Source organism: Papio anubis, chromosome 11, assembly GCF_008728515.1.
Source record: "Papio anubis isolate 15944 chromosome 11, Panubis1.0, whole genome shotgun sequence".
Lineage (NCBI taxonomy): Eukaryota > Metazoa > Chordata > Mammalia > Primates > Cercopithecidae > Papio > Papio anubis.
Genome location: NC_044986.1, coordinates 13243268 through 13305163, shown reverse-complemented (window position 1 = coordinate 13305163; position 61896 = coordinate 13243268). Strand labels below are relative to the sequence as shown.

Genomic DNA, 61896 nt, shown 5'->3' with positions numbered 1-61896 from the left:
TCTCTTAAAAAAAAAAAAAGACCTTGTTCTTCCTTTGTGGATATATCTCTCACAACATTCCAACCTTGCCTTTTTCTGTTTTTTCTGCCTTATCACTGTTGATAATGTGTCACTGGGGGTCTGGGACAGCTGTTTTTTCACTGCCGTGGGTTTTTGAGTGTGTGTGTGTATGTTAGATGGGATCTGGTTCTGTCGCCCAGGCTGGAGTGCAGTGGTGTGATCTTGGCTCACTGCAACCTCTGCCTCCTGGGGTCAAGTGATTCTTGTGCTTCAGCCTCCCAAGTAGCAGGGACTACAGGTGTGCACCACCACACCCGGCTAATTTTTATACTTTTAGTAGAGGTGGTGTTTCACCATGTTGCCCAGGCTGGTCTGGAGCTCCTGACCTCAAGTGACCCACCCACGTAGGCCTCCCAAAGTGCTGGGATTACAGGTGTGAGCCACCATGTCCGGCCACACTGCAGTGCTTTTTATAAACATCTTGGTTTTTTCTCTCTGTTGGCTGGTGCTCCCTACCTGTCCAGCAGTCCTGACTTGGTGTTCTGTGCAGGTCCCACATTCACATTGAGGTACCATGTACCTGGTAAGGGTGGCTGTATTATCTGATGTAAAATACAGAGCCTTTAACGTTAGAAGCTTGAGTCATAGATCTACAAGAACTTTAAAAGCATTTTTAGGCTGGGTGCTGCAGCTCGTGCCTGTAATCCTGGCACTTAGGAGGTTAAGGTAGGTGGATCGCTTGAGTTCAGGAGTTTGAGACCAACCTGGACAACATAGTGAGACCCCGTCTCTATCAAAAAACAAAAAAATAGCTGGGCGTGGTAGTACATGCCTGGATCCTAGCTACTTGGGAGCTTAGGTGGGAGGATTGCTTGAGCCTGGGAGGTCAGGGCTGCAGTAAGCTATGATCACAGAGCACTGCAGCCTGGCAAAACCCTGTCTCAAAAAAAAAAAAAAAAATTTAATGGTTACTAATTATTTCTTTTCTTGGATCATGCTTCTACTCTGCAGATGGCTTTCATGGACTTTACTTCATTTGACCTTCATGCTTATTGAGGGAAGAAGGCAGGACAGGGATGATGATTGCCATCATTTTATTTTCATTTTTTTAATTGACAAATAAAAATTGTATGTGTGTTCTACAACATGATGTTTTGAAATATGTATACATTATGGGATGACCAAATCAAGCTAATTAACATACGCGTCACCTCATGTACTTAGATGACCTTCATCTGCATAGAAGGGAGAGCTGAGGGTCCCAGAAGTGATGCAACTTGTCCACAGTGACTCAGGCGTGAACGGTGAAGCTGGGACTTGGCTTATATCTTCCTGCTCTGGGTCAAGGCCTTTTCTGTGGCACTGTTTTGCTTCTCTATGGAAATAGATTATTGGTAACTGATAGGCTGTAAAATGAATGAATAGGAAATAGCTCTTGGCACTGTGTTGGATTAGAAAATTAGGAAAATGCAAAAAAGCATAAATGAAAAAATAAAAATCACATATATCCTCACCATTTTGTATTTTTCCTTATAAAAATTTGACCACATTATAATGTTTGGAACTTTTTTCCTTTATTAGATTGTGAATTTTTTTCATGTTATTAAAAAATATCTTCTATTAAGAAGATACCAGTGAAGTAAAAATTCGGTTTTACTTAACCAACTCCCTATTATTTGATTTTTGGATTGTGTTCATGGCATGGTTTGGCTAAGTCTCATCTTGAATTGTAGTTCCCATAATTCCACGTCTCATCTTGAATTGTAGTTCCCAATTCAAGTCTCCCACCCAAGTCTCATCTTGAATTGTAGTTCCCATAATCCCCACATGTTGTGGGAGGGATCTGGTGGGAGGTAATTTAATAATGGGAGAGGTTACCCTCATGCTGTTCTCATGATAGTGAGTTCTCCACAAGATAAAGGGCTTTTCCCCCGTTTGCTCAGCACTTCTCCTTGCTGCTGCCATGTGAAGAAGGATGTGTTTGCTTCCCCTTCTGCCATGATTGTAAGTTTCCTTAGGCCTCCCCAGCCATACTGAACTGTGAGTCAATTAAACCTCTTTCCTTTATAAATTACCCAGTCCTGGGTATGTCGTTATTGGCAGTGTGAGAATGGACTAATACAGTCCAGTTTTCTAATTATGTATGTGTGTGTGTGTGTCTGCCTATATCTCTGTGTATGGATAGAAAGATAGATATGTAGATAGATTCACCTTTTGATGAACCTCTTTTCAGAGAAAGCTTTGTGAATATCTGACTTAGGTTTCAAATTCAGTTTACACTGCACAGGTAAGATTTCTCTGAGATCAAGTGAAATGGGAAGTTGCTAAGGAAATGAAATTTCCTTCACTTGACTCTGACTCTTCGTTCACCCTCTTTGAAGGCTCATCATCCCTAAGATTTTGTTCCCTGAATGGCAGTGTTGGCATCCACCAAAACTCTATAATAAATTTAGAGTTAAACCTCAGCTACTTAGCTAGGTAGTAAAGTGACTTTTCTGTTATTCAACCAAAAATTAATTTTACTAAAGAACCCAATGAGAGAGAGAATGTGTGTGTGTGTGTTATGGAAAGTGTGAATTCTGGAAGGCATTCCATTGAACACAGTGGCCATTTAATACATTTCCCAGGGCTCTCGAGTCTGATTCAACTAGAAGGAGAGAGTTTACCAAAAGGCAGTAGTTTGTGTCTAAATCCTGGGTTGACTGGTGGATGCTATTTAAATGTGACTTGCACATATAGTTATGGAACATATAACTTTTCTGGAAAGGATTAATATTTTGGAAAGTTTTGAATTATCTAGTGTATGCCATGTATGTGATTTGTATTATATTTATTTCATTCAGATGCTTGTGTCTAGTATTTGATTTGATCGACATAGCTAGTATTAGCAATATTTTAAATCCTTTTTTGCAGTATCGGTGGCATTTCATGAATTTACTTTTATTGTAGAATGAAATTTGCCCTTGAAGATGCCCCTTTACTTTCAGAAAATCTAATTATTAGCTATAGGTATTATTTTCCCACAAACCTGGTTAGCTCCTCTAATTTATCTTCCTAAAGCTCTTAAATCCAGATTGTGCATATGAGAGGAGAAGAGAGAGATCAGAGTAGTCCATCCCATGTTTCGTCTTGCCAAGAAATCTTGTCTTCCAGATTGTAACTGTTTCCTTGTTGGCTTTTTTTTTCCCCATCCAATTTTTAGTACCCAGCTCACCACATTTTCAACTGTAATGCCATGAGGGGGATTTTCACATTCAGCTTATTGTACACCAGCCCTCCCACTGAAAACAACTAGAAAATATAATGTATGTAAAAAATCTGTTTGAAGGTAGCAGAGCCTCCCAAGGAAGTGAGGACATGAGCGGCCACCATCTCAGAGAGAAAGGAAGCACAGCAAAATAAGTATGGCCCTTGGTGCTACTTATCCCCTTGAGATTACTGCCAAAGGAGAAAGTGGCAAATGAGAGGCTAAGAAGGTGAGAGGAGAGCCTCTGGCACTCATAGGATGGAGGAGACCAAAGCTGTATTTAGGGTACAACAAGGAGGCAGAGCTCTGGTATGTACCTTGGGTCTATTTCTTCAGAAGGGAATGGGCCAGAAGTAGAGAAGCCCTCACAAAGACAAGCCCACGGTTAAATCAGCTTAATCATTGGTTTTATTAGGGTGATCTACCCCTCTTTCAACTGAGTTCCAGAGGCAAAACAGATGCTTTTGGGAGGAAGATAATGTCACCCAGAGATTCAAATTACTTCTATAGTTTGCCATACACAATGTCTAATCTACATGACTGAAAACCAAAAGAAAAAAAAACACAGTAAAAACAGATCTACAGTAGATCCAGACATTGGAGGTATTAGACACAGACATTAAGGTAACTGATTAATATCAAGACATTAGATCCCAGTTTAGTGACTTCTAGTAAGGAACTAGAGATAAAAAGGAACTGGATGGAAATTCTAGAACTGAGAAATAGAACAACGGAGCTTTGAGGGTTCAATAGTGGGCTTCACAACCGATAAGACAGTTGAAGAGATGAATAGTGAATTGGAAGGTAAGTCAGAAAGAAATGGACTGGAGCAGAGAGAAGAAAAGGATGGAAAACTCAGGAAAGAATAGGAGAGACACACAGGAGATGGTGAAAGATTTAACGTGTGTAATTGGAGTCCTTGAAGGCAGGGAGGACAGAGATTAGGGCAGGGGCAGTATTTGAAGAGATCGTTAACAAGAATCTTCCAAAACTGGCTTATGGTTTCAGGAAGTACTATTTACCCTAAGCTGGGCAGGAAAAATACAAAGAAAACCCCACCCTGAGGCGCATTATGGTAAAATGCTGGGTGGCTTTAAATCACTTCTTAAGTCCTTACTTGACAAAAATGTCTTGTATTGAACAGGCTTTCACATAATAGACAGGCACCATTTCTGTGAATTTCCACAGTGGCTTTTATAGCTTTGCCTTTAGAATTCTTTCCAGTCACATCTCTTTTTTGGGGAACATTTCCCAAGGACTTGGCCCTTAGTAGCCTTGGCCCTAGCCTTGGCCCTTAGTAAGGTTGCTGTGCACGCACAACTGGTGTCCTCCGTGCACCTTTGTCTGTGATCCTAGGGGAGAAAACAGTGCTACTGCCTCATCTGCCCCAGCAGTGCTCTCACTGTGGCATATGACTGAGGTCGGATGGGATGTAGGGCAGTGGCTAAGAGCACAGGCTGGAAACAGAACACCTATGTCTGATCAAGCTCTTGTTTCAACACTTACTCATTGTGTAATCTTGGACTAGCTACCTCGTCCTAGCTTTAGTGTACTAAGTGTACAAGAAGGTTTATAACATTCCTTATTTTTTAGGGCTATTGTGAGATTTAAATGAGCCCATGGGTGTATGTATTTGACATATAGAAAACAATTAATAGATGGGCTTATTTTTAAATCTCCTTGATCCATTTTTTGAACCATATATTTCTCCCTTAATAATAGCTGAGGCTTCTTCAAACTTTTTATGCCTGGTTTGGTCCAGTGGGAACTGAACATGAAAGGAGAGGAGATGGTGTACATTTTATATCAGAGCAGAGAGCTTAAAAATTAATCTCTTTACGTATGTACAAGAGTTGGTGAACTTCACTCTTTCAAGGAAGAAGTGAACATGAAGTTTGAAAAGTTTCCAGAGTTAGAGAAGGCAGACCCTGATAAAACACCTGGATAGGTTAAAGGATTTTCTCCTTATAGTAAAAGTTAACTTTTCTGACCCAATTTAAATTTGATTTCCTGTTTCTGCCTTTAAAAAAATTGATGCATAGAATGTACCATCTTCTGTATCAGAAAATTCTTTCATAACAATTTCCATTAATGGAATCATTTCTTCCTCGCTTCCTTCCTCCCTTCCCTCCCTCCCTTCCTCCCTCCCTCCTTCCTTCCTTTCTTCCTTCCTTCCCCTTTCTTCCTTTCCTTTCCTTTCCTTTCCTTTCCTTTCCTTTCCTTTCCTTTCCTTTCCTTTCTTTCCTTCCTTCCTTCCTTCTTCCTTTCCTTCCTTTCCTTCCTTCTTTCTCTGTCTTTCTTTCTTTGCTTTCTCATGCTGTTGCCCAGGGTAGAGTGCAGTGGTGCAGTGATAACTCACTATAACATCAACCTCCTGTGCTCAGGCAATCTTCCTACCTCAGTCACCTGAGTAGCTGGGACAACAGGAGCATGACACCATGCCTGGCAGATTAAAACAATTTTTTTTTTTTTAATACAGATGGGGTCTTGCTATGTTGCCCAGGTTGGTCTTTGAACTCCTGAGCTCAAGTGATCCACCCGCCTCAACCTCTCAAAGTGCTGGGATTACAGGCGTGAGCCACAGTGCCCATTGAATCTTTTATTTCTGATTCAACTCTGAACATTAGCCTGACTGCTTCTTGGTTAATACATTTTTTTCATGTATTCACGTAAATTATTTATTCTACACACTAGATATTTGACTTCTCCTTAAGTAAATACGTATGTATACAATTTAAATTGTAATTATAACTACATCACAGAAAATTGGAAAATAAATTTCACCTAATATCAAAGACTAAACTCAACTACCATTGGCATCAACCTGTCTGATGTTTTGTTTCTCCTTGGGCCAGCACTGAGGAGCATTGAGAAGGAAATAAAAGAAGCAGCTGCATCTGCCTTTCATAAAGCACACGCTGTATGTCAGGCACTAGATGAAGCTGTTGCCATGCGTGGTTTCATCCAGTTGTCAAATCCACCCGGAGAAGCCTTTAGTTTGGGCCTAGGGTATCATTCTCTTTTTTTTCACTAGGCAGAAATAGGATCTTAATGTGAGTGTAAATTTGGACACTGAAATTGGTGGCAATCTTTGCTTACAAGGTAGATGACACAGAACACAATGATTGTGAGAGAACTCATAGACTCACTCCTCTTTCCCACACTGACATGGAAAGCTCTGCTGTTGCTGTTTGAGGAGTGTCTAGGGTTTTGTGATGCACGTTTGGATTCATGCATTAATTCACTCATCCATTCTAAAGATTCATGGTTAAGCCTACTACGAGCCAGGGTCTGTTCCTGGCACTTGGATATGGCAGTCAACAAAACAGAGATCCCTGTCATGAGCTTAAGTTCCAGTGGGAAGGGAGGCAGCAGATAAGCAACGTGCAGGATAAATGGTATGTGGAGATGTATGGTAGGCTGGAATGTGACAGATGCTATGGAAAAAATAAATTGGGACTGGGCGCTGTGGTTTGTGCCTGTAATCCCAGCACTTTGGGAGGCTAAGGTGGGCAGGTCGCTTGAGTCTGGTAATTTGAGACCAACCTGGGCAACATAATGAGACCCTATCTCTACAAAAAATACACAAATTAGCTAGGTGTTGTGGTGCATGTCTGTAGTCCTAGCTACTTGGGAGGCTGAGGTGGGAGGATTGCCTGAGCCTAGGAGCTCCAGGCTGCTGTGATTGCACCACTGAACTCCAGCCTGGGTCACAGACTGAGATCCTAGCTCAAAAAAAAAAAAGAAAAGAAAAAAAGGTGGGCCAAGGGAGATAATTTGGAAGTGGTATCTGTCTTGGCTTCATGCACAGGTAACATTTGAGCAGAGACAGAGGGAAGTGAGGGCATGAGCCGCACAAAGGGGTGAGGCCAGAGTGCAGTGGGTAGAGAGAATCCAAAGTGGGAACCCAGGCTTGAAGGCGGGAGCATACCTAGCGAGGCGAGGAGACTGGGGAGGCTGTAGGAAAAAAGCCAAGAAGAGAGAAGTCAGGGCGGGCTGGTCAGGCTCTTGGAGCCATTAGTAGGGCCTTGACTTTTACCCTTAGAGAAATGAGGAGTCCCTGGAGAACCTGGGCAGAGGTGTGACGTGATGGGACTTGTATTTCCATAGCATCCTTCTGGCTGCCTGGGGGGAGAGGACAGCAGGGGTGTCACTGGTTGGATTTCCCCAGAAACAGACTCTGAGAGAGGAAAACATGCAGGAAGTTTATTGGGGTACACACTTGGGATCAGCATCTGCCGGGGAGTGAGGGAGGCAGGATTGGGCAGAGGCCTAAGTGTGGCAGTTGCAGCAGAGGCCCAATGGGATGGCTTTTCAGAGATGTCCCGAATGGAGGCGAGGGACCTGGACTTGATACCCCTGCCTCGACCAGTCATAGCATGTGGGCTGCTCCCAGAAAGGGGATGTGAGCTCAGCCAGGCAACTCTTCTCCTAAACCCAGCCCCTTCCCTAAGAGGGAAATTCCTGAAGGGACTCTATTGAGTGCCATTGGCAGGTGACACTTCTGGAAGCTGGGGAAATGAATACCTCTGTTTGAAGAGTTGACCAGGATGGCACGTCCCAGCCTCAACTAAAAGGCAAGGGTGGGAGTGACGAGGCTACAGAGGAGGCCCTTACAGAAGCCCAGGTGAGAGATGATGTGACCTGGACCTCCATGGTAGAAGGGAAAGGGTGAAGCGTGGCTGGATTCTGGACCTAGTTTGAAGGTAGAGGCTGGAGGGTTTTCTGATCAACTGGGTTTGGGATGGGAGAGAGGAGTCAAGGACCACCCCATAGTTGAGCAGAGAAAGACCAGACTGGAGACAGAGGGAAGAAAGAAAGCTGTCATTAGAAGAGGCCAAGTCAATATAGATCATAGGGGAAAGGGCCTCTAAGGGCTGGCAGTAGAGGAAGAGCCTTAGGAGGAAGGGTCTTCTGAGGGACTTTGGAGAAATTGGGGTGGTGTGAAATGGGGATTTGAGAAATATCACTGGAGGTTATGGATTAGATCCCTTTTAATATTTTTGGAGGGGCTTAAGTTAAAAAAAATTAAAAGGGCCAGGTGCAGTGGCCCATGCTTGTAATCCCAGCACTTTGGGAGGCCAAGGAGGGAGGATTGCTTGAGCCAGGAGTTCAAGACCAGTCTTGGCAACATGGCAAGACTCTGTCTCTACAAAAAAACTTGAAAAATTAGCCAGACGTGGTGGCACGCACCTGTAGTCCCAGCTACTTGGGAGGCTGAGATAGATGGTGGGGATGGCTTGAGCCGTGGAGGTCCAAGCTGCAGTGAGCCATGATGGCACCACTGCACTCCAGTACGGGTGACAGAGTGAGACCCTGTCTCTAAACTAATAAATAAAAAGAAATTTATTTAAAAAGAATGTTGTCTGTTTGGCCTGTGTTCTTCCACTCCATGTGACTAGCCTAAGCATGGCACTTGTCCCTTTACCAGGGATGTCCCAGGGATGGCCACGTACTCAGTCTTGGCCGGTGCTGTTGGGGACACAGCTGGCTAGCGGGGGTGGGGTGCTTCTGGGAAGGCTGCCTGCCTCCTAGGAAGGTCCATGTAGAATGTTTTCTGACCCCGATCACAGTCCTCGCTACAGTCATGATTGCTGCTCCTCCCAGTCCCGAGTGCTATTCGTGCTTCATCTCTGTCACTTCTCATAACAGTGCAGGAGCAGGCATTGTCTTCTTATTTTACATGACAAAACTGGGAGTAAGGGAAGTCAGGAGACTTGATTACCATCACACATCTAGTAAGAAAAATTACACATGAAGCCATTAGGACTGGCACCGAAGAGACGCTGAATAAATGGCATTGATGATTGTAATGCAGGGACTTCCTCAGTTCCAGGGAGGAAGGGAAGGTCATTTGTCCAGATTTATGTGCTTCTGAATTCACTATTGAATTTTATAGCTTTTCTGTTTCCCCCTTCACCATGTATTGGCATTTGTAAATATGGTCACATGTTTACCTGAGCTACAGTGTAACAGAAAGAACTTCAAGGTCTATAGACCTGGCTTTGAATCCAGGCTGCATCGCCTACTAGCTGTGTGACGCTGGGAGAGTTACTTACCACCTCTGAGCATGTGTCCTCATTTATGAAATGTGGATAATAATAACCTCCGAAGAAAGACAGTTTGAGGATAATAAAGTGCTTTTTAGCTCATTGTCTGGAACACAGTCAGTGCTCAAGAATGCTAGGTATTATTACCCAAGTTATTGTGTAGACGGCTCATTTGGAAAGATCACATGAAAGGGCCAAATAAAGCAAGGTATGCAAGAGTGCTTTACAAATGCTTGTTATTATATTGTTAGAGAAACTCCACTGCACGGAGGAATTTGCTATATGGAAAATGGGCTGGGCGCAGTAGCTCACGCCTGTAATCCCAGCACTTTGGGAGGCCAAGATGGGCAGATCACCTGAGGTCAGGAGATGGAGAACAGCCTAGCCACATCGTGAAACCCTGTCTATACTAAAAATAAAAAAATTAGCCAGGTATGGTGGCACATGCCTGTAGTCCCAGTTGCTTGGGAGACTGAGGCAGGAGAATCGCTTGAACCCGGGAGGCGGAGGTTGCAGTAAGCCGAGATCACGCCACTGCACTCCAGCCTGGGTGACACAGCGAGACTCCGTCTCAAAAAAAAAAGAAAAAAAAAAAAAGAAAATGAATTGATACAAGAGATGTGCATGCCTAGTGGGCTAGAAATCTTGGTGTGGGGAATAGCACAGCCATGAAGGAAGGAGGGAGGGAGAGAATGAGTGAGAGAGAGAGCACGAGAGTGACAGTTGACTGGGAGTTCCGGGCCATGCATGCATTGCCATAGGGACTTGTAAAGTGCCCAGGATTTGGAAGGATACTAGGGGTAAAGTGAGAGGGAGTCTCCCAAGGGAATGTGACTCTCCGGATGCAAGTGATGTTTTTTTTCTGAAACACCCTCAGGAAACTGCCTGGAGCCCTCAAAAACGTGGAGGCCTGAAGCGCTGCCCCTGGTCTGAGTTCCTGGTGTGTGGTCTGTCGCTGGGGAAGTCCAGAGTTCCAAGGCTCAGTGCCCAGGGGAAGCAGAAGTCACGGGCGGGGTGCAGGTGGACAGTGTCGCTGAAGGATCCTAGGCAGGGGGAAAACTGAATCCAAGCCAAAGGGCCAGTACCTGGGGGCTCGACCCGGAAGAAGGTGCAGGGGAAATCAGGCGGGAAGTTGAGCCGAGAGCAGCAGCTCTGCATTGAGCTGTGGTCCATGGGGCGCCATTCACTTGCGTAAAGCACAATCCCATCACCCTTGCCCCAGGTACACACGGTCACCCTGGCTCGAAAAGCTCCCAAATCAGGGAGTCTTCTAGAGGGATTCTATTCACACGAGACTGAACGCGGCATGCGGGTGGGTCACTGAGCCCCCATGGGAATGTGAATTTTGTGTTTTCATTTTGATGATAATCCTTAGAAAACAAACACACACACGGCCGGGTGTGGTGGCTCACACCTGTAATCCCAGCACTTTGGTGAGGCCGAGGCGGGCGGATCACGAGGTCAGGAGATTGAGACCATCCTGGCCAACACGGTGAAACCCCATCTCTACTAAAAATACAAAAAAATAAGCCAGGCATGGTGTTGCACGCCTGTAGTCCCAGCTACTCAGCTACTCAGGAGGCTGAGGCAGGAGAATCGCTTGAACCTGGGAGGCAGAGGTTGCAGTGAGCCGAGATCGCACCACTGCACTCCAGCCTGGGCAATAGAGCGAGACTCAGTTCCAAAACAAACAAAGCGAAACAAAAACAAATGCAAAAGCAAACAGAAAACGCCCACAATGTCTCTTTACTGAAGGAGACATCCAACCAAGTCTTTTCCTTCTGGCTTTGTAATCCAAAAATGTCCTTCTAACGTGTGTGTCCTCTCAGGATGACACGTGGCACCAGCCAGCAGTCGTCTTGGGTGGATTCTAGGATGGCAGAACATAAAAGAATGGCCTTTGTTTGTTTGTTTGTTTATTTAGAGACAGAGTCCTGCTCTGTTGCCCAGGCTGGAGTGCAGTGGTGTGATCTCGGTTCCCTGCAACCTCTGCCTCCCAGGTTCAAGTGATTCTCACGCCTCAGCCTCCAGAGTAGCTGGGACCACAGCCGTGCGCCGCTGTGCCTGGCTAATTTTTTGTATTTTTAGTAGAGACGGGGTTTCGCCATATTGGCCAGGCTGTTCTCAAACTCCTGATCTCAAGTGATTCGCCTGCCTCAACCTCCCAAAGTGACGGGATTACAGGCGTGAACCACCATGCCTGGCCAGGATTAGCCTTTGAATTTAGACCAATTCACTTTCAGATATTGACTCTGGACAATTTTCTTAACCTCACTTTTATATTAAGATTTTGTTGTTACAAAAACAATTGTAAAAATTCAAACTATACAGAGATACACCAGGTAAAAGGTGAATTTCTTCCCTCTCTGGTCCTAATCCCTCTCCTATTTACATTTCTCTACTAGATTTTTCCAGCCCTTTTCCCAATGTTTTGTGGTTTTAGTTGTTGAGTGGGACTTTTATTTATTTTATTTTATTTATTTATTTTTTGAGACGGAGTCTCACTGTATTGCCCAGGCTGGAGTGCAGTGGCCGGATCTCGGCTCACTGCAAGCTCCGCCTCCTGGGTTCACGCCATTCTCCTGCCTCAACCTCCCCAGTAGCTGGGACTACAGGCACCCGCCACCTCGCCCAGCTAGTTTTTTTGTATTTTTTAGTAGAGACGGGGTTTCACTGTGTTAGCCAGGATGGTCTCGATCTCTTGACCTCGTGATCCGCCCGTCTCGGCCTCCCAAAGTGCTGGGATTACAGGCTTGAGCCACCACGCCCGGCCTGAGTGGGACTTTTAAAAAGCAATTTCAAGTTTGTTATTGTTCGTACCTAGGAAAGTACTGGTGACTTCCCATTGGTAGCATGACCATCTGCCCCACTCCTTTCTCTCATTAGTGCTAATAGCTTTCAGCTGTTTTTCTTGGCATTGTTGAGCATTAGTTTTCTCATCTGTAAAATGCAGATAATGTTGACCTTGCAGAGCTTTAATAAGGATTCAATGAGATAAAGTAAGGAGCTTAGCTTAGTGCCTGGCTCAGTAGGGGCCTGATTAATACGAACTTGTACTTTCACTAATATCATCCTCACGATGAGATCTTTTCTGTACAACTCTCTTCTCTGATTGTGGAGAAATGGATTAGGGAGAAAAATGATTCAATCAGAGAAGGCTCTGCATATGGCTGCTTATACAGAAAGACTGATGTTAACCAAGGGACTGCCAATGTTTATTTTTTTACTCTGTTAAAAAAATTAAAATTGTGGTAAATACACATGTTAACCATTTTTAGGTGTAGGCAGTTCAGTGGAATTAAGTACATGCTAATAGTTGTGTAATCATCACCACCATCCCTCTCCAGAATTGTTTTCATCTTGCAAAACTGAAATTCTGGCCGGGTGCGGTGGCTCATGCCTGTAATCCCAACACTTTGGGAGGCCGAAGTGGATGGATCACGAGGTCAGGAGTTCAAGACCACCCTGGCCAAGATGGTGAAATCCCATCTCTACTAAAAATACAAAAATTAGCCTGGTGTGGTGGTTGGCGCCTGTAATCCCAGCTACTCAGGAGGCTGAGGCAGAGAATTGCTTGAACCCCGGAGGCAGAGGTTGCCGTGAGCTGAGATCGTGCCACTGCACTACAGCCTGGTCAAAAGAGCGCAACTCCGTCTCAAAACAAAACAAAAAACCCTGAAATTCAGTACTCATTAGGCAGTAACTCTCCCTTTCCCCTTCCCCCAGTCCCTGGAAACCACCATTCCATCTTCTTTTGCCATCAATTTGACTACTGTAGGTACCTCCTATAAGTGGAATTATATAGCATTTGTCCTTTTGTGACTGGCTTATTTCACGTAGCATCATCTCAAGATAGGCTCATGTTGTAGCATGTGTCAGGATTTCCCTTCTTTTTAAGGATGAATAATATTCCATTGTATTATACACCACATTTTGTTTATCCATCTATTGGCCAATGGACATTTGAGTGGCCTTCGCTCCTTGGCCACTGTGAATCATACTATTACGAAATGGGTGTACAGGTCCCATGTGGTGGCTCATGCCTGTAATCCCAGGACGCTGGGAGGCCAAGGAGGGAGGATCACTTGAGCCCAGGAGTTTGAGACCAGCCTGGGCAACAAAGTGAGACCCCATCTCTCAAAAAAAAAATACAGAAAAATTAGCCAGGTGTGGTGGCACAACCTATAGTCCCAGATACTTGGGAGACTGAGCTGTGAGGATTGCTTGAGGCCCAGGAGGTTAAAGCTGCAGTAAGCTGAGATCAAGCTGCTGTAGTCTAGCCTGGGCAACAAGGGGAGACGCTGTCGAAAGAAAGAAAAAAGAGAGAGAGAGAGAGAGAGAGAGAGGGAGGGAGGGAGGGAGGGAGGGAAGAAGGGAGGGAGGGAGGAAGGAAAAGATGGGAAAGAAAGAAATGGTTGTACAAATATCTTGCAGAGTTTTCTGCTTTCAATTCTTTTGGGTATTAATGCCAGTGGGTTTTTGAGAGCTATAGATCACTGTGAAAAAACTCTTTGTGTACCTTTCATGGTGTCAGAAGCTCTGGAGTGGCCTGACCAGCGCACCCTGTGCTGCTTAGTCTGCTGTGACAGGAGGGAGGTGTCTGAATCTGATGATCACCGTGTGTTGAGCTTGCAAAATCCCCGTCAGCCTGCTATCTGAGCGCTCAAGGCTGCAGAAGGCCCTGAATGAGTGTGAGATTTGTAGTTGTTATTGTTAACTTTCAAGACTTCCACAAATGTACATTTTTCTATTTTACTGTATAGTTCCAATGGCTAAAATGATCCTGAACAATGTGCAGACTGCAAATAAAGCATCAGCATTGGGCTTCCAGGAAAATAAAAATGCAGCAGGAAGAAACAGCAGCAGGGAAAAAAAAATTACTGGGAAACACATAGTGAAATGCCTCCGCTATCTTTTACATTTCCCCCGTTGTTTAAACTCTCTACGTTATTCAACACAGCATTGTTTGTCATGGCAGAAGATTGTAAATAACCTCAATGTCTATCAATGGGAGATGATTGGATAAATTATAGTCCTCCACACCAGGGGATACTGTATAGCTGTAAAGAAGAATGCTCAATCTCTTTGTTGAGAAAGGTCTACCAGACATTTGAAGTGAAATAACAAAGGCAAAATACTGAGTAGACTGTACAGTGTGCTGTCCTTTGTGGAAAAGGGAGCAAATAAGAATGTGTGTGTGTGTGTGTGCATATAGAATACATTTTTATCCTTACTTGTGTATGTTTGATGAAACTCTGGAAAGATGCATAAGAAACCAATATTAGCAGTTTTATATGCAGATAGGCGGGAGATTTTTACATTATCACTTTTGTTTATTTTTTATTTCTGAGCCATGTGAATATATTACCTATGGGAAATAAAGAGCTTGTGTTTTCCCACCAGCCTGACCACAGGAGAGGCTCAAAATGAAATTAGCTTGTATAGGCAATAAATAATTTTACTGTTTCTTGCAAGAAAAACAAATCTCTGTTACAAGCTATTCAGAATTTATCTTCTAGTCAAGGAAGCCAACTTCTTCCCATCTCAACCCTGTAGATGCTCAAGAAACGACAGGGAGGGTGATGCACTCGAAGCCTCACTTGGCAGCTGATCCTAAGTGCTTTGGAGAAAGGAGAGCGTCGGGTCCGGGGCAGGGGGTCTGGAGTTGGGCAGGGGAGGAAATCAAGGCCAGAATGGACTGAACTGGGTTTTACTCAGGGCTTTGCCTGTCTCTGACACTGCCCTGGGTGAACTTGGTGGGAGCTGGGAGGCCCTCCCTAGTGCAGTTGGAAACCTTGGCTTGTATGGCTGGACCCAGAAATTGGCTTGCTCAAAATCTTACAATCTACAGCAACTCTTAAGTAAGCAGGCAAGTGAACACACTGGTTGATCGAGTACCCACTTCCACTAGACCAGAACCTCTACCACTGTTCACTCCAGAGGGCCCCCAGGCAAGATTTGCTTGAGCCTGGAAAGCCTATGTAGAGGTTCTCTGCCTTCTCACCTCCAGCTCACCTGGAGAAGCATAGACCCTAGGCTCTTTCCTCTCTACCAAGGAGCCATCCCTACCCGAGGGATAGGTAATCTTAAGGGAATAATGGAGAGCTCCGAGGAACAGTTAGAAGGCATCTGAGGAACAGAAGCCCTGTGAAAGAAAGGTACGCGTCAAAACTCAGAGACTCTCTGATGGGCTAAATGAGGGGATCCTGGGGCCCAGCAACGTGTGATCTACCAAGTCACTCTTACAAGAAAAGGAGATACGTAAACGGAAAATAAGTGTGCAAAAAGAGATGCAGCAGGCAGATGTGAACAAGAAAAAGCTCAGGGAGTAATCTTACTATCAGACAAAACAAATTTACAGCAAACGAAACACAGCAGCAGCAAAACCACCTGAGCAAAGATGAAGCAAGGTGCCGCATGCTGATAAAAGGAATGATGGACCAAGAAGATATAACAATTACAGATGCCTGCCCCTAATATTATACCCCTGAAATATATCAAGTAATCTGTGGTAGAATTAACATGAGAGGCTGGGAATGATGGCTCACATCCATAATCCCAGCATTCTGGGAGGCTGAGGCAGGAGGACCACCCGAACCCAGGAGTTTGAGACCAGCTTGGGCAACATAGCGAGACCCCGTATCTACTAAAAAATAAATAAATAAAACAATGACAACAGAAATAATTAAGAGGATAGATAAATCAAGAATTATAATTGGAGATTTTGACACATACTCAAAAGCTGATAAATTAAGCAGAAAAAATGACCAGGGATATGGAAGTGTTTAATAATGTGATCACTTATCTCAAATTAGCAGAGAGAAGTTTAACTTTACATTTCAGAAAAAAAAATATTATTTTGAGCAAACACAGAACCGGCACAATATTTGTGTACTGTATCTGTGTCACAAAGGAATTCTCAGTGAATAAGAAAGAAATGACTTCATCTGAACTATATCCTGTGGTGGAAATATAATTAAATTACAAATCAGTATTGGAAGATGTGGTAGCAAGAATAATGGCCCTGCAAAGATGTCCACGCTTAAATTCCCAGAACCCATGACTATATTACTTTACATGGCAAAAGTGATTTTGCAGATGTGATTAAGGTTAAGGGTCTTGAGATGGTGAGAGTAGCCTGGTTTATCCAGGTGGGCTCAGTTGAATCCCATCAGTCCTTAAAAAGGGGATAACCATTCCCAGCTGTAACCAGAGGGAGACACGGTTATGGAAGAATGGTCAGAGAGGTGGAATGTGAACAAGTCATGACCTGCTGTTGCTGGCTTTGATGATGGAGGGAGGGGCCCATGAGCCAAGGGCTGTGGGTGGCCTCTGAAAACTGGGAGTGGTCCTCAGCTGTAACAAAACAGCCAGTAAGGAAACGGGGATCTCAGGCCAAGCGCAGCAAGGAACAGCCTGAATGAGCAAGGAAACAAATTCTCTCTCAGAGTCTCCAGAAAGGAACATACAGCCCTGCCCATGCCGTGACTTCAGCCCGGTAAGACCTGTGTCCAGAACTGTAAGATAATAAATTTGAGTTGTTTCAAAGCCACTAAGTTTGTGGTAGTTTGTTACAGCAGCAAGAGAGAATACAGAAGACTAATGACAAATCCTATATGACTAAAAATTTAAAAATGTATCACTGAAAATTAATTCCTGGGTTAAAGAAGACACAGGGGTATATTAATCATCTATTGCTATGTAACACAACTAATTATCCCAAGACTTAGTGGCATAAAATAAAACATCTTATAGCTTCAGTGGATCAGGAATTCAGGTGTGGTTTAGTTGTGTGCTCTGGCTCAGGGTCAAGGTGGCAGCTGAGGCTGCAGTAATTTTTTTTTTTTTCTTTGAAACAGGGTCTGGCTTTGTCACCCAGGCTGGAGTGCAGTGGTGAGATCTCAGCTCACTGCAACCTTCTTCTCCTGGGCTCAAGCCATCCTCCTACCTCAGCTTCCCAAGTAGCTGGGACTATAGGTGCATGCCATCACGCCCGGCTAATTTCTATGTTTTTTGTTTTTTGTTTTTGTTTTTTTTTTTGTAGAGATGGGGAAGGGCAGGAGGAGTCTTGCCATGTTGCCCAGGCTGGTCTCGAACTTCTGAGCTCAAGTGATCCACCCGCCTCAGTCTCCCAAAGTGCTGGGATTACAGGCGTGAGCCACTGCACCCAGCCTGCAGTCATCTTAAGGCTCATTTGGAGAAGGACCTTTTTCCAAGCCCATTCACGTGGTTGTTGGCAGGATTTAGAACCTTGCTGCCTGTTGGACTGAGGGCCTCAGCTCCTTACTGTCTGTGGGCCAGAGGTTGCCCACAGTTCCTTGCTCTGTGGATGTCCCAGCATGGCCCCTTGCTCCATCAGAGTGAGTAAGAGAGCGTGTGCTGGCAAGTGGAGTTTCATAGTCTTTTATAACCTAATCTGGGAACTGACATCTCATCACCTTTGTCATATTCTAGAAGCAAGTCTTTAGGACCAGCCCTCTCTCCAGGAGAGGTGTTACACAAGGGCAGGAATACTAGGAGGCAAGGATCATTGGAGCCAAGTCAGGAGCTGCCCTGCCACAAGGAGAAATTACAAAATTCTTAGGATTGGATGATAATCAAAGTGGGACATGGTGATATTTATGTGATGCAACTAGAACTGTACCAAGAGGGGAATTTATGGTGGTAAATAAAACTAGAAACAGGGAAGATGGAAAAGAAATGAGCTCAGCTTTCAATTCAAGAAACCAGGATAGAGTAAATTTGAAAGAAGAAAAGAAGTAATGGTAAAAGCAGAAATCAATGAAATAGTAAAGTAAAACAAATAGTGAAGAGATGATTTTTCAAGATCTAAAGCTGGGTTTTGGCTAGTGAGTTGTAAGTAGGAGCTGTGTGTGCAATTTCTGAGGTGTTTCCTTTGTAGGTCCTGCGTGGATGTGATGCCAGGAGCAGCATGGGAGCATGAGAATGAGGATGCACCTCAAGGCTGCTGTCGAACTTTCATACCAGGCCTGGACTCCCTACATCTTAACTTTTACATGAGAGAGAAATGAATTTCTATCTTCTTAAGCTACTGTTATTTGGGGGCTCTGTTATATATAGCTGAACCTAAGTCAGAACTAACATGAAATCGAAGAGACAAAATTGTTATTATTTTTAGATAGAAGGAGACTTTTCTTTTTTTTTTTGAGACGGAGTCTCGCGCTGTCGCCCAGGCTGGAGTGCAGTGGCGTGATCTCGGCTCACTGCAAGCTCCGCTTCCCGGGTTCACGCCATTCTCCTGCCTCAGCCTCCTGAGTAGCTGGGACTACAGGCGCCCACCACCGCGCCCGGCTAATTTTTTGTATTTTTAGTAGAGACGGGGTTTCACTGTGGTCTCGATCTCCTGACCTTGTGATCCGCCCGCCTCGGCCTCCCAAAGTGCTGGGATTACAGGCTTGAGCCACCGCACCCGGCCAGAAGGAGACTTTTCAAAGTAAACCCAAGAGAGTAACTAAACCATTAGAACTAAAAAGAGAATTAAAAGTTCAGCAGGTTTGGAGGTACAAAATAAATTTTAATAATAGTATCTTCTACTCTAGAAATAACTCATCATAAAATGTAAAGAAAATAAGGTACAAATTAAAATAGCAAAAATCCCCAGACTCCATAGGCCTATAAATTTTCTGGGAGTTAACGTAATAAAAGAGTCTGAAGACTTTTATAAAGAAAAATTAGAAACTCTATTAAAGAATATAAAATAAAATGTAAATAAACAAAGAGCTATGGACGGATGACAACATTATAACACTGGTTGATTGTCACATAATTAGTCTATAAATTCAGTGTCATTCCAATTAAAAGTCTGAGCGTTTTAGAGGACTTAATAAATGGATTTTGCAAATTAGATGGAGGAATCAAACTTCATGAATAAGACATTTTTGGGAAAAGGGGCCAAAGAAATGAGACTTACACTGTCAGATACTGACATTTATTATAAATACAGGCATATGTTATAAAAACAGGCCCGATGGAAAGAAAAGCATCTAGAAATAGACCTCTATATTTGGGAATGTGGTACTTTATAGAGATAGGGAAAGGGAGAATATTTGGTAAATAGTCTTAGGAAAATGGGCTCCATTATCTGGAGCAAAATAAAGTTGTATCCTCATCTCATACCATACCCAGAAGTAAACTCCTGGTGGATTACAAACCTAAATTTAGGCCCAGCAGTGGTTCACACCTGTAATTCCAGCACTTTAGGAGGTCAAGGCAGGTGGACCACTTGAGGTCAGGAGTTCGAGACCAGCCTGGGAAACATGGTGAACTCTCGTCTCTACCAAAAAATACAAAAATTAGCCAAGTGTGTTGGCATGCACCTGTAGTCCCAGCTACTTGGGAGGCTGAGGTGGGAGAATTGCTTCAACCTGGAGCCGGAGATTGCAGTGAGCCAAGATTGAGCCACTGCACTCCAGCTTGGGTGACAGACTGAGACCCTGTCTTACACACACACACACACACACACACACACAGACCTGAATTTAAAGATAAAAGTGCAATGTTAATAGAAAAAATGTAGATTATTCTTTGTGATCTTGGGCAGGGGAGATATTTTTAAACAGGATCCTCAAAGTATATATAATAAAGGAAAAATAGATTTGAATATATTAAAAATACTTTTTGGAGGGGTGATGTTGAAAGGTGAGCACCATCACCAATGTAAATGAATAGGTGATGGCTGGTAAAATATATTTGCAACATCTATGACTGAGAAAAAATTAGTTTCCAGAATGTAGAGAAAAATACCTAAAAGTCAGCATGGGAAAAAACAAGAAACACATTTAAAAGAAAAAGGGAAAAGGGGAATTATATGAATAATAGGAAAGTTATAGGACGGGAAGCCTAAATGAATTAGTATACGAGAAGATGCTCAACCTCAATAAGAAAAACACAAATTTAAGTACCAATGAGAACCTACATCCACTAAGTGGCAAAAGAAAGTTTATGATGATGTCACTCCCCTGAGCAAAACCCTTAGAGGTTCCCTAATCAGAAAATGAAACACACATACCTCATATGGCCCAGATGATGGACTCCATACCTACCTCTCCACCTGCCTTCACTTCCTCACATTGGATTTGCATTTTAGTATAACTAATGACCATGGACATTGGAGAGAGAAGATACTAGAAGCAAATGACTAGTTAGAAGTCTGTTGAAATAGAATGGAAAAGGATGCCTAAATTAGGGTACAGAGGGGGAGTCAGAGTGAAGAAATGTTGAGAAAGAAGGATAACAGACCTGTTGTTCAGTGACAGAGAGTGGTTGAGAATGGTTTCCAAGTTTTGGCTTGGGCAGCTTGTTGAATGGTGGTGTCATGCATTGAGATTGAAAGGAGAACACACAATCTAAGAGGTGTTTTAAATAGGTTGAGTTTGAGATATTGTTAGGACATTTAAAAGGAGATATACGTTGCAGGTGTTACAGGACCACCAGATTCATATGCCAGCTGTGCAGTAACTGACCAATGAACGGAGACAGAAGAGTTTGTAGCAGAGAAAGAGTTTAATGATTGCAGGGAGGCCAAGTGAGGAGATGAGAGGGACCCTCAAATCCATCTCTCCAAGGAGTTCTGGGCTGGGGTTTTAAGGAGATCATGGAGGGCAAGGGGTTAGGAAATTGGAGTCATTGATTGGGCAGGATAAGGGGGATGAAATCATCAAGATGTGGAAACTGCATTCTTTGGTGAGTTGACTTCTTTTGGGGTCCATCAGACCAGCTGGCATCAGTAGTTTCATCAGTATGCAGGACCTGAAAGAATATCTGAAATGGAAAACAACATTTCACAATGTTCAAGTTCAACTTGTTATGTATAGAGCAGTTAAAAGGAACTATATTCTAGGGTCTATGTGATTCTGGGGCAATGGGTGGCAAACAACTGTGAAGAAGTGGTTAGGAGCAAACTGACCTCATGATTAATGTTGAATGTGCTGCAAGCTTGGTTTATTTTCATTTCTCCCCCTCCCTTCTTCCCTGATTAATTTTATAAAGTGTATAGGGATGATTTGACAGGTGGCTATGTGCCTTGGAACTTAGGAGAGGTACCTGAGCAGAGATTTGATTTGGGTGTTGTCAATCTGTAGTGGGTAGTTGATACCGTTAGACACAGTGGAGCTATTGCCTGAATCGGAAAACACAATAGCTTTTCTTTGTTTATAAAGAAGATGCTTTCTGACCACTGTTGTGATTACTATTTTTTTTTTTTTTTTTTGGCATGAATAGGCAATTCCCCCCACCTCCAATTCAACCACCTCCTTTTTTTTTTTTTTTTTTTTTTTTGGCCACACAATAATACTCACCTCTTATTTTAGAGTCTGACTTCTTATGATTGAAAGATTATCGGTTGCAGTTAGTGGTGGAGATTATGACAGTAGAAGTGATTAAAGTAAACTAGTATATACCTGGAGATTCCAATTCATGACCCTGGCCTCTGTGGTACTGTGCTTTAATCAGCCATCTGGTTATTAGAAGATGACATTTTAAATGAATTGTAGGTTAAACTAGTAAGTGCTGTTACTATGACTTCCAGGCTATTGATGTTCAAGGATTTATATGATCTAGGGTTACTTTCTAATGGTACTAAGGAATATTCAAATTCAAGTTGCAGAGGTTTCAGAAAAGTGACATGAGCTAATTGGAGGCCCTTGATATATAAACTTGTGAAAAATTGGAGCCCCAGGTACAATTCATTCATCAGGCCCTTTTCCCTGGTAAGTCTTTCAGTGTGGACTAGGAGCACAATTAACAACATGGGATTTGGAGGTAGATTTAAGACCTAACTCTTCCACTTAAAAATGTGTGTCCTCTTAAGCTGCTTTTGTGGTTCAAAGATGGCTGAGGCAGTTCTAGATGCCTAGAAACAGAAAAAGGAAAGACTGTCTTCCCGAGTCTGTTTGAGTTTCCAAAGGCTAGGTGTGGTGGCTCATGCCGGTAATGCCAGCACTTTGGGAGGCTGAGGTGAGTGGATCACTTGAGCTCAGGAGTTCAAGACCAGCCTGGGCAACATGTCAAAACCCTGTCTTTACAAAAATTACAAGAATTAGCAGGGCATGGTGATACACGCCTGTAGTCCCAGCTACTCAGGATGCTGAGGTAGGAGGATCACTTGAGCCTGGGAAGTGGAGGTTGCAGTGAGCAGAGATTACACCACTGCACTCCAGCGTGGGTAACAGTGAGACCCTGTCTCTTAAAAAAAAAAAAAAAAGAAAAGAAAAGAAAAAAAAATAAATAAATATTTCCAAAAGGCCAAAGCAAACTTCTCTTCATGTCTCATTGGTTAGAATTGCACTGCACACTCGATCCTAAACCAGTCACTACAAAAAGAGCGGAATTACTGCTTGGCTCAATCATGTCTCCTGTGTTTCAAAATCTCATAATTTTATGAGTAGATGTGGATCTATTTTTATCCACTGCCAGTTGGCCACCTCAATGTACAGAGTTTTTCTTTAAATTCTGAAAAATGTTCTTGAAATATGAATAAGTGAATTTGGTTCTCTTTTATTTTTCTGTAATCTCCCTCTGGTACTTCTATTATCTGAGTGTTAGAACCCCTGGACTGGTCTACTATTCTTCTTATTTTTCTAATATTTTTCATCCCTTTGTCTTTTTGTATTTTATTTTATTTTATTTTATTTTATTTATTTTTTTTTTTGAGACGGAGTCTCGCTCTGTCGCCCAGGCTGGAGTGCAGTGGCCGGATCTCAGCTCACTGCAAGCTCCACCTCCTGGGTTTACGCCATTCTCCTGCCTCAGCCTCCCGAGTAGCTGGGACTACAGGCGCCCGCCACCTCGCCCGGCTAAGTTTTTGTATTTTTTAGTAGAGACGGGGTTTCACCGTGTCAGCCAGGATGGTCTCGATCTCCTGACCTCATGATCCGCCCGTCTCGGCCTCCCAAAGTGCTTGGATTACAGGCTTGAGCCACCGCGCCCGGCCGTCTTTTTGTATTTTAAGTTTGTCATTTTGGCTTCTAAAAATTTGGTTTCCAGGAGCCCTATTTTCTCCTTCTCTCTCTCTTGTTTTTTTTTTTTTTTTTGATAGGACCTCACTCTGTCACCCAGCTATAGTGCAGTGGAGCAATCATGGTTCACTGTAGCCTTGACCTCCAGGGCTCAAGCAATCCTCCCACTTCAGCCTCCTGAGTAGCTTGAACCACAGGCGTGTACCACTATGCCTGGCTATTTTTTTTTTTTTTTTCATAGAGACAAGGTCTCATTATATCGCCTAGGCTGGTTTCTAGCTCCTGGGTTCAAGTGATCCTTTGACCTCGGCCTCCCAAAGTGCTAGGACTGCAGGCATGAGCCACCAGGTCTGGCCTATATTTTCTCTCTTAATGTTTGTATTTTATTGCATCCTATTCTTGTTTCGTTGGGATAATATATTCTCTTATTGCTCTGAAAAAAATTGAATCTAGCTTTGAAGACTTTTTCCTCTTTGTAGTGTCTGTTTCTTTCCAATTGCTTTCTGTTATTTTTATTCTCTTTTTGTTAAGGTTTTCCTCAAACACCTGGCAATTATTTTTAAGATTGAGACATTAAAAACCCCTATGTGTGGGACTGGGCTTGTTGAATTTAAACCATACCATAGCGTGGGCTGTTTCACTGGGGGAATTTCTCCTCCTCTCCAGATGATGCAGGACTTTTCTGTTGCTTAGCTTGGCCAGATCTGGGTTCTTGTCTCACGCTCAGAAAAAAATTATGCACACGGAGATCGAAGAGTGAGCGGAGTAGAATTTATTAAGTGAAAGGAAAGTTCTCAGCAAAGAGCAGGGTCCTGAAAGCAGGTTCCCGATTGCCCCTTCACAGCTGAATTCAAGGGCTTTTATATATCCAAGCTGATGGGCTGGGTTCCCTATTTGTACAAGGCAGAAGTTTTGGGGGGCTCCACCCACCCATCCCCTCAGTGCGCATGCGTGCCCGTAGTAGTCCGTAGTCCCCTGCAGGCACGTCTCGGCAAGCACCCCTGTGAAGTTCCTTTATCTGCACAAAACATCTGTTGTAAACCCTTGTGGGGTAGGTCGCAGGTTCTCCGAGGGACACTTCTCTTACTGTCTGCCTAAAGCAAGCTGGCTAACTCCTTTCACTATTTCAGTACTTTTCAGTCTTTTCACTGGGATTGGTCAGAGAAGAATTTTTAAATCTCCTTGGAATGTAGAAGACTGAGTTTCCCCTGGTTCAGAGTCAGGGAGTGGGGCTGGGTATTTAAACATCAATGTGTGAAATCTTACCTAATCTAACATTTCAAGTAGCGTACCCTGCCCCTCAGCTACGGTTGCTGCGTTGGTCTGTTTACCTCACTCCAGTGACTAAACCTGTTTTCTGCCAGGATCGGAGAGAGGCATCTGCTGGGAGGCACCTGGTTGGGAAAAGCCTACTTCTTCGTAAATACCTTTTCTTTTTAGAATGGCTTTAGACTTGAGTGTTCCCATGTACCCCAGAGTGCTCCCATATACCCCAAAGTGTTTCTTCTATTACTAGCATCTTACATTGGTGAGACACATTTGTTATAATTAATGAACAAATATATATACATTATTATTAGCTAAAGTCGATAGTTTATTTTTATATTCTTAGTTTTTTCCTAATGTCCTTTTTCTATTCCAGGATCCCATCTGGGATAAACTGCGTTACATTTAGCTGTCATGTGTCTACAGCATCCTTTCGGCTATGACAGTCTCTAAGACTTTCCTTGTTTTCTATGAGCTTAAGTGTTTTGAGGAATACTGGGATGGTATTTTGTAGGATGTCCTGCTATTATACTGGAATTTATCTGATCTTTTTTCCACAATAAGAACGAGGTTATGGGTTACTGGGAGGAAGACCCCAGAGATGAAATATACCCCCCAACTATTTTTTAATATGAGACAGACTCTCACTCTGTTGCCGAGGCTGGAGTGCGGTGGCACAATGGCTCACTGCAGCCTTGAGCTCCTGGGATCAAATCAAGCAATTTTCCCACCTCAGCCTCCCGAGTAGCAAGGACTACAGGTGTGCCACTAAAACTGGCTAATTTTAAAAACTTTTTGTAGAGATAGGGTCTTGCTATGTGTCCCAGGCTGCTCTTGAACTCCTGGCTTCAAGTGATCCTCCAACCTCAGCCTCCCAAAGTACTGGAATTACATGTGTAAGCCACTGTGCCAGGCCTAAAATGCCATTTTCATCATATCATGATTGATGATGTTGACTTATGACTGTCCATGTTGGCCTTGATCTCCCAGCTGAAATGGTGTTTGTCAGGTTTCTCTACTGTAAAGTTACCCTTTTGTTTCCTCCTTTCATACTATGTCCTTTGGAAGGACATCACTAGGTCCAGCCTATACCTGAGAAGTAGGGACTTATGCTAAAACTACATTTTTGTTTTTTGTTTCTTTTCCCTCATTAAGTCATTGTTTTAACGGGCCTCAAAATTCTGTGACAGATTTTTTGGTCAAGTTTCCATTAAAAAGTACTAATTTTAAAAACTAATAAACCTGCTACATGTGAAAAAAAAAAAAGCAGTGATCCACAAAACATTCTCCTTTCTTTCTGAGGGATTTATGGTGCATTGTTATCATTAACCATTATTTTCCTATTAAACTTAAATGGCCAATTGAAACAAACAGTTCTGAGACCGTTCTTCCACCACAGATTAGGATTGGGGTGGCAGGTATTAGGGATGATATTCATTTGGCCCTCTGAGCTTTCTGGGCAGACTTGGTGACCTTGACAGCTCCAGCAGCCTTCTTCATTGCTTTGATGACACCCATGACAACTGTCTGTCTCACATCACAAACAGCAAAATAATCCGGCGGACGATAATCTGAGAAGCTCTCAACACACATGGGCTCATCAGGAACCATATCAACAATGGCAGCATCACTAGACTTCAAGCATTTAGGGCCATCTTCCAGCTTCTTACCAGAACAACAATCAATCTTTTCCTTCAGCTCAGCAAACATGCATGCAACGTGAGCTGTGTGACAATCCAGTACAGGGGCATAGCCTGCACCGATTTGGCCTGGGTGGCTCAGGATAATCACCTGAGCAGTGAAACTGGCTGTGTCCACTGGTGGATCATTTTTGCGGTCACCAGCAACGTTGCCACAACAAATATCTTTGACAGACACATTCTTGACCTTAAGGCCCACTTTGTCCCCAGGAAGAGCTTCACTCAGAGCTTCATGGTGCACTTCAACAGACTTTACTTCACTTGCAGTGTTGATTGGAGAAAAAAAAATATGGAATGCTTTATAAATTTGCGTGTCATCCTTGTGTAGGGGCTGTGCTAATTTTCTCTGTATTGTTCCCATTTTAGTGTATGTGCTGCCGAAGCTAGTGTAAAACTGCTTCTTAAATAGACTCCCACCCAGTCCTAGAATTGTCAGCTTACTCCTTCACTCCATTCCCAGCAGTACCCGGTGCTGCTGAGTGGCGTGACGTGCTGAGATTCTGAGGTGCAGGTTGTGTGGCCTCCTGGCTTCCCCACTGTTGGCTCACAATTAGGCTTCCTTGTATCTTCTGAGTGTGATTCAGTTTCCTAATTTCCCGGTTCTGGATTTTTGTTGCTGCTGGCTTCTCAGATTTCCTTGTCTTCGTGACTTTATGCTAGTTTTTGTACCTTTTGTGTGTGTGTGTGTGATTTTGGTGGGAGTACTGGAGGGAGTAGAGGTGTGGCAGTTTTAAAAACAAATTATTTGGCCAGGTGCAGTGGCTCATGCCCATAATCCCAGCACTTTGGGAGGCTGAGACCGGCAGATCACCTGAGGTCAGGAGTTTGAGAACAGCCTGGCCAATGTGGCGAAACTCTGTCTCTACTACAAATACAAAAAAATTAGCCAGGTGTAGTGGCATGCGCCTGTAATTCCAGGTACTCTGGAGGTCGAGGCATGAGAATTGCTTGAACTCAGGAGGCAGAGGTTGCAGTGAGCCAAGATTGCGCCACTGCACCCCAGCCTGGGTGACAGAGCTAGACTCCTTCTGAAAAAAACAAAACCAAACCCCAAAAAACAAAACCAAAACAACAACACAAAACCCCAAATTCTTTGATTTTGCTTCCTTAAAGAGGCAGAGCTTAATTTCTCTTTCCTTGTGTGTAAGGCTGTACATAGTGTCTTGCCTCTAATGAGTGGAGTATGGCAGAAATGATGGTTTGTCACTTCTGAGATTAGGCCATAAAAGGACTGTGGCTTCCGTCTTGCACGTGTGTTCTTGCTCTGTCAGATCACTTACTTTGGGGAAAGCCAGCAGCCATGTGTGTCAGCAGCCTGATGGCTGCTGTGTGTGAGAAGGTCACAGGGTGAAGAACTGAAGCCTCCAGCCGATGACCAGCAAGAAACTGAGGCTGCCAACAACCACATGAGTGAGCTTTGTGTTGGATTCTCCAGTCCCAGCTGAGCCTTGAAGATTCTTTAAGCTGAGGCATTCCCAGATTTATGATAATCAGAACTGTGGGATAATATTAACTGAGAGAGTAAATGTTTGTTTTTTCAAACTGCTAAGTTTGGGGTTAATTTATTACAAAGCCATAGATAACTAACCTAAGAGATAAATCACAAACAGAGACTTTTATAAGTGTTACTATGGCCTATGGTTATTTACCATTATGAATTTTTGAGAACTCAAATAAAGATAGAAGCTTTTAAAATATATATATATTTCTAGGCCAGGCACGGTGGCTCATGCCTGTAATCCCAGCACTTTGGGAGGCCGAGGCAGGTGGATCACCTGAGGTCAGGAGTTCGAGACCAGTCTGGCCAACAAGGTGAAACCTCGTCTCTACTAAAAATACAGAAAAATAGCCAGGCATGATGGTAGGCAACTGTGATCTCAGCTACTTGGGAGGCTGAGGCAGGAGAATCGCTTGAACTCGGGAGGCAGCTGAGATTGCGTCACTGCACTCTAGCCTGGGGCAACAAGAGCGAAACTCCGTCTCAAAAAAAAATTCAAAAAAAATTTCTTATTTTGAAATAATTTTAGATTTACAGAAAGGTTGCAAAGATAGTAGAGAGGATTTCCATATGTCCCTTACCCAATTTACACCATTGTTAACATCTTACATTACCATGTCACATTTGTCAAAACAGAGAAACTGACTTTGGTTAGTTTCAGTAACCAAACTATATAGTTCATTAATCCAACTCCAGATTTTATTTGGTTTTACCAGTTTTTCTATTCATATCTTCTTCCTGTTCCAATCCAGGGCGGTGCATTATATTTAGTTTTTGCATCTCCCCAGTCTCCTGGTCTGTGACCGTTTCTCAGTCTTGACTTGTTTTTCCATGACCTTGACAGAGACCTGAACCCTACTGAAAGTAGTTTTATTTGGTAGATTGTGTTTCTTTGACTGTGACCGTGCTGGGAAATTGAACCACAGAGATGCAGGCTTTATACGAGTTGTAACACTTTTCCAATTTGACAATTAGTTTTACATTCATTTGCGCTATTGTTTGGTTGTCTGCCTTTCCCACTACCTTGGAAGATCCGTGAAAGTAGGGGCCATGTTTGTTTTGGAAACAGAATGATGTCTAGCACTTAGTACTTGCTCCATAAATATATGTTAATGAATAAATGGATAGTTAATGATCTATGAGTATTTTTAATAAACTGGTGAGTTGCAGTATTCCTCAGTGGACTTAGAATTTTGCCTTCATTATAGTAAGTTTTAAGCAAATAGTAACTATATGCCAGACCAACTGCCAAGTACTTTCTCTGCAATAGCTAAATAAATGTGTATTGAATTCCGTTACATAAAATGAGGATTGCAAAATTCTTTCTGAGGGACAATGCTTCGTTTCCCCTAGATGGGGAAGTCTTACTGCCTAGGAATTATTCCTTTTTATTAAGGAATTTACTGCTACCTAGGAATTACTCCTTTTTATTAAGCCCAATGCATTTGGAGGAAAGAAAGCTGTTGGACTGGGCATAGCAGCTGTTCTCTGGGAAATAGCAGTGTGTAAATATAGCAGATCTGTGTGCCAAGGAGGGAAACGAGAAATTAAATCAGGGTTCTTAGGAGCAATGAATGTAAAGAAAAACATCACAAGTTAACAGCATGGGGAAAGCAAATATAAATTCCCAAGACCTACCTCTGCCTCTTTGAAACCTAAAGCCTAAGTTCTGAAAACCTTACTCTAATTAAATACAACTTCACTTGAATTCAGTGCAAAACTTTCACCATCTCTCAACATTTGAATTTAAAAAGTTTATGCTTTAGTATTACTATTCATATTACTATTGGCACTTTAGTTAAAATACTAAGTGCAAAACATTTGTTGGACTTTTTTTATGGTGGGAAGAGGTGGAGAGGGTGATGGCACCATCTGGGAAGATGGTGGAGATGAATCTTAATGGAATTTGGGAAATGAGAAAAGCTGAGTTGGTGATGTCTATATCTGACAACAGTGATGCATTCCAGTGGCAGCTCAACCAACATTATTATTAAAGGCTTTATGTGGTGGTTTATGTATTATTTAGAAATCATAATAAATTGGAATTGGACTTTTGGCACCTCTCCCAGGTGAAATCTCCTGAGTGTTTATCTTATACAAGACACAGAAGGAATTCAATTTTGGACCCATGTATTTGTCTAAATGCAACAAGTGACAATTTGTGTGTTTTTTTGTGTGTAGGGAAAAATAAAAATATATTTCAGAATAAAATACACAAAAAGTCATCAAAGTAAAAATTCAGGACTGAGACTCTGGAATATATTTTGCTGGTGGCAGCATAGCCTGATAAATCAGGGCTATTTGTTTACTTTCTTTATAATTGATTTTCCATATTTTTCAGCAAGCCACAAAAAATTCAGTTTAAAATATATCTGTTAGTATCTACAACCTTCTATGGGAAGAAATTACTTGTGTCCATCTTTTAAATTATTTGCCCTCATGAAATTTTCATGGCCTTACCTCCGTATTGCTTTTCCAAAAAAGGGACTCATTCATTTATTCATCCATTGTTTATAAATGCCTTGCATTGGATCTGAAATATAGTGGCATTTTATTCATCTTTGTTAAATGAAGAAACGTCTGCATGCATATAACATCATTCTGAACATGTTTCCTAAGGCGTGGCCACTTGAGATGGCTAATTTCCTTTCATTATCTGTTCTCCCTTTCTTTGGTATTATAATAACAGAACTTTTAACTTGGTTCTGTCTTTAAAAGGCAGGGGCTTGCCCTTCCTTTCCACCTTTACCCCTTACAAGGCATTGAGCCATTGTGGACAGCTGAAGGCAGTCCTCTGGAGATGGCAGAGCCACAGATGGGAGATGCTTTGATCCCTGCATGACACTGTGGAGCAGAGCCTCCCTCCAGCCCCACACTCTGCAGCTGTACCATTATGTGAGCGAGAAACAAACTTCCACCATGTTTAAGCCATTGTTATTTGGAGGTGCCTCTTATACAGCACCCAAATTCATCTTTTAACCATACAATTCTCAAGGCATTAGTTCTAGAAGGGGTGAGAAGAGTAGTCCTCCAGTAACCAGAATATGGAAAAAGTCCATATTCTGAGAAAGTCCAATAAATGCTCTGAGGGTGTGGAGGAGGGAAAGTTCACATTCATTTGGAGAACAAATTAGAATTGCATTAGAAACTACAACATCTGAATTTTGAGAGCAGCATTACTCTAGAGTCTGAAGGGCATGGATGTTATTATTCATGGAATCCTAACTGTCTAGCTTATTTTGTCTGGCTGTCTGTCACAGCATTGCTACCTACAGGCTTATGAATAAGGCACAGTCCAGAGAGTCTCAGGGGGTCAGTGTGGACTCAGTCCCCACCAGAACACAGAGGCTGTGTGAACTTTCTCTGAGTAAATGAATTATGATCCTCACAAATTATTAACATCAAGGTGGGTCAAGAATGTGGGCTTTGGAGTCAGATACAGTTTCACATTCTACCTCTACCACTTACCAGCTGTGAGACTGAGCAGAATATTGAAGTAGTTGAGATTTGGCCTGCTCGAGTTCAAATCTCTTTTCCACCACTTAGGAACTATGTGACCAAGGCAATTTGTTTAACCTCTCTATGACCTGATTTCCTCATGCGTAAAATGTAGATAATAAAAATACCTTCTTCACAGGGTTGTTGGGATGATTAAGTGAAAACTCCTTAAAGTGTTAAGTCATTAAGACGTGTTTAGTGCTTAGTATGTGCCCAGCAATCCTGTGTGCACACACACACATTTATATTTTTATTTCATATTTGTAAACTGAATAGTTAATATTACCTGTTGTTGTTATTAATGACCTAACTTCCTGGCATCTCAGTTTACTCATGTATAAAACAGAGGTGATAGTATCTGAATGACTCTTTGTCCTCATTTGTAAAATAATATCCACTCTCAGAGTTGTAAGATTATGTCTATAAAGCACATGCACAATTCCTGGTACCTAGCAGGGTCAATAAATTACACAACTTTTGAAGTAGATCTCTACAAAAATTTCCTTACATTAAGGGAGGAGACCACCCCTCATATTGTCTTATGCCCAATTTCTGCCTCCAAAGAAAGAAGAAGTAAAAACTACAAGGCAGAAATGGAATCCTTAGGCAGACAGTCCAGCACCGCGCCCTGGTAGTTAAAGATCAACCCCTGACCTAGCTGCTCATGCTATCTCTAGATTTCAGACATTGTATGGAAAAGCATCGTGAAAATCCCCGTCCTGTTCTGTTCCGTTCTGATTACCGGTGCATGCAGCCCCCAGTCACGTACCCACTGCTTGCTCAGTCAATCACACGACCCTCTCACGCGGACCCCCTTAGAGTTGTGAGCCCTTAAAAGGGACAGGAATTGCTCATTCAGGGAGCTCGGTTTTTGGAGATGTGAGTCTGCTGATGCACCCAGCTGAATAAAGCCTTTTCCTTTCACAACTCGGTGTCTGAGGGGTTTTTGTCTGTGGCTCGTCCTGCTACAACATATTTCCTATGTCATTTTTATTTATTCATTTATTCTGAGACATGGTCTCACTCTGTTGCCCAGGTTGGAGTACAACAATGTGATTGTAGTTTACTGTAGCCTTGAACTCCAGGGCTCAAAGGACCCTCTTGAGTAGCTGGGACTACAGGCGTGCACCACCATACCCAGCTAATTTTTGTATTATTATTATTTTTTTTTTTTGGTAGAGATGGGATCTTGCTGTGTTGCCTGGGCTGGTCTTGAAATTCTGGCCTCAAGCTGTTACTGGTGGAGGGTCTTGACTATGAGTCCTCCAGGTTCTTGGCGTTTTGAATAAAGAATGGGACAAAAATAAATGCACAAAGCAATGAAAGAATGAAGCAACAAAAGCACAAATTTATTGAAACAAAAGTACACTCCACAGAGTGGGAGCGGACTTGTGTAAGTGGCTCAAGAGTGCTGGTTACAGAGTTTTCTGGGGTTTAAATGCCCTCTAGAGGTTTCCCATTTGTTACTTGGTTAACACCTATGTAAATGAAGTAGTGGCCTGCAACCAGTTTGATTAGTTGTGGAAGGTGACCAATCAGAGGCTGAAGTGAAATTACAAAGTTACACATGAAGACTTGGCCTGCAACCAGTCTGACTGGTTGCAGGAGGGGACCAATCAGAGATACTTTCATTTTTCATCTGCAAGGCAGAAAAGTGGGGGATGGGTTTGCAAAGGGAGTAGCCTTTGATCCTTTTGTTACTTGGGTGTGGAGAGATGGAGTTTTCCTTTTGATTCTGTTCTGGGAATTCAGCACAAATTGGCTGTAGGTTCCCTGCCTCCAGACCCTATTCTCCTGCCTCAAAGCTGTCTTCCTGAACTGGCCTCTCAAAGTGCTGGGATTATAGGCGTGAGCCACTGCACCTGGCCCCTATGTTATGTTAAGGGAAATAAAGAGTTATGTGCAGTTTTGTTAAACGCAGTCTTGTGGGGGGATGGGCATATGTAAAATACTAAGTATTCAGCCTAACGCCCTGCTGCTTTAGCTGTCTTTTTAAGGATGCTGTGAAAAAGATATGGAGAATTACAGCTGGTGCTGGGGAGAGGAAATAGGAACAGCTACCATTTATTGGGGCCACCTATGCGGTTCACCAAAGCCCTTGAAAGTGCCTGTGTCCCTTCTGACAGTCAACGAAAGTGGGGTTCAGAGAAGGTCACACACCTGTCCTTGGGGATTTAGTGCACACCCTCCCTGAGAGTCCTATTCTGGCTTAAATGCCAGTAATAGGGCCAGGAGCCAGGCTGAGCTTGGAATATCTTCCCCAGGACCTCCTGCTTCTGCCTCCCACAGTCCGAGAAGGTGCTCACCCAAAGACCTTGGACCCCATGGCAGCCCCTCCAGAGCTCTGCCCATCTGGTCATTTCTCAACCCTTTGGGGAAAAAATACCCCCCGCCCTCCTCAGCGAGAATGGGAGAACTCCTGCCACAGTGTCTCCCAGCGTGGGAGTACCTGCCCAGGCTTGTGTGTCATTGTGAGCGTGGAGATGGCAGCAGGGGGCCAGAGTCACCCGCACATCCAGAAGGCTTCAGAAGCACTGACCCACAGTGGGTCCGCCCTAGAGGTAAGGGGTTAAAGAAGAGGAGAAACAGCAGGAGGAGTGCTGGAGGCTGGCTGCCTGGGAGGCTGGGAGAAGCTCCTGGGGTTAATTCTGTGAGTTTTGTCAAGAAGGGGCTGGAAAGGGGAGTTGGAGGCTTCCTTCCCCTGAGAGAGTGCAGGCTGAAGAGGTGGACCTCGAGGAATGGGGCCAGGGCCCTGCCCAGCCGGAACAAGGAAGGCGGTGACTCAGATCTGGTCCTTTTTGCTCCTGCCAGGACAGTGACTGCTGTTGGGCCTACCTCTCGTCATGGTTACCTTGTCACATTCCGAATCACAGCCAGGCTGCGTTCTGCCTACAGGGTGAAAAAACCAGTGAGGTCCCAAGAGAGCCAGAAAACAGATTAGGGCCCTGCACACGGAATGGCAGACAGCAGTGGCATGTCATAAGGTCCCAGGTGCCCCAGACTGTGGGGTGGCACTAGCAAGACCTTGTTGGTTGCTTTGGGTGACTTCGTAACTGATGAGGCAGAGGCAAGATGCGACCCTCAGAGCCCACCCCTCAGGGGCTGTCACCTATGGCCGGGCCTTGGGTGCTTCCAGTGGCAAGGGGAGGATACCTTCTCATCTATTCTCTCTAGAGTGGTACACATTTCTATAGACTTGGGTGTACAAGGGATGTAATTTTCTGTTTTCTATTATTTAATTTCTGATCTCTAGCTTTCATTTGTGTGATACAGGAAAATGCAATCTGGTCACTAACATTTGAAATAAAATCAGTGACTTCAATCATATTCATCTTGAAGGCCAGGCACTCTAGGGGTGGCTGCTGAGCTGGGGCAGAGCTTTCACAAATGCCACTGTGGCAGCCTTCCTGGCTCTCCTGTGATCTTGGTCCTAACTCAGCCTCCTGCCCTGGTTATGTCACTGGGTCCTCACAAGCACTGTCTGTGGTGTCTGTGGTCCTCCACAGACAACTCAATGGCCCCTAAATGCCAGACCCTTGCCCGCTATTCTGCATTCTCCCCTTCCTGGATGCTAGGTGTGGGGAAGGCATGGGTGTGGGGAAGCTTCAGTTCTTTTCCTTGCCCTTCTGGGTCTTTGGGAGGGTTGTGACCGGCTGCGAGCGCCCACTCAGTTCCAACAACCCTTGCTGCCATCTCTGTGTTGTTATTTCCTGACCTTTGTGATGCAAGGGACAAAGTTGAAGCTGCCCTTGCCCAGGCTGGGAGAAGATGGAGGGCTCAGCTCAAGTAGGCAGACAGGCAAATTCTCTGTTCCTCTGCCTTTTGTTCTGTTCAGGCCCTCAGTGGATTGAATGGTGCCCACCCACCCTGGGGAGGGCCATCTGCTTTCCTCAGTCTACCCATTCAAATGCTCATCTTTTCCAGAAACAGCCTCACAGACACACCCAGAATAACACTGAACCAAATACCTGGGCACCCTATGGGCCATTCTAGTTGACACAATGATTACACCCCAGTAAGAGGTTTCGTGAGTGAGGGTAGCACATCATTCAGCCACATTATCTAGAGTTCAGCTAATTTGCCACACACTCTTTACCCAGGCTCTAGAAAAAGACATTTGAAGTTCCCCCCAGCCCAGACTGGAAAATATCATAAAATAGGACTTCTTTGGGGGCTTTGTATTTTACTTTTACCTCAATGTTCTTTTTTTTTTTTGAGACAGAGTCTTGCTCTGTCACCCAGGCTGGCGTCCAGTGGTACGATCTTGGCTCACTGCAACCTCTGCCTCCAGGGTTCGAGTGATTCTCCTGTCTCAGCCTCCCGAGTAGCTGGGACTACAGGCGTCTGCCATCACACCTGGCTAATTTTTATATTTTTAGTAGAGACGGGGTTTCACCATGTTGGCCAGGCCAGTCTTGAACTCCTGACCTCAGGTGATCTGCCCACGCTGGCCTCCCTCAGGGTTGGGATTATAGGCGTGAACCACCGCGCCCGGCCTACCTAAATAAATGTTCTGCAGTCATCTTCACCAGGACCTTTGCTTTGAGTCTCAGTTCTTCTGAACGTTGTGGGTGTGGACAATTGGGGCAAAAAGGGAGCTTGATAAACGTGACATTTAGGAACCAGCTTCCTTTAGGGATTACTCCTGAGCACGTCTTAATGCTGGGATTCTGTTTGACATGTTGCACTTACTGGCCATGTCAACAGATGCTGTCATGACAGGGAGATGTGAGAGAGGAAATACTGTAGCGGGGAATGGGATATGGAAATCAGGGTGGGGAAGGCAAATAAGAACTTTCTGTTTCAGTTAAATATAGCAGTTAGAGGATGAGGGTGAGAAATGATTTAAGATACAAGATTTATCTTAAAATTTTTCATTAATGTTTATTATTTTTTCCCAGATTATGAAAGTAGAAAATTTGGAGGATACAATTACAAAGAAGAAAATAATTACCTCGTAGTTCTATTACACAGAAATAAGCTTTTTAATGCAGAAATATATCTCTACGTCTAACATGTATTTTATAAGAATATTTTAAATTGACTACTTTATAATAATCTATTTTAAGAGTTTTTATAACTATGAAAGCAATCCCTGCTTGCTTTAGGACACTGAAGCAGAGCAGACTGTGTAAACGAACAGTCATTCTCTGGGAGAGTTAGTGTTGACATTTGGTGTGTATCCTTCTGGATATTTTCCTCACACGTGTACCTTCTGCAAATTGCTTTTTTTTTTTTTTTTTTTACAATTAACTTTCCTTTCCCACAACCACCAGGCCATAGGTTTCCAATATCTTCTTTTCATTCCCTGTGCTGGTGCCTACTCTGGTGAGTTAATGAGCTCATAATGTTAAACAGGCCAAGGCCACTGGTTCATTCCCCAAGTAGTACCCTTTCGAGGCATAGTTCCTGACGGTAACTGTGGGGTGATTCCCAGGACAGGAGATGAGAGCAAAAGGCTCTCTCCCTTCCTGGGAGAGCGGACCCCAGGGAGGCAGGTCAGTTCCCTGTATCCTCGCCAAGTGCTGCCCCCATGCTCAGCTATTCCCACCTGATCACAGCCGTATCCCGTGTGGCGGCCGTGGCTTGCTTAGCAGAATGGTACCAGCATTTAAGTTGACTTTAAAGATGGGACATGCCTTGCATCTCAACATTTGTAGTGGCATGTACGCGTGTGTTCCAGACTTGAACAGCCTCTCAGGAACTCTGAAAGGTCATTTCTGAGGTGGCTTCTAATTTGTCTGAAAAGTTATAGTGGCGCCTGGAAGCAGGGAAGAGTCAGGCAATTTAATTGTCACCTTGTTTGCAAACATTACCTGCCTCCTAAGAGGGATGATGGTAAGTATTAACACTGGCTGGGCCACTAACAGAAGAACTTGTGACCTCGCAGGGTGCTCCTACTTCTATTACCAGCCGGGCTTGTTTCTCTCTCTGTTTCTCTCTCTCTCTGTCTCTCTCTCTCTGTCTCTTTCCCTTTCCTTTAATAAATCCTCGATGCCCATCAGGAGGTTCAATTTCAAATACCTGTAGGACTGGGATGGTGACAGAACCAGTGGAGTGGGAACAGTGGCGCTCTCATGGGGGCAGTTCCACTGATTGCTGACATGCTGGAGGTTGGGCATCGTGTTGCCAGAAATTGGGTTTTCAGGGTAATTGGAAGTCCACATTTTAATATGAAATCTCCCAATTTTAAATACAGGCAATTAAGTTAATTTTTCAAAACCCTATGCAGGCTGGGCATGGTGGCTCATGCCTGTAACCCCAGCATTTTGGGAGGCTGAGGCAGGCTGATCACTTGTGGTCAGGAGTTCGAGACCAGCCCCGCCAACATGGCTAAACCCCGTCTTTACCAAAAATACAAAATATAGCCAGGCATAGTGGTGCATATCTGTAATCCCAGCTACTCTGGAAGCGGAGGCATGAGGATCGCTTGAACCTGGGAGGCAGATGTTGCAGTGAGCCGAGATCTCGCCACTGCACTCCAGCCTGGGTTACAGAGCGAGACTCCTTCTGAACAAACAAAACCAAAAACCCTATGCAGCTGGAAAAACCGTATCTGTGGGCTGTATTTGGTGTCTGCAGCAGTGTAGATAAGGGCAATATTCCAATGGCCCATCAGGTTACGTTGTCTTTTCTTTTTTTTTTTTTTTTTTTTTTTTTTGAGACAGAGTCTCGCTCTGTCGCCCAGGCTGCAGTGCAGTGGCCAGATCTCAGCTCACTGCAAGCTCCGCCTCCCGGGTTCACGCCATTCTCCTGCCTCAGCCTCCCGAGTAGCTGGGACTACAGGCGCCCGCCACCTCGCCCGGCTAGTTTTTTGTATTTTTTTAGTAGAGACGGGGTTTCACCGTGTTAGCCAGGATGGTCTCGATCTCCTGACCTCGTGATCCACCCGTCTCGACCTCCCAAAGTGCTGGGATTACAGGCTTGAGCCACCGCGCCCGGCCACGTTGTCTTTTCATAGACGTTTTTTATCTGTCTCTGAAATCCCAAAGTCTTTATTTTGCCTATATCTTGTGATTTATGAGGCAATCACATGAGTTCTTACATATTAAACCTCCTTCAGTTTCCCCTCTAACAGGACGGATGAATTGACTTAAAAACCCTTAAAACAAAAAGGGGACTATTCCTCTGGATATATTTTTAACATATGCTAATGGAATTTTGGTTTAAGGAATGAATTCTGCAGTCTTGTAAACAGAGGCTGAATGAAAATTAAATTTATTATGGAAATATCAGTGGTTATATTTACTTTCCTAACATGAATTCAAGCCTAAATTGATTTGTGTGTTATGATATCATTTATCTCTTTGAACAGAGTAAAATGGTAGTTTAAATTATAAAACTAAGAGGTGGTGGAGTACCTTTCTTCAGGGTTAGAGTCTACTGCTCCTTCTTTGTGAAATGAAAGATGACGATTACAGAGAACAGGATCAGATCAGACGCTCGCCCTACACTCCCCCTGCCCCTACACACATATAAAATACTCATCTTTCTCCCGCTTCCTTAGTACCTTCTAAAACTACTTATAAGGTCAACAGGAAATGTATGGTAGCCTCATGGGCTGTCAGCGTGGACTGGTGATTCATCCAGTTTCTGGCGCATCACTGTTTTCTTTCTTTTTTTATGAAAGAAAAAAAGCTCTGACTTCCAGGCTGGAGTGCAGTGACACGATCTCAGTTCACTGCAACCTCCACCTCCCGGGTTCAAGCAATTCTCCTGCCTCAGCCTCCTGAATAGCTGAGATTACAGGCACAAGCCACCATGGATGGCTAATTTTTTGTGTGTTTTTAGTGGAGACAGGGTTTTACCATGTTGGCCAGGCTGGTCTCAAACTCCTGACCTCAAGTGATCAGCCTGCCTTGGCCTCCCAAAGTGTTGGGATTACAGGCATGAGCCACTGCGCCTGACCCATCTTTGTTTTCTTTCAAGGGATTAACTGACTTTCAAGACTCTAAGAACTATGAATAAGGAAAATGAGTTAATGGAATTTAGCCATAGTTGCTGCCTTCACTTTTTTATGTTCCAGTCACTGGGAACTATAATACAAGCTGCATCTTCGATGACACTTTCTTCTCATCAGAATCCAGAGGCTTCTAGTGTCAGTAACTTATTTCTTATACCAGTGGAGACCTTAAAACTCTGCCCTCTATTGAGCAGTTCAAAGATGCCCTTCTAAAGTCAACTCAGACATCCAACAATTAGAAACAACTGTAGATTTTGAGAGAAGATAGAGTTTAACAAGAGCTAATTCTTAAAGATATGCTGTACTACATTTAATGCGAGGACAAACCATATATTAGAAGGTCACAAAAACTATTCTTGTGACTATATTTATTTCTTCATAGTTCTTCATGGCATTTGATGGGGGTTTAAAAGTCACAGATGGTTGGGTTGAACTTTCCTTGCATTTGTCTCTATTGGTAAAGACATTCTCATACAGACTGGTCTAGACTCCTATTAGCTTCCAATGAAGACTTTGTGACTGACATCTCTTAATTCTACCATAGTTCTAGAAGCCACAGGTTTTCAATTTCAGCATGTCCCAACTGTGGTATACATTGCTACAAGTATAATAAATAAAATCTTAGAGAATACATGAATAGTTTTTAAAATTTAAGTGACTATATATTTATTTTAAAGGTAGTTTTAAAAATATAACCAGCACCCAAAACCAGTGGGTTCAAAGATTTCATATACTCCTTTTGAAATAAAGTAGATTATTTAAATCAAATTATTAGGTAAATAATAGTTTAGGTGATACATGATTATGGCAAAAATCATGCAGATGGTAAAGAAATAACTGAAACATGGGAAACTGTGAATTAATGGAGTCTATTTGAGTCTGTTGGGGTGATACTATTTATTAACTTTATAAAATTTCAATCAGACTTGGATTAGATGGACCTGAAATGTCAACATAGATAATCCAAATTATTTTACATCTTGACGATCCTGAAGAGGATGCCAAATCAGCTGTTGATTCTGGTTTCCCTTTTATCCTCTGCTGTACTTTAGGTTTCATTTCTGTAGGGCACCTTGTTTTATATAATAGTGTCGGCTCAGGAGTCAGACTGCCGGTGCTTGAACACTGACTCCACCACCTACTTTTTGTGTGAACTCAGAAAACTTATTTCACCTCTTTGAATCTTTTATATCTTACACGTAAAATGGGGCAAAAATAATCCTTAGCTTGTGAAGTTCTCCTTAAGATTAATACATCGAAACACATTAAGGAACTGTCACCTCAGTAAGTACCAAATAAATATTAGCTATTATTATTTTATGTCTGAAAGGGTGTGTAAAGATAATGGTGTATGTCGTGGGTAAGTTGGCAACTCTCTGGGCCAACGGTGTGGGTGGTAGAAGAATTTGCCAAGACAGTTGTAGTTAAAGAAAGGCAGATTTATTAGAAAAAGTATGAAAATACATCCATGCATTAAAGAGGGGTTGTAGTAAAGAAAAATACGTTGCAAGACAGTGACAGGCAAATCAACGTGAGAGGAGCTGACTGTAAGGAGACAAAGGCTTGCTGGGGCTTTTATAGAATGGTGCCTGGGCTGTGTGCTGAAGAGGGCTTTGTGCACTACTGGTAACGCCAAGTTTGCAGTGAGCTAGCTTGCATTTTGTATCAGCCAAGGAACTGGTAATCGCTGGACACAGGAAGATTGTGTCCTGGACCATGAAGAAAGGCAGACTTATAGCTTATCTGCTTTTTCTTTCTTCTTTTCCCTACTCCCACCAGCCTGACTCCTCCTCCCTATTTAGGACTCCACTGTTTATACACAAAATTCCATTTATGATGCTACAAAAGAGTTTATTTAAAAGAAAAACTAGTGAGTCCCATTGTGAAGCAAATAATGGCATTATTTCACAGTAATGAATTACTATGATATGTACCACTTTTTAAGGTCTGTGTGTTGAATAGGCTAGGTTTAAGTTGAAGATGTTCTTAGAGACATTTAAGTCTCATAAGGTTTGAAAGGCATTTCTCTTCACGGTTTTCACCATGATTTGGCACAAAGAAAGTCTCTTTGAAAGGTAATACGAATGAGCTCAGCATTCGTGAAGCCAAATATTCCTAACTGTATATGGAAGACTTTAGACTGGCCATAGGTCCAGAAAGAGAACTTTTTTGGAAATCTTTCAGAAGAACTCGAGATTAAAGCTCTTGGAAATGCGTTTTTGGTTTCATTCTCTTTAGCACTGCCTGAAAGAAGAAATTTAATTCTTAAAAAGGCTTGTAATTTATCAAGTCTTCTGCAATTAAGAATGTCATATATTCTCACTTGGAAGAATATTTTGATTGTAGCTATTTAGGTAGGGCTGTACGTAGAATCACAGGATTCTTAAAGTTGGAAAGAACTTAAAATATTGTTGAGTTCTCATCTCTCTCCTGTTCTTTCTCTCATAGAGCCCTAGAAATGTTTACCAATTTGTCCCAGTTTGCCCAGCGAGTTGGCATCAGTGCCCAGCTAGGAAACAAATGCAGATGACTCAGCAGGCCCACTGACTGAATTCCTTTCATGGACAACAGCAGCCTCTGGAGGAGGAGAATGGCATCCTGCTCACCTCTGTTGATCTTAGTTTCCCCTCTCCTCGGCTGTACTTTAGGTTTCATTTTTATAGGGCATGTCATTTCATATGATGGTGTCGGCTCAGGAGTCAGGCTGCCCACGCTGGAATCCTGACTCTACCACCTATTTACTGTGTGAACTCAGAAAATATATTTAACCTCTTTGAGTTTTATATTTCTGTTTTTTTTTTTTTTTTTTTTTTGATACGGAGTCTCACTCTGTTGCTCACTACAACCTCTGTCTCCTGGGTTCAAACGATTCTTCTGCCTCAGCCTCCCAAGTAGATGGGATTACAGGTGCCACCATGCCTGGCTAATTTTTGTATTTTTAGTAGAGATGGGGTTTCGCCGTGTTGGCCAGGCTGGTCTTGAACTCCTGACCTCAAGTTTCAAATTCCTGACCTCAAGTGATTCGCCTGCCTTGGCCTCCCAAAGTGCTGGGATTATAGGTGTGAGCCACCGCGGCCAGCCAGAGTCTTCTATTTCTTACATATGAAATGGAGGTGGGGGGAATAGTACCTAGCTTGTGAAGTTCTCCCTAAGATTAATAAATCAGAACACGTCAATGAACTGTCACCTCATGAGGTACTGAATAAATACAAGTTATTATTTTGTGTGTCTGGAAGGTTTTGCACCTTCTGCATGGTTTCTGGCATACAACAGGCCTCCACTAAGAGTTTGGTGGCTCAGAGAGATCACTACTCTCCACCCGGGGGCCCTGGATGGAATCCTAGGGATAATTACATAAGAGTGGTATCATTTCCACTTGGGAAGACTCTATTTACTAAAGCCATGTGCATCTTAGTTATAAAGTGTTTTAAAAATATTTTTAGTGAATGTTTGAATATGTCTTAAAAAATTATGATCCTTGGGTTACTTACATCAGAATCTTCTAGAGTTGCTGTTCAAAATCCAATCCCAGACTCTTGGAGGTGTCTCAGGATCTGCATTTGGAGTCTCCTCACTGTCAATGCTCGGTTTCTTTATCCAGTTCACCACTGAAGGGCATCTAGATTGACTCCATGTCTTTGCTATTGTGAATAGTGCTGTGTCTTTATGGTAGAACAGTTTATATTCCTTTGGGTATATACCCAGTAATGGGATTGCTAGGTTGAATGGTAGTTCTAAGTTCTTTGAGAAATCTCCAAACTGCTTTCCACAGTGGCTGAACTAATTTACATTTCCACCAGCAGTGTACAAGCAGTCTCTTTTCTCTGTAACTTTGCCAGCATCCGTTATATATATATATATATATACATTTTTTTTTCCTAAAAATATTGAGTTTAATTGGGAATAAGCAGAAGAATTGCAATCCAGGACACTGGGGCCATAGTAAACTGTGGGCATATTTGAGGAGGTTGAGGTAAGGGGAAACTTTTAAAGGCAAAAGAAGTACACATAATTTGTTTTGAAACAAAGAGAACATTGGTTACAGTGACTTATCACAGAAGATGACGTCAGTTCTTTAGTGGAGACAGTGTGCCAGGCAAGCATTCTTGCCCTTTTGGCTAGCTGTCCCTGTGATTCATGAAGCAAGACGCAGGTTAGAAAGTCTTTGGCAAAAGTTCTTGTTACAGGCAAATGTGCATAAGAGCATAAGAGACTTTCAGAGCGTCTTTGATATAGTTTTTATCATAGGCATGTGTGCAGGAGGGCTTTCCCTTTCTTTTTTATTTTATTTTATTTTTATTTATTATTATTATTATACTTTAAGTTCTAGGGTACATGTGCATAACGTGCAGGTTTGTTACATATGTATACTTGTGCCATGTTGGTGTGCTGCACCCATCAACTCGTCAGCACCCATCAACTTGTCATTCACATCAGGTATAACTCCCAATGCAATCCCTCCCCCCTCCCATGATAGGAAATTCTGGTGTGTGATGTTCCCTTCCTGTAGTCCAAGTGATCTCATTGTTCAGTTCCCACCTATGAGTGAGAACATGCGGTGTTTGGTTTTCTGTTCTGTATATTTTTTTAATAATAGCCATTCAGACTGGTGTGAGACAGTATCTGATTATTGTTTTGATTTATGTTTTTCTAATGATTAGTGATGTTAACCATTTTTTCATATGCTTGTTGGCTGTGTGTATGTCTTTTAAGAAGTGTCTGTTCATCTCCTTTGCCTATTTTTTATTTTATTTTTTTTGAGATCGTGTTTCAAAAAATGGCATGAACATGGCTCACTGTAGCCTCGACCTCCTGGGCTCAAGGGATCTTCCTGTCTCAGCCTCCCATGCAGCTGGGACTGCAGGCATGCAGGACCATGCCCAGTTAATTTTTGATTTTTTATAGAGACAGAGTCTTACTTTGTTGCCCAAGCTGGTTTTTAACTCCTGGGCTCAAACAATCTTTCTGCCTCAGCCTCCCAAAGTGCTGGGATTACAGGTGCGAGCCACTGCACCTGGCTCTTTGGCCATTTTTAATGGGGTTGTTTTTTGCTTGTTAATTTAAGTTCCTTATAGATTCTGGATATTAGGCCTCTGTCAGTGCATAGTTTATAAATATTTTCTCCCATTCTGTAGGTTGTTCACTTTGTTGATAGTTTCTTTTTCTATGCAGAAGATCTTTGATTTAATTAGGTCCCGCTTGTCAATTTTTGTTGTTATTGCAATTGCTTTTGGCGTCTTTGTCATGAAATCTTTGCCAGGGCCTATGTCCAGAATGATATTTTCTAGGCTTTCTTCTAGGGTTTTTATGGTTTTAGGTTTTATATTTTTCTTTAATCCATCTTGAGTTGATTTTTGTACAAGATGAGAGAAAGGGGTCCAGTTTCAATCTTCTGCATATAGCTAGCCAGTTATCTCAACACAATTTATTGAATAGGGAGTTATTTCCCCATTGTTTGTTATTGTTGGCTTTGTTGAAGGCCAGATGGTTGTAGGTGTGTGGCTTTATTTATGGGTTCTTTATTCTGTTCCATTAGTTTATGTGTTTGTTTTTGTACTATGTACAGTACAATGCTGTTTTGGTTACTGTAGCCTGTAGTATAGTTTGAAGTTGTGTAGTATGATGCCTCCAGTTTTGTTCTTTTTGCTTAGGATTGCCTTGAATATTTGTGCCTTTTTTTGGTTCCATATGAATGTTAAAATAGTTTTTTCTAGTTCTGTGAAGAATGTCATTGGTAGTTTAATAGGAATAGCATTGAATCTATAAATTACTTTGGACAGTATGGCAATTTTAATGACATTGATTCTTCCTATCCACGAGCATGGAATGTTTTTCCATTTGTTTATACATAGCAATCCTATATCACAAGTACAGATCTCAGGAAGGGGTCTGTCTTAGTCCATTTGGGCCACTATCACAAAAGTACCTTAGACTGGGCAATTTATAAAAAATGGAAATTTGTTGCTCACAGTTCTGGAGGCTGGGAAGTCCAAGATCAAGGCACCAGCAGATTTGGTGTCTGTTGAGAGTCTATTCCTTATAGATGTCACCTTCTATCTGTCCTCACATGGCAGAGGGGTGAATAAGCTCCCTCTGGCCTCTTTACTAAGGACATTACTCCCATTTATGAGGAAAGAACCCTCATGACCTAATTACCTCTCAAAGGCTCCACCTCTTAATACTGTCACCTTGAGGGTTAGGGTTTCAACATATGAATTTTGTGGGACACAAACATTCAGATCACAGCACGTTCTTTATTTTATTTTTATTTTAACTTAATTTTTTTTGAGACAAGTTCACCCAGGCTGCAGTGCAGTGGTGTGATCTCAGCTCACTGCAACCCCTACCTCGCAGGCTCAAGCCATCCTCCCACATCAGCCTTCTGAATAGCTCAAAGGACTATAGGCACCCACTACAACACCCGGCTAATTTTTGTATTTTTTGTAGAGATGGGGATTTGCCATGTTGCCCAGACTGGTCTCGAACTCCTAAGCTCAAGCAATCCACCTTTCTGAGCTTCCCAAAGTACTAGGATTATAGGCATGAGCCACCATGCCCAGCCATTTATTATTTTAAGTACAAAATGGCCTAACATGTCTCCAGTAGGAATGGAGGGAATGGGGTGGGAGATTTTCTTTTTATCTTCCAAGCAGGGACTGCTTTGAACTGAGTTGTCAGGAGCCGGGCCAGAGGCTAGTAAGTGCCTGTGGATAGGCCAAGGCATTTACAGGAGGAGTCCCAGTCTTTAAAATGGACTATATTAACATAAATAAATAACTCCTTCCAGAAGTACTGTGGTCATGACCTCTCCCATGGGTTGCAGTTCCTCTTGTCCTTGTACCGGTTGCCTTTGGATTCTACGTGATCCCAGGAATAACCCTCCCCTGCATTTTCTATCTACAGCACAGGCTCCATGACCACGTCCTTGCCCACTTCCTGTCCTGGGCCTGGAATGTAGGGTCTCCTATGAATCTACTTTGATTTAAGTTTGGTGGGTCTAGTTGCTCAGACTTTCTTCTGAATGGATAATGACTATGACAAACATTCCTGGAGCACTAAAGGTTTAACATGCATTCATTCACTCAATCCTTACAACAGGCTTATGGACCTACTGACACTGTTATGCCTGTTTTGCAAATGAGGAAATTGAGGTTCAGAGAAGCACAAGGCCCCACAGCTGGTGAGTTGCAGAGCTGGGATTGGAAGGCAGATACACCTGACTCGAAGGCTTTTTCCCTTGCTCACCTGTTAGACTGTTCTGGCTGGCCAGCCTACATCATCCCTAACCAGGGCTAGGGGACTCCCTGCTTCCTTCCCTCTCAGTCAAGTTTGGGTTCTGTCCGTGTAGAAGTTGTCCTTCCCCTGTTTAGAAAGCAGCGTGGCTCCCTGTTTTGACAGCTTGCCATCGGATGGAGGTAGCAAGGCTGGATGGGCAACTCCATCCTTGGGCTACCTGTGTGCTATGCAGCAAAGTGGAGGGGCCCAGATTGGGCATTGGCTGGGCCTGCAGCTAGGGAGCTTGTTCCAGAGCTTCCATAGCAGCTCCAGAAAGAAGTACCAGGAAGGAGAAGAGCTGGTCTCAGCCAGGCCACCAGAGAAATGTCAGTTTTTCCAGGAAGGCCCAGCCTTCTTGCACAACATGTGTACCCACCTGCTCACTGCCAGGCCTGGTGTTGGTCAGTGAGCATGTCAACATGGACCCCACACCGCTTGCCTGGGTCGTGGAGGACCAAAGCCAGTGATGCATCCAACTGTGGGAAATTGTGAGGACCCAGAGGTCCGGGGTGATCTCTGGGTAGGTGGGGTATCATATATATACCATATATAATATATATAAAATATTATATATCTATATATTATATATACATATTTTATATATTATGTTCAATAATTATATATTATATATATTATATTTTGTGTGTGTGTGTGTGTGTGTGTATAGAGAGAGAGAGTGAGAGGGGCGTCTGGCTCTGTCGCCTAGGCTGGAGTGCAGTGCTGTGATTTTGACTCACTGCCACCTCCACCTCCATCTCCACCTCCCGGGCTCAAGAGATCCTCCCACCTCAGCCTCCTGAGTAGCTGGGACCACAGGTGCACACCACCATGCCCAGATAATTTGTTATATTTTTCGTAGAGGTGGGGTTTCACTATGATGCCCAGGCTGGTCTCGAACTCCTGGGCTCCAGAAATCCATCTGCTTCGACCCTCATAGAGCCTGTGGGGGCGGGGGTGGTGAGAGTGAGGGGTGTGGCATCAGAGGCTGTGGGAGGTGTGGGGAGGAGCTTGGCATCAGAGGCTATGGAAGGGATGTGTGCAGAAGAGGGTAACATCAGAGGCTGTGTGGGAAGTGTGTGTGTGAGGAGGGGCGGGGCATCAGAAGCTGTGGGAATGGTGTGTGGGAAGGGGTGTGGCATCAGAGGCTGTGAGGGGGTTGTGGGGCAGGACTTGGCATCAGAGGCTATGGTAGGGATATGTACGGAGGAGGGTGTCATGAGAGGCGGTAGGGGAAGGCGTATGGGGAGGGATGTGTATCAGAGGCTGTCAGAGGTGAGAAGAGCAGGGCAGCATAGGCTGATGGGTCTTGTGTGTGGAATTCAACATTCCCATAAAGTCTGTGCACACCACATTTCTCTTTTTTTTTTTGAGGCGGAGTCTCGCTCTGTCGCCCAGGCTGGAGTGCGGTGGCGCCATCTTGGCTCACTGCAAGCTCCGCCCCCCGAGTTCCCGCCATTCTCCTGCCTCAGCCTCCCGAGTAGCTGGGACTACAGGCGCCCGCCACCATGCCCAGCTATTTTTTTGTATTTTCAGTAGAGACGGGGTTTCACCGTGTTAGCCAGGCTGGTCTCCATCTCCTGACCTCGTGATCCGCCCACCTCGGCCTCTCAAAGTGCTGGGATTACAGGCGTGAGCCACCGCGCGCCCAGCCACACACCACATTTCTCTTAAAGGTACAGCTGGGTGAAGCATATTGGGTCTGTATTTTCCAGTCACTGGGGGTGAGTGTAACAAATATGTTTTATGCATAAGGGCAAGGGCGCTTAAAAACATGGGGACTTCCCTAGAGACGAGACCTAGACAGATAAGGATTTCGAGATTATTATTTTCCTAAGTGATACAGGGTGATGGTGGAAAACTCCCCCAGTGAGACTTTGGGGGCAAATAACAAGTATTGGCAAAATTATCCAGGCGCTTCTTCTCATGAAGAAACACAAAGGCTCTAGCATGCTAACATCCAAACTCCTCATTATTAAAGCAGTCGAATTGTACTTTGCTATTGCAGAGAAGAAAGGATAAAAATATCAGTTCTCATTACCTCTCCCCGTATTTTGCCCCATTTCTCCTTTCAGCTCTTGCCTGAAGGTTTATGGTCCAGCAAGCTCGGTTGTTTCATGCTGACCACTTTATTTATATTTAGCTCTACTCTGCATCTCTGGTCTCATCTTGGATGCATCATAAATACTAATGAGCTTGTTTGCCTTTCTTACTGACAATCATGAAGAGGAGTGAGTATTTGTGTGGTTTCCCTGTCCCTAAATGTATCCTCCCAAAGAGCCTCAATTCATCAAGGAGTTGTTTAGATTAAAACAAGCTCTTGTTTGGGCAGTTTTGAGAGAGAAGTAGCAGCCACTCACTTATTAATGTGAAAAGATAACTTAGACAATCGTTCATCCAACACCCAGTAGAAAGCTCCATGTAGGAATAGATCTATTTACGAGGTAGAGATGCAAGTGGCGGCGGGGAAGAGGAATAGCATGGAGGAGAATTCAGCTGCTTGTGCTAATTCAGAATGCAAGACAGAATCGCTGGTGGTGACGGGGTGCAGGTTGCTGGGAGGTGAAAGAGAGGGCTGAGATCAATTTGGTATGTTGGTAATTTAGTCCCGAAGAGGTGGGTCTTCTCCAATGAAGAATAATTGTATGGATGTGACTATTCCTGCTCCTTCATATATATTTATTACGAAGTCATCCTGACATAGCTTGGTGGGGCTTTTGTCCTTTTTTCATTTCAAGAACCCACATGTTTCTAGTGGGAGAAATATGTTTCACAGCAAATTCGAGTTTTTGCAGAGGGAGGCTTTGCGTTGGCCAGCTGTGCAGCTAACCTTTCACCTGATTGCTAACTGCCTGGGGATCTCAGACGCTGAAAATAATTAGAAATCAAGAAATTAGAAATCTCAGTAAATGGGAAATTCTGAATGCCTTTAGAAAACTTGTTTCCCTCCCAAAGCAAGAGGTGTATTTTGCTTATATACACCTCTTGTTTCTAAGAAGGAAAGTAAGATCCTAATGTCCTAAGATGAGTAGATCTCCAAGATACATTAAGAGAACAAACTATATTTCAAGACTAAGCCTTAAGTATGATATATTTTATGCTGAACACACACAGTGCTATAGATCCTTGATAAGTAAATATATGAGTATGTTTATGTAAAGTAGCTGTCTTATGGGGTTGTTATGAGGATTTTAAAAAGATAAAAAGCAAGAAGGATGAAGGATGTAAAATGCTTAGAATACTGGTATTGTACCAGTGTTGGCTATTACTATGATGTAATGCATTTAGAAAGATTGGTAATGAACTTGCAGCCAAACCTATAACAGTGCGGGGGAGGGTAGATAGATGAGTTGGATTTTAGCCTTATCTTCAACGTTTAAATAATTTTGGAACAAAGGAATGTATTTACAAATTACTTGTATAATTAAAGATTAATTTAACTGATCTGAATAAAAGGTGGATACATTCAGATAAAAAATGTAAGAGTTATCACAAGCACTGGTGCATTTAGACCTGAGCCGTATGCTTTAGAGAGTCTCAAATGTCATAAATACACACACACACATCAAAGACCAAATGGCCAGCTCTGTCACTTTAAGAACTGGTGCTCGGCCGGGCACGGTGGCTCACGCCTGTAATCCCAGCACTTTGGGAGGCTGAGGCGGGCGGATCACAAGGTCAGGAGATCGAGACCACGGTGAAACCCCGTCTCTACTAAAAAAAAAAATTAGCCGGGCGCGGTTGCGGGCGCCTGTAGTCCCAGCTATTCGGGAGGCTGAGCCAGGAGAATGGCGGGAACCCGGGAGGCGGGGCTTGCAGTGAGCCGAGATCGCGCCACTGCACTCCAGCCTGGGCGACAGAGCGAGACTCCGTCTCAAAAAAAAAAAAAAGAACTGGTGCTCAACATAGGCTTACGTCCCTAGACATCTGCTTTTGTGACTAACACCATTCAGGTCCCAGGGAAATTCTTCATACATACATATTCTTGCCCTATGTCCTTGAAACAAAGGCAACTGTATCTGAATGTCACAAATTTGAGGGTTGTGCTGCTGCCTGGGTTGGACTTGCTTGGGAGGGTAAGAATGATTTGACCAGCAGAGCACTGAGGTAAAGAAAAAATCATTTAATTAATTTATCTTTAATTAACGTAATGAATTATTGCATAAAGAGTTACTGTTTCTCAGTAGTGCCAAACGTTCATCTTCTTATTTCTCTTTGTGCTCCAATTCTTGGTTCCAGAGGTACTCATAAATTAGCACAGTTTTGCAGTAGCTACACATGGTAGCTGAGGGATAATTTGCAATGTTAAAACAGTGCATATTATTCTTAAATTTGTATTTATGTAGGTCTAGAAGTAATACGTCTGAAGTGTGTTATCTATTCTTTATATAGGGGTCTAGATGGAAATTGAACGCTAAAATTGGGAATCGTTTTACTTCTACAAAATATATTTAATATGCTTTGATTATATTTTCCAAAAATTAAATACAACTTCAGCTTTAAAAACTCTTGATGTAAAAATTCTATATTCATTAATTACAATTTGGATTTTGCATACATATATACTTTGGAATATTTTAGAAAAATAACCTATCTTGAAAGCATAAAAATAATTTTAATTTTTAAAATCAAATAATTTATATTTTTAATGAAAATTCATTCTAATTTTATACATTTTGAATATTATTACATTTTATTATTTAATAGTTTAAGGCATTGCTATCAATCTAACACAAATTATATGAAAATTTTTATTTTTGAGACAGGGTCTCGCTCTGTAGCCCAGGTGTGATCACAGCTCACTGCAGCCTTGATCTCCTGGGCTCAGGCAATCCTCCCATCTCAATCTTCAGAGTATCTGGGACTACAGGCACATGCCACCACACCTGGCTCATTAAAAAAATGTTTTTATAGATGTGGGATTTTGCTGTGTTGTGCAGGCTGGTCTCAAACTCCTATGCTCGAACAATGCTCCTGCCTCAGCCTCTCAAAGTTCTGGAATTGGTGTAAGCCACTGTGCATGACCTAAAATCTTGATTATAAAACTATAATTATAATTTTGCTAAAATGAAGTCAGGAAAAATAAAACTTATGAAATAAATGTCATGTATGAATGATGTATACCTTTGTTACATATCAAACACCACTAGCCCGTTAATAGAACACTCAGACATAGGCAATACTACATTTAGTTGTTTGATATTTTGCCAACCCTCAGTTATATTAAAACCTAACTTTATACATATTTTAAACTTTGTCCATATGAAGGTATACTGATCAATGTAGGATAATATGTCACATTGCATTTAGCAGTTTGATAGCTTGATTTATAACTTTTGATATTTTAGGCATACAGGACATGAGCCTACACTGGAACTTTTCACCTGGAGTCCCGTCACTGTTAGGAGTGGGTCTGAGCAGATGCATCATTTTCAGCAGCCAAGGCTGCTGCTTCTGAACCGTTCATTGCTTGGTTCCTTGCTGTGGCCTGACCTGTGTCCAGGTTGTCCCATGGGAAATTGAAGGGTCAGGTGCCTGAGTGAGAGCAAAAGGCCAAGCAGCTGAGAGGATGCCCCCTCTGCTTTCTCTTTCTCCCTCTGTTTCTTCTTCCCCGTCGTCTCCACAGCTCGTGGGTGTATTCTTAGAATGCCAGTATTCTATACATTTTACATATATCTTGACTCACTGCAACCTCTGCCTCCCGGGTTCAAGCGATTCTCATGCCTCAGCCTCCAGAGTAGCTGGGATTACAGGTGCGTGCCACCATGCCTGGCTAATTTTTGTATTTTTAGTAGACAGGGTTTCACCATGTTGGCCAGGCTGGTCTCGAACTCCTGACCTCAAGTGATCCACCTTCCTTGGCCTCCCAAAGTGCTGGGATTATAGGGGTGAGACACTGTGCCTGGATCTCCTAAGGCTTGAGGTGAAACTGTAGCCTTCGCCCCTCTTCTCTTCCATGTCTATAAAGCCTGACCTTTTCCATGGTTGCCAACTAATTCCTGCTAATGTATTAGCTGATCATTAAAATCGTATCCAAAGATGGGATGAAGGATGGAAAAGGCAGGCACTTTGTAGGGTTAGTTGTAACTGCAAAAGGCCGTGTGTCCTCAAAGTTGATTTTGGAGATTAAAAACATTGATTCACTTAAGGAGAAGTTACTCTCTTTTTATTTTTTTAATCCTCTCATTAACCCAGGAAGAAAGTTTCAGTTTATTGTACAGTTGGCCCTCTGTATCTGCAGGTTCCATATCCGAGGATTCAACCAACTATTGGTTAAAATTATTAGAAAAATAAAAAAGTAAAAAGAATAATACAATAATAAAATAATACAAACATCAACACAGTATAACAACTATTTACATAGCATTTACATTATGTTAGGTATTATAGGTAATCTGGAGATGATTTAAGGTAAATGGGAGGGTGTGCATAGCTTATATGCATTATATGCAACAAAGCTTATGTGTAACAAAGGTATACATCACTCATACATTGTGTCAGGGACATGACCATCTGTGGATTTTGGTCTCCGTGGGAGTCCTGGGACCAGTCCACTGCTGATACAGAGGCAACTATATTTTAATGCTGCTTCTTGGAAAGTTTCCCCCTTTAAAAAAAAAATTCAGTTTATTGAGATAAATTAATATAAAATAAGCTTCACCTATTTTAATTTTGGTGAATTTGATGAATGTATACATATAACCACCACCATGATCCACACACAAGATTTCCATCAGGCCTAAGTTCCTTCTCTGTCTTCTTATGGTTAATCCCTCTTTCACCTCTAGTCCCAAGCAATCACAGATCAGCTTTTATTGCTATAGATTAGATTGCATTTTCTAGAATTTTAAATATATGGCATCGGCCAGGTGTGGTGGCTCATGCCTGTAATCCCAGCACTTTGGGAGGCTGAGGTGGGTGGATTGCTTGAGCCCAGGAGTTCAGGCCTAGCCTTGTCATCAAGGCAAAACTCTGCCTTTACAAAAAATATAAAAATTATCCGGGCATGGTGGCATGCACCTGTGGTCCCAGCTACTCAGGAGGCTGATGTGGGAGGATCTCTTGAGCCTGGGAGACAGAGGTTGCAGTGAGCCAAAATTGCGCCACTGTCCTCCAGCCTGGGTGACAGAGCCAGATCCTGTCTCAAAAAAAATTTATATATATACACATATATATGTGTGTATATAATTTCATTCATATATACACACACACATCATTCATATATATATGTGTCTATATATACGTATATGTGTATATTATATATATGAGTGAAATCCTACTTTTTGATAGCATTATTTGTTTTTTTATTCATACACATATATGTGTCTATATATATACATATATGTGTATATTATATATATATGAATGAAATCATACAGGATGTATACATTTTGGGTGTGACTTCTTTCACTCTGCATACTGTTTTTGAGATTAATCTATGTTGTGGGTTTCAATAGTTTATTTTTATTGCTGAATCTTCCTTTGTTTGGGTATATCAAGATTTGTTTATCCATTCACCTACAGGTGAATATTTGGACTACTTTTAGTTTTTGGCTGTTTTGAATAAAGCTATTTTAAACATTTGCATGAAAGTTATGTGTGGACATATACTTCCATTTCTTTTGGGTTAATAAGTGGAGTGGAATTGTTGGTTCTTATAGTAGCTGTATGTTAAATTTATAAGGAACTGCTTGTATTCCAAAGTGTATCATTTTACACTCCTATTAGCAATGTATGAGAGTTTGTACATCTTTTTAAAAATATATTTTTAATTTCAATAGCTTTTGGGGAACAAGCAGTTTTTGGTTACATGGATAAATTGTACAGTGGTAAAATCTGAGATTTTAGTGCACATATCCCCTGAGTGGTGTACATTGTACTCAATATGTTGCTTTTTATTCTTCACCTCTCCCCCACCTCTCCCTGCTTCTAAGTCTCCAGTGTCCATTATACCCCTCCGTATGCCTCCCTTGTAAGTGAGAGCATACAGTACTTGGTTTTCCATTCCTGTGTTATTTCACCTAGAATAATGGCCGCCAGCTCCATCCTCCATCCAAGTTGCTGCAGAAGGCATTATTTCATTCTTATTTATGACTGAGTAGTATTTCATAGTGTGTGTGTGTGTGCGTGTCTGTGTGTGTGTATCTATCTATCTATCTATCTATCTATCTATCTATCTATCTATCTATCTGTCATCTGTCTGCTTTATCCACTTATCAGCTGATGGGCACTTAGGTTAGTTCCATATCTTTGCAATGGTAAATTGCACTGTGATAAACATAGCAGATACCTTTTTGATATAATGACTTTTCCTATGGGTGGATACCCAGTAGTGGATTGCTGGATCTAGTGGTTGATCTACTTTTAGTTCTTTGAGAAATCTCCATACTGTTTTCCATAGAGGTTGTACTAATTTACATTCCTACCAGCAGTGCATAAGCATTCCCTTTGTACCACATCCATACCTACATCTGTTGTTTTTTGACTTCAAATAAAATGGCCATTCTGGTTGGGGTAAGGTAGTATCTCATTGTGGTTTTAATTTGCATTTCCCTGATGATTAGTGATGTTAATCATGTTTTCATACGTTTGCTGGCTATTCATATATCTTCTTTTGAGTAGTGTCTATTCATGTCCTTTGCCCACTTTTTTGGTCTTTATTATTTTATTTTATTTCTTTTTATTTTTTTATTTTGGTAGTTTTTGGGGAACAGGTGGTGTTCGGTTGCATGGAGAAGTTCTTTAGTGGTGATTTCTGAGATTTTGGTGTGCCTGTCATCTGAGCAGTGTACACTGCACCCAATGTGTAGTATTTTATTCCTTGCTCCTCTCCCACCCATCCCCACCTGAGTTCCCAAAGTCCATTATATCATTCTTATGCCTTTGTGTCCTCATAGCCTAGCTCTCACTTACAGGTGAGAACATACCATGTTTAGTTTTCCATTCCTGAATTACTTTACTTAGAATAATGGTCTCCACCTCCATCTAGGTTACTGTGAATACCATTATTTTGTTACTTTTTATATATTCCTATATATATATTTATTCCTATATATGTGTGTGTGTATATATATATCACACATTATATATATAACACACACATCACATTTTTTATTCATTGGTTAGTCGATGGGCATTTAAGCTGGTTCCATATTTTTGCAATTGCAAATTGTGCTGCTATAAACATGCACGTGCAAGTGTCTTTTTCATATAATGACTTCTTTTCCTTTGGGTAGATACCCAGCAGTGGGATTGCTGGATCAAATTGTAGATCTACTTTTAGTCCTTTAAGGAATCTCCTTTCTGTTTTCCGTAGTGGTTGCACTTGTTTACATTCCTACTAGCAGTGTAACAGTGTTCCCTTTTTGCCACATCCATGCCAACATCTGTTATGTTTTGATTTTTTAAATAAAAAAAAATCTTGGCTGGGCGCGGTGGCTCAAGCCTGTAATCCCAGCACTTTGGGAGGCCGAGTCGGGCGGATCACGAGGTCAGGAGATCGAGACCATCCTGGCTAACCCGGTGAAACCCCGTCTCTACTAAAAAATACAAAAAAACACTAGCCGGGCGAGGTGGCGGGCGCCTGTAGTCCCAGCTACTCGGGAGGCTGAGGCAGGAGAATGGCGTAAACCCGGGAGGCGGAGCTTGCAGTGAGCTGAGATCCGGCCACTGCACTCCAGCCTGGGCGACAGGGGGGGGCCCCGGTCTCAAAAAAAAAAAAAAAAAAAAAAAAAATCTTGCAAGAGTAAGGTGGTATCTCATTGTGGTTTTGATTTGCAGTTCCCTGATAATTCGTGATGTCCAGCATTTTTTCATATGTTTGTTGGCTGCTTGTATATGTTCTTTTGAGACTTGTTTATTCATATCTTTAGGCTACTTTTTGATAGGATTATTTGTTTTTCTCTTGTTGATTTGTTTGAGCTCCTTGTAGATTCTGGATATGAGTCCTTTGTCGGATGCATAGTTTGCAAATATGTTCTCTCGCTCTGTGGGTTGTTGTTTACTCTGCTGACTGTTCCTTTTGCTGTGCAAAAGCTCTTTAATTAAGTCCCACATATTTATCTTTGTTTTTGTTGAATTTGCTTTGGGTTCTTGGTCATGAAATCTTTGCCTAAGCCAATGTCTAGGAGGGTTTTTCTGATGTTATCTTTCAGAAATTTTATAGTTTCGGGTCTTAGATTTAAGTCTTTGATCCATATTGAGTTGATTTTTTTGTAAGGTGAGAGATGAAGATCCAGTTTCATTCTCCTACATGTGACTTGCCAATTATCCTAGCACCATTTGTTGAATAGGGTGTCCTTTCCCCACTTCATGTTTTTGTTTGCTTTGTCAAAGATCAGTTGGCTGTAAATATTTGGTTTTATTTCTGGGTTCCCTATTCTGTTCGACTGGTCTACATGCCTGTTTTTATACCAGAACCATGCTGTTTTGGTAACTTGTGGTATAGTTTGAAGTTGGGTAACGTAGGGCCTCCAGATTTGTTCTTTTTGCATAGTCCTGCTTTGACTGTGTGGGCTCTTTTATGGTTCCATATGAATTTTAGGATTGTTTTTTCTGGTTCTGTGAAGAATGATGGTGGTATTTTGATGGGAATTGCATTGAATTTGTAGATTGCTTTTGGCAGTATCGTCATTTTCACAATATTGATTTTAACCCATCTCTAAGCATGGGATGTATTTCCATTTGTTTGTGTCATCTGTGATTTCTTTCAGCAGTATTTTGTAGTTTTCCTTGTAGAGGTCTTTTACCTCCTTGGTTAGGTATATTCCTAAGTATGTTATTTTTTATGGAGCTGTTGTAAAAGGGATTGAGTTCTTGATTTTATTCTCAGCTTGATCATTGTTGGTGTATAGCAGTGCTACTGATTTATGTACATTCATTTTGTATCCTAACACTTTACTAAATTCATTTATCAGGTCTAGGAGCTTTCTGGATGAGTCTTTAGGGTTTTCTATGTATATGATCATATCATTGGTGAACAGTGACAGTTTGACTTCGTCTTTACCAGTTTGGATGCCCTTTATTTCTTTCTCTTGTCTGATTGCTCTGGCTAGGAATTCCACTACAATGGTGAATAACAGTGGTGAAAGTGGGCATCCTTGTCTTGTTCCAGTTCTCAGGGGAAATGCTTTCAGCTTTTTCCTGATCAGTATAATGTTGACTGTGGGTTTTTCATAGATGGCTTTTATTAGCTCGAGGTATTTTATTCTATGCTGACTTTGCTCAGGGTTTTAATATATTAATAAAGAGATGCTGGATTTGTCAAATGCTTTTTCTGCATCTATTGAGATGATCATGTGATTTTTGTTTTTAATTCTGTTTATGTGGTGTGTCACATTTATTGACTTGTGTATATTAAACCATCCCTGCATCCTTGGTATGAAATCCACTTGATCATGGTAGATTATCTTTTTGATATGTTGTTGAATTTGGCTAGCTGATATTTTGTTGAGGATTTTTGCATCTATGTTCATCAGGGATATTGGTCTGGAGTTTTCTTTTTTTGTTATGTCTTGTCCTGGTTTTGGTATTAGGGTAATACCCTAATTCTATGGTTTCATAGAATGACTTACAGAGGATTCCTTCTTTCTGTGTCTTTTGGAATAGTTTTGGCAAGATTGGTACCTGTTCTTCTTTGAATGCCTGATAGAATTTGGTGCTGGACTTTTTTTTTGTTGGCAATTATTTAATTACTGTTTCAATTCGCTACTTGTTATTGATCTGTTCAGAGTTTCTGTTTCTTTCTGATTTAATCTAGGAGGTTTGTATATTTCCAGGAATTTACCCATCTCCTCTAGATTTTCTAGTTTGTGCATGTAAAAGAATTCATTGTAGCCTTAAATGATCTTTTGTATTTCTGTGATATAGGTTGTCATATCTACTGTTTTGTTTCTAATTAAGCTTATTTGGATCTTCTCTTTTCATTTCTTGGTGAATCTCGCTAATTGTCTATCAACTTTGTTTATCTTTTCAAAGAACCAGCTTTTTGCTTCAATTATCTTTTGTATTTTTTTTTTTCAATTTCATTTAGTTCTGCTCTTTGTTATTTCTTTTCTTCTGCTGGGTTTGAGTTTGATTTGTTCTTGTTTCTCTAGTTCCTTGAGATGTGACATCATATTATCTATTTGTGCTCTTTCAGACTTCTGATGTAGGCATTTAATGCTATGAACTTTCTTCTTAGCACACTTTTGCTGTATCCTAGAGGTTTTGATAAGTTGTGTCACTATTATCATTCAATTCAAATAATTTTTAAATTTCCATCTTGATTTCATTATTGACCCAAAGATTGTTCAGGAGTAGATTATTTAATTTCAACATATTTTTATAGTTTTGAGGGTTCTTTTTGGAGTTAATTTCCGGGTTTATTCCACTGTTCTGAGAGGGTACTTTATATAATTTTGATTTTCTTAAATTTGCTGAGGCTTGTTTTCTGGTCTATCATATAGTCTATTTTGGAGAATGTTCCATGTGCTGAAGAAAAGAATGTACATTCTGCAGCTGTTGGGTAGAATGTTCTGTAAATATCTGTTAAGTCCATTTGTTCTAAGGTACAGTTTAAATTCATTATTTTTTGTTGACTTTCTGTCTTGATGACCTGTCTAGTGCTGTCAGTGGAGTACTGAAGTCCCCCACTGTTATTGTGTTGCCATCTATCTAATTTCTTAGATCTAGTAATAATTGTTTTATAAATATGGGAGCTCCAGTGTTAGGTGTATATATATTTAGGATTGTGATAGTTTTCTGTTAGACTGATCCTTTTATAATTATACAATATCCCTCTTTGTCTTTTTAAACTGTTTTTGCTTTAAAGTTTGTTTTGTCTGATATAAAAACAGCTACTCCTTTTTGCTTTTGGTTTCCATTTGCATGGAACATCTTTTTCCACCTCTTTACCTTAAATTTATGTGAGTCCTTATGTGTTAAGTGAGTCTCTTGAAGGCAGCAGATACTTGATTGGTGGATTTTTATCCATTCTGCCATTTTGTATCTTTTAAGTGGGGTATTTAAGTCATTTACATTCAACGTTAGTATTCAGATGTGAGGTGCTGTTTTATTCATTGTGCTAGTTGCTGCCTGAACACCTTTTTTCCATTGTGTTATTGTTTTGTAGTGCCTGTGAGATTTATGCTTTAGGGAGGTTCTATTTGGTATATTTCAAGGTTTTGTTCAAAGATTTAGAACTCCTTTTAGCATTTCTTATAATGCTGGCTTGGTAGTGGTAAATTCACTCAGCATTTGTTTGTCCAAGAAAGGCTTTTTCTCTCCTTCATTTCTGAAGCTTGGTTTTGCTGGATACAAAATTCTTGGCTGGCAATTATTTTGTTTGAGGGGGCTAAAGATAGGACCCCAATCCTTTCTGGCTCCTAAGGTCTCTGGTGAAAAATCTGCTGTTAATCTGATAGGTTTTCCTTTATAGGTTACCTGATACTTTTGCCTCACAGCTGTTGATTCTTTTCTGTCTTGACTTTAGATAACCTGATGACTATGTGACTAGGTGATGATCTTTTTGTGATGAATTTCCCAGGTGTTTTTTTGAGTTTCTTGTATTGGGATGTCTAGATCTCTAGTGAGGCCAGGGAAGTTTTTTTTTTTTTTTCCCCCCAACTATTCCCTCAAATGTGTTTTCCAAACTTTTAGATTTCTCCTCTTCCTCAGGAACACCAATTATTCTTAGGTTTGGTCATTTAACATAATCCCAAATTTCTTGGAGTCTTTGTTTATTTTCAAAAATTCTTTTTTCTTTGTCTCTGTCTGATTGGGTTAATTTTAAAGCCTTATCTTTGAGCTCTGAAGTTCTTCCTTCTACTTGTTATAGTCTATTGTTGACACTTTGCAGTGCATTTTGTATTTCTTAAGTGTATCTTTTATTTCCAGAAGTTGTGATTGTTTTTTCTTTATGACATCTGTTTCTCTGGAGACATGTTCATCCATATCCTGTATTGTTTTTTATATTTCTTTAAGTTGGTTTTTACCTTTCTGTGGTGTCTCCTTGAGTAGCTTAATAATCAACCTTCTGAATTCTTTACCTGGCAATTCAGAGATTTTTTTCCTTGGTTTGGTTCTTTTACTGGGGAGATAGTGTGGTCTTTTGGGGATGTTATAGAACTTCATTTTGTCATATCACCAGAATTACTTTTCTGATTCCTTCTCATTTGGGTAGGCTATTTCAGTGGAAAAATCTGGAACTCAAGTGTTGCTGTTCGGATTCTTTTGTACCACAGGGTGATCCCTTGATGTGGTGCAGTCTCCCTTTTCCTAGGGATAGGGCTTCCTAGAGAGCCAGACTGCAATGATTGTTATTGCTCTTCTAGAAACAGTACAAATTTCAAATCAAGCTGCAGTTACTTCTTGGAAACACTGAACAAGTTGTTTTTAGTTGGTTACTTTGTTAATTCCATTACAACACCATTACCATTGTTCTTCAGGGCTTGGACTGCCTTTGCTTTCGACATATTTGCTTCGACAAGGGCATGACCAGTTCCATGCCCTTAACTTCCACACCTATTTTATCAACTTCTTCCTCTTAACTCTCCTCTTGTACAGTTGGAGTCTGTGTTTTTTCTTAAATGTTTGAGATAGCTTTACCTTGAACTTTGAATTTCTCAGCAGCTGCTAGCTGTGCTTGCTGAGATAAATCTTCATTTTTGGTTCCCCCCAAAACTATGTAGGTATCCAAAGCAGGGCTCTTATAGACATCTGGTTTTGTGAGGACAAAGAGAGGATATTCTTAGATTTCCAGATAGTGACTCTCGTAACCCCTGTAACCTGTCGAAGATCCAGTTTGGACATAACCTTCTGTGCTTTCTTTTCACTCTGACTCTGTTTTGCTTTACCGACTGGTTCTTCATTAATTTCAGCTGCTGCTGACAACTGGGCTTCTTGTGTGGTTGTCTGTGTGGAATCCTGTTCCTCAGGCTCTGGTACTGATTCATCACTGTCAGATTCTGTTCCAGACCCTCTGTCAGCCTGGAGCTGCGGCACCTCCTGTTCCGTAGCAGGGATGGTTTCTGTGGCTTTGCCGGGCATTTTGCGCAGGGAATGCAGAACTCTTTGCCCGCTTTTTGATGGGATTATTTGTTTTTCTCCTTGCTGATTTGAGTTCCTTGTAGATTATGGAGATTAGTCAAAATATTGTTGGATGCATAGTTTGCAAATATTTTCTACCATTCTGCGGGTTGCCTGTTTACTCTGCTGATTATTTATTTTGCTGTACAGAAGCTTTTTAGTTTAATCAGGTCTCATTTATTTATTTTTGCTTTTGTTGCATTTGCTTTTGGGGTCTGAGTCATAAATTCTTTGCCTAGGCCAATGTCTAGAAGAGTTTTTTCTAGGTTTTCTTCTAGGATTTTTATAATTTCAGGTCTTAGATTTAAGTCTTTAATCCATCTTGAGATGATTTTTATATATGGCGAGAGATAGGATTCC

The 61896-nt window shown here is 42.1% G+C and overlaps 1 non-coding gene and 2 pseudogenes across 1 annotated transcript; all 3 read right to left on the bottom strand.

The window, feature by feature from the left end:
• Positions 1–25375: 25375 nt before the first annotated feature.
• LOC100999844 lies at positions 25376–26601 on the bottom strand (annotated as a pseudogene).
• LOC116269656 lies at positions 26523–26634 on the bottom strand. The gene has a single exon (XR_004177263.1). It is a non-coding gene; the product is annotated as a U6 spliceosomal RNA (small nuclear RNA).
• Positions 26635–60431: 33797 nt separating this feature from the next.
• Positions 60432–61606, bottom strand: LOC110744182 (annotated as a pseudogene).
• Between the last annotated feature and the right edge of the window lie 290 nt (positions 61607–61896).